The following is a 68100-nucleotide window of genomic DNA, read 5'->3' as shown; positions in this document are numbered from 1 at the left end:
TACACATACAAACTGTAGCACACAAAAAAGCACATTTAATTAAAAAAACGTTATTATGGTCTTACCTTTACTTATAAGTGCGGGAACAGTGGTGTTCGTGTTGGAGGAGTTGTGAATGAATGAAATATGAAATCCGTGCTGCAGTCTGCAGGTGTACCTAATGTTGTGTCCCTGCAGTCGGCGAGCATTGTCGTTTTTGCACTTTTTGGCTTCTTGTTAAGTGACTTTTTTTGGGTGGATTCGGTCTTGCACAAGGAGGGTTTGTGTGGGGGTTTGGTGGGTGTTGCGCTCCCGTCGAGGGGTGCATTCTGCGGCGGGGGTGCATTAACCGGCACCAGGAGGCGGGATTACTGCGAGCCTCACACAGTGCGTCTTCGCAGCAGTTTTATGATTGCTCAGCACAAGAAATACTTTATACACATACAATTGTTGACAAAATACACTGTACATTATATACCTCAGCTAACTAAACTATGGAAATGTATAATATAATTCATATAGCAATACGGTCTCACTGCACAGCAGGCCAGCAGTTAGCCGAGTCCGCAATCCATGTTGAGGCACAACTGAGTGACGTGCCTCAACTGGCTGCTGATCACCGCACCGTCTCTTCTCAGTATTTGAACGGCAAATGTGAAAATTCAGTGATTTTGAATAAAAATAATGTAAAACTGGTGAAGTTAAATGGAAAATAACTTTATAGTATAATCACTGAAAACATATAACAATTTAATTAATTTGTTTTCTTTTTACATTTTTTTTCTTTCCATGATGGCGGGGCCTCACCTGCCTCCAGTGACCGCATGTCACTGATATATATATATATATATATATATATATATATATATATATACATATATGTATATGTATGTATACACTATATACATACTGTATATGTGTATGTATAAATATACATATATAAATATACGTGTATATACATATATAAATATACGTGTATATACATATATAAATATACGTGTATATACACATATATTCGTATATATATATATATATATATATATATATATATATATATACACATATATTCGTATATATATATATATATATATATATATATATATATATATATATATATATATATATATACATATATACATACATACAAACATACACACATACATTCATACATATAATAATATATACATATATGTATCTGTACATAACTTTACTAACTAACTGACCTACTAACTAACTAACTTTCACATTTATCCATCAGTCAACAAAAGCAAAAACTAACATTGGCTATCATTTCATTCATTTCCCTTTTTGCCCCCAAACCCTCCTGTGTCCAAGAATGTACTTCCTGCTTTTATAGACACCGATCAACAAACAACAATATGAACAACCTAACAAAAAAATCACAGATATGTGTGAAAATAATCATCGAAGAGAACTGAAAACTATCCATCTCATAAATGATCCAGTACTTGGTATCCTTGATAATATTGATAAGGAATTGATCCTGTATCCCTGCTGTTCTACCGAAGTGTTTGCTGCCTTCCTTTTTTGTTGATAAAAACACAATTGACTGCAACATTTTCTAGTTATCATTTCATCATTGTATCTCTTTTTAAGGGATTGTCGATTCATCCATTTTTTGTCTTACAAAGCCAAATACATTGATTTAAATGACAGACACCACAGGATATGCAGAAATCCCTCAGCAGCATGAGCAGAATATAGCCTGGTGTCTTTAATTTCCTCCCCCATCTCCTGCATATGCTGGAGTCATGCCGAGCCTCAGAGAGATGAGTGATGAAATCATCCAGGAGGGAGTTAGCAGCGGGACCACTCTGGCTAATGTTTCCTTTGGTATTAACATGCACGAGGCTCTTTAACTCCCACTGGCTTGTACAAAAAAACGTTTGCACTGGGGTTCATCCATCAAATGGCGCGCACGCAGGAGCTGTCAAAATCCTGGGGCGCTTTCTATGCTCTCAATAATACATCCTTCAAAGAAAACAACACTATTGTTCAGAAGAAACTAGCCAGTAAAACTTGAAAAATTGGCATTTATTCTGTCTTGCTTGAGGCCTGTATGTCATAAAACACTTCACATCAAACTATAGACAGTAAACTATATGTATATGGGTCATTCCATTGTATTGGTGCTATTTGTTTGCTTGAAATAGACTTCAATTGTGGTCTTTTTTCAACTCTAAATATACAAAACCCAAAACCAGTGTAGTGGGCACTGCATCAGCATTGATGCGGACCCTGTATCAATCTGTCGTGGTGAAGCTACAAACCCCGTTTCCATATGCTTTGGGAAATTGTGTTAGATGTAAATATAAATGGAATACAAAGATTTGCAAATCCTTTTCAACCCATATTCAATTGAATGCACTACAAAGACAACATATTTGATGTTCAAACTCATAAACTTTATTTTTTTTTTTTGCAAATAATAATTAACTTAGAATTTCATGGCTGCAACACGTGCCAAAGTAGTTGGGAAAGGGCATGTTCACCACTGTGTTACATGGCCTTTCCTTTTAACAACACTCAGTAAACGTTTGGGAACTGAGGAGACACATTTTTTAAGCTTCTCAGGTGAAATTATTTCCCATTATTGTTTGATGTACAGCTTAAGTTGTTCAAAAGTCCGGGGGTCTCCGTTGTGGTATTTTAGGCTTCATAATGCGCCACACATTTTCAATGGGAGACAGGTCTGGACTACAGGCAGGCCAATCTAGCACCCGCACTCTTTTACTATGAAGCCACGTTGATGTAACACGTGGCTTGGCATTGTCTTGCTGAAATAAGCAGGGGCGCGTCCATGGTAACGTTGCTTGGATAGCAACATATAAATGATAAATGGGTTGTACTTGTATAGCGCTTTTGTACCTTCAAGGTACTCAAAGCGCTTTGACACTACTTCCACATTTACCCATTCACACACACATTCACACACTGATGGCGGGAGCTGCCATGCAAGGCGCTAACCAGCAGCCATCAGGAGCAAGGGTGAAGTGTCTTGCTCAGGACACAACGGACATGACGAGGTTGGTACTAGGTGGGGATTGAACCAGGGACCCTCGGGTTGCGCACGGCCACTCTCCCACTGCGCCACGCCGTCCCCGTTGCTCCAAAACCTGTATGTACCTTTCAGATTAATGGCGCCTTCACAGATGTGTAAGTTACCCATGTCTTGGGCACTAATACACCCCCATACCATCACAGATGCTGGCTTTTCAACTTTGCGCCTATAACAATCCGGATGGTTCTTTTCCTCTTTGGTCCGAAGGACACGACGTCCACAGTTTCCAAAAACAATTTGAAATGTGGACTCATCAGACCACAGAACACTTTCCCACTTTGTATCAGTCCATCTTAGATGAGCTCAGGCCCAGCAAAGCCGACGGCGTTTCTGGGTGTTGTTGATAAACGGTTTTCGCCTTGCATAGGAGAGTTTTAACTTACACTTACAGAAGTAGCGACCAACTGTAGTTACTGACAGTGGGTTTCTGAAGTGTTCCTGAGCCCATGTGGTGATATCCTTTACACACTGATGTCGCTTGTTGATGCAGTACAGCCTGAGGGATTGAAAGTCACGGGCTTAGCTGCTTACGTGCTGTGATTTCTCCAGATTCTCAGAACGCTTTGATGATATTACGGACCGTAGATGGTGAAATCCCTAAATTCCTTGCAATAACTGGTTGAGAAAGGATTTTCTTAAACTGTTCAACAATTTGCTCACGCATTTGTTGACAAAGTGGTGACCCTCGCCCCATCCTTGTTTGTGAATGACTGAGCATTTCATGGAATCTACTTTTATACCCAATCATGGCACCCACCTGTTCCCAATTTGCCTGTTCACCTGTGGGATGTTCCAAATAAGTGTTTGATGAGCATTCCTCAACTTTATCAGTATTTATTGCCACCTTTCCCAACTTCTTTGTCACGTGTTGCTGGCATCAAATTCTAAAGTTAATGATTATTTGCAAAAAAAAAAAATGTTTATCAGTTTGAACATCAAATATGTTGTCTTTGTAGCATATTCAACTGAATATGGGTTGAAAAGGATTTGCAAATCATTGTATTCCGTTTATATTTACATCTAACACAATTTCCCAACTCATATGGAAACGGGGTTTGTAGATGGCATTGTATATCTGGGGATTACTTTAAGGTAGACATGGCCAAATTACAAATCAACATAACAAATATAGCCACCATTATGATGTGCAGTGCTTTTTTCAAATTACTGTATGTCCTGAACTATAGAAAGTATTCCAATTGTTAGAATCTGTGCTTTTGAGTGACGTATGAGTTCTTACAGTAATCTACGTCACAGCAGCTCAGGCGAGTGTGTGTGTGTGTGTGGGTGGGGTTTGTTTCCACAGAATGTTTCCAGAGCACCCAGCCTGAAATGCGGGTGTTAGGGATAAATGTGGAAGCAGATTTTCACAACAGAGTTCTGCAGAAAATTGATATTATATCAGATTGTAGGTGTTTTTTACCTTTTGCGTTCATATTTAGCTGTGTTTGTTGCATTTTTGTTTGTAGGAGAAGAGGAGGGACGTTCATATGTTGTTAATATTCAGTTTTTGTCATGTCTGTGTATTCATGTTTTGTTTTAGTCATGTTTTGTTTTGTTTAGTTATTGGACTCTTTAGTTTCTGGTTGTTCACTCCCTTGTTTTGTTTCCATAGCAACCCATTAGTTTTCACCTGTCACGTCACACACCTGTTTCACGTTTTGAGTCACGCACCTGTTTTCGTTAATCATGTCTGTGTTATCTAAGCTTTTCATTTTCTGTTGGTCAGCCTGGCGACATCGCATTTATGCTCTGCACACTCTTTATCCTCTCAAGCCATGTTCACAGTCCAATGCCACAGTAAGTGTTTTGTTTCGTGTTCTTAGTTAATTGCCTTTGTGCTATAGTCCTTTTGGTTTCATTGTTTGTTCTCAGCCATTGTGCGCTCCTTTAGTTTTTTGTTGTTGTTAGTGTTTAAAATAAATCATGTACCCACCTTCAAGTCATGTCCGATCCAAGTTCACTTGCATCTCGGGAAAACAAAAACTCCAAAGTCCAAGTCCTGACAGTTTTTAATCGTTCATATATATTTGTAAAATACGGCTAATGGGAGTCGACTATTGTACCCATAAAGCCCTCTAAAAACATTCCAGAAACGCCAACAATACTCCATTTACATGTCGTGACCTGACTATTGACCAAGCATTAGTGATATTGTTATTATACGCGCTAACAATGAGGAAGTACTTTTAGTGGCGCCGTGATCACAGAGAGGTAACTAGCTTATTCAGCTACTGACATACTGAGCTGATGAGCTGCTGCATTGCCTCAGAGTTGGTAAAAGTTAATTCTGTATATAAAATCCAGCCTCTCACTTGTAAAATAGAAGGTTGTGGCCAGAAATCGAGAAGCTGGTCAACTTAGACCCGGGTATCAATGACTTGAAAAGACGCTTGTTTGCGCCACGCCCCCTTTTTGTTAACTGAGTGAGGATGATGACTACTTCTTCATCCAAACGGGAAGATATAAACATCTCGACAGTCGGCATCCCACTCAGTATGCATTTAATTAGTCTGATTTCTCAAATATTGTAGGAGGCTCTAAATAAGCCTCTTACAACCCATGGAAAAACTTTAATCCGATTGTGTTCGTTTTTTGAAAAGTCGGACTAACACACCTAGATTGTACGATTGAAAACCAGATCTCTCGAGGGGGTTGGAGACCACACTTGGTATTGCGCATGTGCCAGTCTTCACGTGCGGGATATTACCCGGAAGCAGATACCACACAATAAAAACATAGCAACAATTGGAATAAAGAGGAGCCTATTTTTTTTGCTTCACAAATTAAAATAGCACATTTTAAAGTGCATCAATGGTAGAAAACCCCCCCAGAGATTTATTTAAGAAGGTAGCTAAGGAAATGTAAAATGGCGGCTTAATTCGGACTCCCAAACAAAATACGTGCCAAAGATGTCGTTGTGACTTGTGCAGCCCTTTGAGACATTTGTGATTAAGGGCTGTATCTGTCACTTCATTTCTGTTTATTTCCTGTCAGCACTCCCATTTTGTTACATTTTCTGCATGTCTCCCTGAACGCTGTTTTTCCCCCACCTGCTGCTAATTGGCAGCCTGGCCACACCTGGTGCTAATCAGCAGGCTGCTACTTATGCCTGCCTCGCCTGCTCCCCAGCGCCCGAGGATCGACTATATGTTAAGAACCGTTTAAGTATATTCAAATCCTCTTACCTGATCCCAGCTCACCTGGTTCCTGCATCTTGGGGTCACTACAACCGCAGCCATGCGAGTTCCTCACATTATATAAGTAAACTTTGATTGATTGATTGATTCATTGATTGATTGATGAATGAGATGAAAGAGAATGAAGCAGGTACAGTATATTAAAGGCAAATAATAGAACATACACAAACCTCTTCATGCTGTATTTGTGCAATCCAAACTGATTAACAAAACCTCTGTATTCCACACAACTGGCAATAGCAAGCTTCTGGAAGAGTATCAGTCGAGGCAGAACGGTCCTTTCCTTCAGATTTAAAACTCCTATCATAAATCCACAGAGCCTTTGCTGCCTTTTGAATGAACTCCGAGACATTCAAAAGTTTTGTTTCCATGATCTCAGTCAGAAAATTCCTTCGAAAAAACTCTTCCATCAATCTCTCTTTGCTTCGGACCTGCATGCGCCCCCTTACATTCTTGGTAGTACCGTCATGTTCGTAACGCAATCTAGATCATTTTTTGATACTGTCTGCTATTTAACATCAGCATAGCCATTAGACACGTAATACGGAAAAGCAGTCATTAATACGTGCTAGAAGGAAATAAGCGCCCCCCAGTGTACGGGAGGCACAGAGCGTATGGCCAATATTCGTGCATTAGAGAGATTGCATAGACACTTGGATTTCACACAAAGGTGTGAAAATACAAAAAAACGAACTTTTAGAGAAATCAGACTAACTTAGTGCATGGAAACAGTGACTGAGAACAGACATTGTAAAGGAGGTGCTGATTTACTAAGATCCAAATACCACGTGCTAGACATTGTGTGCAAAATATTAAATTGTGTGTTCTATTAGTGGACGTGTTGCGTGTGATCTACTAACACCGCGGTTGCAATTGACATATGGTGCAGACCACCAGAAACATACAGGTAAAAGCCAGTAAATTAGAATATTTTGAAAAACTTGATTTATTTCAGTAATTGCATTCAAAAGGTGTAACTTGTACATTACATTTATTCATTGCACACAGACTGATGCATTCAAATGTTTATTTCATTTAATTTTGATGATTTGAAGTGGCAACAAATGAAATCCAAAATTCCGTGTGTCACAAAATTAGAATATTACTTAAGGCTAATACAAAAAAGGGATTTTTAGAAATGTTGGCCAACTGAAAAGTATGAAAATGAAAAATATGAGCATGTACAATACTCAATACTTGGTTGGAGCTCCTTTTGCCTCAATTACTGCGTTAATGCGGCGTGGCATGGAGTCGATGAGTTTCTGGCACTGCTCAGGTGTTATGAGAGCCCAGGTTGCTCTGATAGTGGCCTTCAACTCTTCTGCGTTTTTGGGTCTGGCATTCTGCGTCTTCCTTTTCACAATACCCCACAGATTTTCTATGGGGCTAAGGTCAGGGGAGTTGGCGGGCCAATTTAGAACAGAAATACCATGGTCCGTAAACCAGGCACGGGTAGATTTTGCGCTGTGTGCAGGCGCCAAGTCCTGTTGGAACTTGAAATCTCCATCTCCATAGAGCAGGTCAGCAGCAGGAAGCATGAAGTGCTCTAAAACTTGCTGGTAGACGGCTGCGTTGACCCTGGATCTCAGGAAACAGAGTGGACCGACACCAGCAGATGACATGGCACCCCAAACCATCACCCAACCATGCAAATTTTGCATTTCCTTTGGAAATCGAGGTCCCAGAGTCTGGAGGAAGACAGGAGAGGCACAGGATCCACGTTGCCTGAAGTCTAGTGTAAAGTTTCCACCATCAGTGATGGTTTGGGGTGCCATGTCATCTGCTGGTGTCGGCCCCATAGAAAATCTGTGGGGTATTGTGAAAAGGAAGATGCAGAATGCCAGACCCAAAAACGCAGAAGAGTTGAAGGCCACTATCAGAGCAACCTGGGCTCTCATAACACCTGAGCAGTGCCAGAAACTCATCGACTCCATGCCACGCCGCATTAACGCAGTAATTGAGGCAAAAGGAGCTCCAACCAAGTATTGAGTATTGTACATGCTCATATTTTTCATTTTCATACTTTTCAGTTGGCCAACATTTCTAAAAATCCCTTTTTTGTATTAGCCTTAAGTAATATTCTAATTTTGTGACACACGGAATTTTGGATTTTCATTTGTTGCCACTTCAAATCATCAAATTAAATGAAATAAACATTTAAATGCATCAGTCTGTGTGCAATGAATAAATATAATGTACAAGTTACACCTTTTGAATGCAATTACTGAAATAAATCAAGTTTTTCAAAATATTCTAATTTACTGGCTTTTACCTGTATGCACACACGCTGACACTTAATTATGTGCGTGAGACTGTGGATCGCATCACCAGCGCATTTGTGGGTCTGGAATGACTCAAAGGCAAGAAAATGCATAATGAAAGATGTCTTTTCATGTAGGCGATATATTACACTAATATATTCCCTAAATAAAACAAACAACAGTTTAAAAAAACGCCAACAGACAGCATAACACATCAATTGAATTCATGTTAATCAGCCCCCATAAGTCATCCATATAAAAATATAAAAGGAAATTGCTGAATACACGATACATGGTATCTTTATAAATGTCGGTCCAAATATGTTTACACACACTTAGAAACAAAGGATTCTTCATGTCTTTGCTGCGCGATCGCCTCTTTTTTTTACAGCCGTGTGTGTGGATGGACCTTAGCCCAGGGACTAGAGACTCTTGTTCTTCCATTCCGGGGACCTCGTCTTGGCCTTCACAAGATGTAACACTTCCTGTGACTTCTTCCCCAGGCAGGGAGAACACTGCTACTCCGACAAGACCCCGGAGGCTGAGGCAGTGACCAGCCCACTTGAGAGATTTTGTTTTACGGATCATCTTCAAGTCGCTTTCTGACTGTGTCTTAGAATGAATGCATCGTCTTATTTTTGTGCCAAAGTCCTCCGCTTCCACTGTGTCATCACCACTGAACAAAAATATGAACGCAACACTTTTGTTTTTGCTCCCATTTTTCATGAACTTTTACTCTATACACAAAATACCTATTCCTCTTAAATATTGTTCACAAATCTGTCCAAATCTGTGTTAGTGTGCATTTCTTCTTAGCAAAGATAATCCATCCCACCTCACAGGTGTGGCGTATCAAGATGCTGATTAAACAGCACGATTATTGCACAGGTGTGCGGTAGGCTGGCAACAATAAAATGACACTTTGAAATGTGCAGTTTTATCACACAGCACAATGCCACAGATGTCGCAAGTTTTGAGGGAGCGTGCATTTGGCATGCTAACAGCAGGAATGATCACCAGAGCTGTTGCCCGTGAATTGAATGTTCATTTCGCTACCATATCTCACTGGCACTCATCGAGGGCTGACGCTCCCTTTCCTTCTCCCTTATCTCTCCTGCTTGCTTCTTTGTCTTGTCTTGTCTTAACTTTCTTGTTGCCTCTTTTTGCACTGCTCTCCAAATCTAAACAATAGAACTAATTAACTGGCCTCTCAATGAAATTGACAAGATCTTGGGTTTGGGGGAACCTGCCTGTCTTGACATAGCGGTTGTTGGTGGACACACGACGGACTCTTGGGAGAAGAAGGAGTGCCACGTGCCTGGCGACCCTTTTAGTTGAGGACGTGAAGATATCCACCTATTCGGAATTATGACAACAGGACATCTGCTGATTGGAGTAAGCATTGCTCTGGTTTGTCGACAAATTGAAAGTTGCTGGCAGCCTTCAAGTACACCAAAGCTACCACAAATGATTGGAGGATGTGGGCAGAACTCTTGTGAATTGGATAACATCATGCCGTCTGCCCTGCAGGATGAACTTGAGGACCAGGAATAGACAATTAAGAGTGAAAAGCATTTTAATTTGGAATGCTTCCCTGGCTTCGAGACTCTCCCGAAGGACAGTGCGGTGAAGGCACAACAAACTCCCTTCTTGTCTCTCATGGACACACACCTGTTGTTGTTGACTTTGGACTAACTGGCGGTTGCAAGAGCACCAAAGTCACGGAACAGAGACACGCTGCCGGCTTCCACTCACACATGCATCCACGAAAAATACACGCCACACACGCATACCCCACCGCCCATTCCACGCCTTTGGCGCTTGAATCCCTTAGGGGTTGATGGACGACTGAGAAGCGCTTAGATAGCAGCAGCCTGCCTTCTTAGCCCCCAGTCCCTCTTCTCTGTTGCGAGTCTTGTGAATTCTTTGTAACTTGTTTATGTGTGCTATGGCTATTGTTTAGTTTTTTTCTGGCTTCAGTCTGGATCCCCTCCCCAGGAGTCCAGCCTTAGACTGATTTTTTTTTACTCACCCCTTCCCAATGTTTACCTGTTTCCCACCTTTTTAAGGGGCACCGGTAGTTGGCTGAACCGTCAGCGGTCCTGTTCTGTCTCCCTGTAATGTTTGTCTGCTCTTGAGTGGGACTGTGCTAAAAACGTAATTTCGATTCCTTGCATGTCTTGTACATGTGAAGAATTGACAATAAAGTTGACAGTTGACAGTTGATAAGCTGTCTCCAATGGTCTAGGTCTTTTGTGTATAAGGTATACGTTTTAGATCTTTGAGTTCAATTCATGAAAAATGGGGACAAATACAAAAGTGTTTATATTTTTGTTCAGTATAGTTTTTAGCGCTTACATATCGAGTCTACTGACAGCTATGTTAGAACTGTACGCTACTGTGTGCTACAGTGGTTAATTTAATCCTGCATGTGCATGTACTGTAAAGTATGAGCTAGTCTCTCCCAAAAGTTTTAGACTGCTACTGGATAAAAATGGCGGACTCATGCAAAGCTCTACAGGTGAACTTCTACTATATATGGAGATATCTGCTGATGCCATTAAGAAAAAATATGTCATTAAAGTCTCCAATTCCAAACAGCTTGTTTGGAGCAAATTTGAAAGAAGGCAAGATTGTTTTATAAATATTTGCGCCATGCCTCCACGGTTTGATTCCATATTTTTGAGACCCAAATACACAATAGTTAAGAAAAGGGTAGCGTTTGGGTCGCCTGTCTTTGAGGTGGTTGTTTCCCCGAGATGCAGAAGACGTCAGAAAGCAACGTGCAGGGAAGATGTAGATTTATTCTCCATAAACAAAGGCAAAAAATGCAAATGGTAAATGTGCCGATGGCACAGGAAGCTACGGCAAAGCTAAACTATCAACTCGTATGAGGATAATAGCAAATAGCTAGCAACATAAATTTACATGAAGGAATCAAGTAACGCAACAGGCGTGTGTAGCGAGCAAGATTGGCAGACTGAGTAGATGTTGAGGCAGGTATAACTAGCTCTCTGATTAGTGATCATGAGCAGGTGAGTGTCCTGACCACTAATCAGAGGCAGGAGCAGAAAATGGCACCACCCATGGCAACTACGAAAGCTAAAGAGGTTGCTCAAACAGAAATAGACAATAAACTAAGGATAATAGTACAAAACTAAACATCACAACATGACCCGGGAAACGGGCCATGCCATGGCATGGCTGGGCTGGTGGTGTCGTCGGAAGACCCACTCAGCTGCAGCTGACTGCGGAGCCAGGGGCGAGGCTGGAGGCAGCATCAGACTCACTTGAGATGAGGCCGGAAGCAGCGTCGGACCCACTTGAGACAAGGCTGGAAGCAGCGTCGGACCATTTGAGACGAAGCCGGAAGCAGCGTTGGACCCACTTGAAACGAGGCTGGAAGCTACGTCGGACTCATTTGAGACAAGGGCAGAAGCGGCGTCGGACCCACTTGAGATGAAGATGGTGGTGTCGGACCCACTTGAGACGAGGATGGTGGTGTCGGACCCACTTGAGGAGGCGGCGGCCTCGTTTGGCGTAGAGCTGGGGGTCGGGGCCTCGCTGAGCGTAAAGCAGGTGGTGGAGGTCGTGCAGGAGGTGGCAGGTTGGCTGGATGCAGGACTTCCGTCGGCTGCCGCCGCACAGGGGATGACAGCTTGGCTGAACGTAGCATTGGTGGCAGCGGCCTTGCTGGATGTGGCGTTGGGGCCGGCGGCCTTGCTGGGCATAGAGCAGGAGGCGCCGGCCTCCATGGCCGTGGAGCAGGAGGCGGCAGCTAAGCTGTGGGTAAGACTGGTGGTGGAGGATGTGCAAGAGGTGGAAGCTTGGCTGGTCGCAGGAGTGGCGGCGGAGATCGTGCAGGAGGTGGCAGCATGGCTTGAGCGGCGTCGAAGCTGGAGCGAGCTTGGCTTGAGCGGGTGTCAAAGATGGTTCGAGCTTGGCTTGACTGGGCGTCTGAGCTGGATCGAGCTTGGCTTGAGCAGGCATCAAATATGGAGCGAGCTTGGCTTGAGCGGGCATCTTAGCTAGACGAGCTTGGCTTGAGTGGGAATTGAAATTGGAGCGAGATTGTCTTGAGCGGGCGTCTGAGCTGGATCAAGCTTGGCTTGAACGGGCGTCAAAGATGTAGTGAGCTTGGCTTGAGTGGGCGTCTGAGCTGGAGCGAGCTTGGCTTGAGCGGGAATTGAAGCTGGAGAGAGCCTTGCTTGAGCGGGCGTCTGAGCTGGATCAAGCTTGGCTTGAGCAGGCATTGACGCTGGAGCAATTTAAAAGTGATGCTAAGCTACAAAGTGGTTTTGCTAAAATATCTGTGAATACTCTCATCAGGCAGGTCACTGGTAAGCTGAGTGTCCAGTTTTAAAGGTCCAAAATAAAGGTGATAGACCTAATGTTAAGCCTGCAGCTGCTGCGGTGCCTGATGGACCGTTTTTTGGTGATAGTGTTCCTTAGGTTTTGTTCAATTTATACGGGATAGTTTTTTTTCCCTCGTTGATAGAGACAACAATTCCTGTTTATATTCTGAGGAACACTGCTGCTCATGATTCTCATATGTCTGGTTCTGTCTTGCTGTTTTCAGCTGAGTCTGAACCCTTGGAACATTATCCTTAACTGGAGAATAGGTTTGTCCTGGTAGAAACTTGGCAGGTAGCGGTAATACGCCATTAAGCTGGATGCCAACCGCTGTAGGACCGCTTAAAAAGGAGAAGAAGAAGCAAAAGAAGGAGAAGAAGAAGTAGAAGAAAATGAAAAAGAAGAAGAAGAAGAAAAAGAAGAAGAAGAAGAAGAAGAAAACATGGCACATATCAGGGGGTCAGTCAGTGCTAAACAGCGCATATCCCCATGGTTACAGCTACATAGAAAACCCTGTAGATCTGGCCGTATTGGTGGTAAGAGCTTTCAAATTCAAGCCCCCATTCTCTATGACAGTTCTTCTTATATACTGCCCCCAAAGCCACATTCCTCATTTCCTCCTAAAATAGGCGACTGTTTCATTACAACCAATATTGTTATTTTTCGGTGATGTAAACATCTATGTCCCCTGAGAGAGCATGAGGAGGTTGAGGTGGGCGGGTTTGGGGGAGCGGGGTTGAGGTGGGGGAGTAGCAGGGGTGTATATTATAGCGTCCCGGAAGAGTTAGTGCTGCAAGGGGTTCTGGGTATAAGTTCTGTTGTGTTTATGTTGTGTTGCGGTGTGGTGCGAATGTTCTCCCGAAGTGTGTTTGTCATTCGCATATTTGTAACAGTGTTAAAGTTGTTTATATGGCCACCCTCAGTGTGACCTGTATGGCTGTTGACCAAGTTCTTCTTATATACTGCCCCCAAAGCCACATTCCTCATTTCCTCCTAAAATAGGAGACTGGTTCATGCCAACCAACATTGTTATTTTTCGGTGATGTAAACATCTATGTCCCCTGAGAGAGCATGAGGAGGTTGAGGTGGGCGGGTTTGGGGGAGCGGGGTTGAGGTGGAGGGGTAGGGGGTAGCGGGGGTGTATATTGTAATTGTAATGTGTCGGAAAGTCAAACAACAAAGAACAACAGAACAAACCACACGTCCCAGTTTTTCCAACTTGGGGAAAAAAATTGCATTTCAAGATGGTTTTTTTGAAGTGCAATTTCAGAGATTGAGAGTCCATTTCAATTTTATTGTTTGCTCACTTATTTGGGATAATTAAACGTGATCGACCTTCCAATTACAATGGTAAAATAAAACCTAATAAGTGTTTATTAAATGTTTATTGTGTTTGAATGGAATACTTGCGTTATCAGTTACATACAGGTATATTATGATTACATTAGTACAGAGGTCCCCCAAACTATGGCCCAGCGTCCAACCAGTGACGTGCGGTGAGGTTGATGGCTGGTGAGGCACTGACTTCATCACAGTCAGATTTACAAACATATGAACCCTAAAGAGTATCTTATTCACCATTTGATTGGCAGCAGTTAACGGGTTATGTTTAAAAGCTCATACCAGCATTCTTCCCTGCTTGGCACTCAGCATCAAGGGTTGGAATTGGGGGTTAAATTACCCAAAATTATTCCCGGGCACGGCGCCGCTGCTGCCCACTGCTCCCCTCACCTCCCAGGGGGTGAAGAAGAGGATGGGTCAAATGCAGAGGACAAATTTCACCACACCTAGTGTGTGTGTGACAATCATTGGTACTTTAACTTAACTTTAACTTTACACATACAAACTGTAGCACACAAAAAAGCACATTTATTAAAAAAACCTTATTATGGTCTTACCTTTACTTATAAGTGCGGGAACAGTGGTGTTCGTGTTGGAAGAGTTGTGAATGAATGAAATATGAAATCCGTGCTGCAGTCTGCAGGTGTACCTAATGTTGTGTCCCTGCAGTTGTTCACGGCTCCTCCGGTGCAAGCATTGTTGTTTTTGCACTTTTTGGCTTCTTGTTAAGTGACTTTTTTTGGGTGGATTCGGTCTTGCACGTGGAGGGTTTGGGTATGGGCTTTGGTTGGTGTGGCGCTCCCGTCGGGGGGTGCACTCTGCCGGGGGTGCATTAACCGGCACCAAGAGGCGGGATTACTGCGAGCCTCACACAGTGCGTCTTCGCAGCAGTTTTATTTTTGCTCAGCACAAGAAATACGTTACACACATACAGTTGTTGACAAAATACACTGTACATTATATACCTCAGCTAACTAAACTATGGAAATGTATAATATAATTCATATAGCAATACGGTCTCACTGCACAGCAGGCCAGCAGTTAGCCGAGTCCGCAATCCATGTTGAGGCACTGACTGACGTGCCTCAACTGGCTGCTGATCACCGCACCGTCTCTTCTCAATATTTGAACGGCAAATGTGAAAATTCAGCGATTTTGAATAAAAATAATGTAAAACTGGTGAAGTTAAATGGAAAATAACTTTATAGTATAATCACTGAATACATATAACAATTTAATTAATTTGTTTTCTTTTTAAATTTTTTTTCTTTCCATGAAAGACCGCACGTCACTGCGTCCAATATACGGCCCGCGGGAAGCCCCAAGTAAAAAAAAAAAAAAAAATATATATATACATATAATTTGAATTTTTGTATTATTATTTTTTTTAAATCTGTCCTTTCTAATCCATTTTCTACCGCTTCTTACTCTCGGTGTCTCTGAGCTGCTCAGGCAAATAATATTGTCTAAAAAAGCATTTTCCCATCGATAATGTATATATGCCTGATTTGTCTCAAAAATAACGTTAACAATAATATTCTTTGTCTGCAATAATTTCAGGGCAATATATCATCCAGCAAATTTAAGTGTATTATCAGCCCAAGCCTATTTGAGGTATTTGACTTTTCCAAGTGCATGATTATTCATTATGGCATTGTGTGTGCTTGTATTGCAGAATCTTTCTCCCAAATGTAGGCGTTAGAAACAGTTTCTCATATTTTTCTTCAACATGATTCCCTAAAGAGCCTGCCTCAATTCATATCAAAGAGAGCAATATCACTGGACCTTTTAAAATGCTTCCCGTAATGTCAGTCCTGGACTCTTTCAGATAGAAAGAAGAGGGAAATGTCAGTACAGATGTTTATCAGCCAAGCCAGTAAAGAGGTACCCCTTGGGGGCCACCTGTGTTTGCCAACAGGACAACTGCCCCTTTGTTGTCTGTATTAGTGGCTTTTAGCAAGGATTCGGAAATTTTAACATGTCTCCCAATGGAAAATATATTCCACACCAGGGGTGTCACTAGGTTTGAAAACCGGGGGGGCTTAGCATTTTTGCACTTGCAAGATTTTTTTCGCTCGCAACATTTTGGCACTGTATTAGAATTTCACAAAAAACACTGAATACATCTAAATGGTTGAAAGTGGAAGTGTAAAAAAGCTTCAGTCATCTTTAGCAAGGATGAGATGGCCCAAACTCATTAAGACAGCGTTGTTGCATGGAAAAGCTATCAGGCAACTTGCAAACAGGGAAACGTTGCACAGATTATAGCAGTGTAAACAAACCTACATAGCACTACAGGGTTGACCTGAAAACAGAGGTGGTTCTGGTAGAAAGAAACTTTCTTGCCTGGAAAACACATGCTGGATGTCCACCCAAAGATATGTTGTCTGTGCACAACCTCTTTGATTCAGAATGTTTGCACTTGCAAGATTTTTTTGCTTACAACGTGTTGTTACTGTATTAGAATTACACAGCAAATACTGAAGAAATCGAAATGGTTGAAAAGCAAGATTGTTTGTTTCCTGTTATTACTGTGATGGTGATTTACGGCATTTAGACCACAGGTGTCAAATTCATGGCCCACAGTCCACACCTGGCCAGTAGGGTGATATGGACTATCACAACAACCTGCCGTTTATGGTGAAAACGATAAAAGTGTTGATAAAAAAAACAAACCCATAGAACTCCACCTTTTTGACAAAGAGTCTGTCAGTGCATCCAGTCTTCAGAGCCCCCAAAACACTAATCTAAAATAACACTAAGGCTATTAAACTATAATCAATTAAGTTTAAGTTGCGCACCTATACTGTAAAGCTGAAGTTATTATTCTGTCAGCAATATTATAGACATTATTATTATAAGTTTTATATTACAAATCAATCAGATAGTGTTGTGATGTGACCTTAGCGTGAACTTTCCTGCGCTCCGGTTCCATAATGGCAAAAAATGATGGCGTTTATCACAAGCATCACCATTATTCACCAGAATAAAAAATAATGAGTTGACAAATTAGCAGAAACAATAATGTTTTAGGAACTCACGTCAATCAATGTTACACTACTGATCGCCTTCACGCTCTTCAGAGCAGACATTGAGGCAAATGTCCCCAAAACTGCGGGAGACAATGTGAACGACGACATAAAAAGATCAGATTTGACAGAAAAAATCTTAATTGGACATCCTACCCTGCAATCTCGTTAATGCACTGACGTAGCCTTAATGCTGCTGCGGTCTGGCTCGACCTGGCTAAGGCAACAATGAAAACGTGGACTGGATTTTCAGTTTAATAACGAGGGCGTTACTAATGTATATACGGATTGGATTGGATACTAAGCGCTAACAAAGGGTCTTCATATGAAATATATTCATAGCGAATAATGCCAGTTTTTTTAAAAAAAAAATTTTTTTTTTTTTTTACTCATATTCCTGCATATTTACATTTAATTATTCTGCAGTTTGTTTGTAAAAAAAAAAAAAAAAAAAAAATCGCACCAAATTATTTGGGGGGTTTAAGAATATTTTAGGGGGGTGAAGGGGGCTTAATGATGCCAATGAGTCACAAAAAATGACACAGAAATCCCTTATGAACTGTTACAACATTTTAAACTTCATATTTGGTATATACAGTCGTGGTCAAAAGTACACAACATAATGTCATGGCGTTGAGTTTCCAATAATTTCTACAACTCTTATTTTTTTGTGATAGAGTGATTGGAGCACATACTTGTTGGTCACAAAAAACATTCATGAAGTTTGCTTCTTTTATGAATTTATTATGGGTCTACTGAAAATGTGACCAAATCTGCTGGGTCAAAAGTATACATATAGCAATGTTAATATTTGGTTATATGTCCTTTGGCAAGTTTCACTGCAATAAGGCGCTTTTGGTAGCCATCCACAAGATTCTGGTTGAATTTTTGACCACTCCTCTTGACAAAATTGGTGCAGTTCAGCTAAATTTGTTGGTTTTCTGACATGGACTTGTTTCTTCAGCACTGTCCACACATTTAAGTCAGGACTTTGAAAAGGACATTCTAAAACCTTAATTCTGGCCTGATTTAGCCATTCCTTTACCACTTTTGATGTGTGTTTGGGGTCATTGTCCTGTTGGAACACCCAACTGCGCCCAAGACCCAACCACTGACCACAGAACTTTACTCCAGAAGGTCTTTTTTTTGTGCATGTGATGTCAGATGAAACAAAAATTGAGCTGTTTGGCCACAATACCCAGCAATATGTTTGGAGGAGAAAAGGTGAGGCCTTTAATCCCAGAAACACCAAGCCTACCGTCAAGCATGGTGGTGGTAGTATTATGCTCTGGGCCTGTTTTGCTGCCAATGGAACTGGTGCTTTACAGAGAGTAAATGGGACAATGAAAAGGAGGATTACCTCCAAATTCTTCAGGACAACCTAAAATGGTTGGGTCTTGGGCACAGTTGGGTGTTCCAACAGGACAATGACCCCAAACACACGTCAAAAGTGGTAAAGGAATGGCTAAATCAGGCTAGAATTAAAGGGGAACATTATCACAATTTCAGAAGGATTAAAACCATTAAAAATCCGTTCCCAGTGGCTTATTTTATTTTTCGAAGTTTTTTTCAAAATTTTACCCATCACGCAATATCCCTAAAAAAAAGCTTCAAAGTGCCTGATTTTAACCATCGTTATATACACGCGTCCATTTTCCTGTGACGTCACACAGTGATGCCAATACAAACAAACATGGCGCATAGAACAGCAAGTTTATAGCGACATTAGCTCGGATTCAGACTCGGATTTCAGCGGCTTAAGCGATTCAACAGATTACGCATGTATTGAAACGGATGGTTGTAGTGTGGAGGCAGGTAGCGAAAACGAAATTGAAGAAGAAACTGAAGCTATTGAGCCATATCGGTTTGAACCGTATGCAAGCGAAACCGACGAAAACGACACGACAGCCAGCGACACGGGAGAAAGCGAGGACGAATTTGGCGATCGCCTTCTAACCAACGATTGGTATGTGTTTGTTTGGCATTAAAGGAAACTAACAACTATGAACTAGGTTTACAGCATATGAAATACATTTGGCAACAACATGCACTTTGAGAGTGCAGACAGGCATTTCAGGCGCGCTAAGAACATATATTTTTCCACGATTTCAGCACTCAGGTTAACCATACCTAAATAGACATAAATACTGCATTAAACAAGACTACCCGAATGTACTTGAATGATTGAAAAAAAAATGTTTTTAAGCTAAATTATTGGTAAACACAGTTTATGTATAATAATTTACGTAAAACCGCGAGTAATGAATAACGTTTTCATCAATTAATATATTCTGTAGACATACCCTCATCCGCTCTCTTTTCCTGAAAGCTCATCTGTCCAGTTTTGGAGTTGATGTCAGCATCTGTTTTGAGTGTCGCAGGATATCCACACATTCTTGCCATCTCTGTCGTAGCATAGCTTTCGTCGGTAAAGTGTGCGGAACAAACGACTGACCATTTCGTCGGCTTTCCCCACAGCCTCGTATTTTGAACAAATTTCGTCCAATTTCTTGCCACTTTCGCATCTTTGGGCCACTGGTGCAACTTGAATCCGTCCCTGTTCGTGTTGTTACACCCTACGACAACACACCGACGAAAGTGAGAAAATGGTGGATTGCTTCCCGATGTGACGTCACAACGCTCCGAGAGCGAATAATAGAAAGGCGTTTAATTCGCCAAATTCACCCATTTAGAGTTCGGAAATCGGTTAAAAAAATATATGGTCTTTTTTCTGCAACATCAAGGTATATATTGACGCTTACATAGGTCTGGTGATAATGTTCCTCTTTAAGGTTTTAGAATGGCCTTCCCAAAGTCCTGACTTAAACATGTGGACAATGCTAAAGAAACAAGTCCATGTCAGAAAACCAACTAATTTAGCTACACTGCACCAATTTTGTTAAGAGGAGTGGTCAAAAATTCAACCAGAAGCTTGTGGATGGCTAACAAAAGCGCCTTATTGCAGTGAAACTTGCCAAGGGACATGTAACCAAATATTAACATTACTGTATGTATACTTTTGACCAAACAGATTTGGTCACATTTTCAGTAGACCCATAATAAATTCATAAAAGAACCAAACTTCATGAATGTTTTTTGTGACCAACAAGTATGTGCTCCAATCACTCTATCACAAAAAAATAAGAGTTGTAGAAAGTATTGGAAACTCAAGACAGCCATGACATTATGTTCTTTACAAGTGTATGTAAACTTTTGACCACGACTGAATGTAATATTTTTCTTTTTGGTTGGATCCCAGATGAAGACACGGAGGTTGTAGTGGCCGAGGGGGTCCTCATTTCACGTTCAGAATTTGAAAGGAATAATAATAATATAATAAATAAATTTAATAAAGCAAAAAATATATAAAATAAAAATAAAATAATTTGAAAGGAAGAAACAACAGTCTAAAAATATATTCATAAAATTGGGTGTTGGGCTGCCACACAAAAATAAAGTCATCAATTGTCTAAACTGTTGAAATATTTCTTGAGCCACTGAGGTATAATAAGAAAACAACGAGAAACTACCACCTGCAGTCAACAAGAGGTTTATAGGGCTTGGCCTTGTAAAGATAAAAGACACTCTAGAATAAGCCTATTCAACTGGCTGCTCGCGGGGCTCATCCGTCCCGCCAAAGCTTTTCATTTGGCACACCAAAATCCCTCAAATAGGCTTGATGAAACCATTAAAACTAGGGTTGCTCATGTATGCAGTAGTCCCAACACCCCACAGGGGGCAACAGTGAGGCATATGTGTCACAATGAAGCAGCAGCGGGGTGAGAAGAAGAAGAAGAATTCTCATTAAACCCTGAACAAAATCTAAATAAATTGCCAAAATCAGACTTTTACCAACGACTGGACAACAAAATATGAATGTTCTGTTTCCTTTTGGACCTTTTAAGCAACGGACACAGTGTTCTAAACAAGCAGCAACGACAGTAGAAAAATCCACAAGTGTAAGCTACATCACGAAACTTGGTCATATCATATGTAAGTAGATATTGTGCATAATGATGTTTAGTTTGTTTTGTGTTGAAATTGCTGACTTTGTTATGTCTTTTGTATTTCGTGGTCGTGTTTTTTGTCTGAGATTAACCCTGGCGATCACAGCTCATTTGATACATACAGGTAAAAGCCAGTAAATTAGAATATTTTGAAAAACTTGATTTATTTCAGTAATTGCATTCAAAAGGTGTAACTTGTACATTATATTTATTCATTGCACACAGACTGATGCATTCAAATGTTTATTTCATTTAATTTTGATGATTTGAAGTGGCAACAAATGAAAATCCAAAATTCCGTGTGTCACAAAATTAGAATATTACTTAAGGCTAATACAAAAAAGGGATTTTTAGAAATGTTGGCCAACTGAAAAGTATGAAAATGAAAAATATGAGCATGTACAATACTCAATACTTGGTTGGAGCTCCTTTTGCCTCAATTACTGCGTTAATGCGGCGTGGCATGGAGTCGATGAGTCTCTGGCACTGCTCAGGTGTTATGAGAGCCCAGGTTGCTCTGATAGTGGCCTTCAACTCTTCTGCCTTTTTGGGTCTGGCATTCTGCATCTTCCTTTTCACAATACCCCACAGATTTTCTATGGGGCTAAGGTCAGGGGAGTTGGCGGGCCAATTTAGAACAGAAATACCATGGTCCGTAAACCAGGCACGGGTAGATTTTGCGCTGTGTGCAGGCGCCAAGTCCTGTTGGAACTTGAAATCTCCATCTCCATAGAGCAGGTCAGCAGCAGGAAGCATGAAGTGCTCTAAAACTTGCTGGTAGACGGCTGCGTTGACCCTGGATCTCAGGAAACAGAGTGGACCGACACCAGCAGATGACATGGCACCCCAAACCATCACCCAACCATGCAAATTTTGCATTTCCTTTGGAAATCGAGGTCCCAGAGTCTGGAGGAAGACAGGAGAGGCACAGGATCCACGTTGCCTGAAGTCTAGTGTAAAGTTTCCACCATCAGTGATGGTTTGGGGTGCCATGTCATCTGCTGGTGTCGGTCCACTCTGTTTCCTGAGATCCAGGGTCAACGCAGCCGTCTACCAGCAAGTTTTAGAGCACTTCATGCTTCCTGCTGCTGACCTGCTCTATGGAGATGGAGATTTCAAGTTCCAACAGGACTTGGCGCCTGCACACAGCGCAAAATCTACCCGTGCCTGGTTTACGGACAATGGTATTTCTGTTCTAAATTGGCCCGCCAACTCCCCTGACCTTAGCCCCATAGAAAATCTGTGGGGTATTGTGAAAAGGAAGATGCAGAATGCCAGACCCAAAAACGCAGAAGAGTTGAAGGCCACTATCAGAGCAACCTGGGCTCTCATAACACCTGAGCAGTGCCAGAAACTCATCGACTCCGTGCCACGCCGCATTAACGCAGTAATTGAGGCAAAAGGAGCTCCAACCAAGTATTGAGTATTGTACATGCTCATATTTTTCATTTTCATACTTTTCAGTTGGCCAACATTTCTAAAAATCCCTTTTTTGTATTAGCCTTAAGTAATATTCTAATTTTGTGACACACGGAATTTTGGATTTTCATTTGTTGCCACTTCAAATCATCAAAATTAAATGAAATAAACATTTGAATGCATCAGTCTGTGTGCAATGAATAAATATAATGTACAAGTTACACCTTTTGAATGCAATTACTGAAATAAATCAAGTTTTTCAAAATATTCTAATTTACTGGCTTTTACCTGTATACCGCTAAATTTGACCAGTAGAGGGCGATAAGAGCGACACTTGGTTTAATTGTGATGAGTCACAGACGCATACATTGTTTTCAATGTTTGATGTGGATGTTGTTTAATTTCTATAAGTGTAAACATCTGTAGTTTATTTTCTGAATGTATTAACACTGAACCTTCAATTTTTTTAATGCAAAATACATAATTGACATAATACTTTTGTAATGTTTATTTTTTGCTTATATTTTTAGTCATACAAACCTAATTGAAGGAAGTGTAAAGAAATACAACAGAGGAAGGAACATCAATCCTCAACAAAACTTCTGGAGCTTCTGTTTCTTCGTGCTGTTAATAAGCTGCACACGCTGGAAACCAGTAGCGAGGCCAGAATAATGAATTTATTGACAGTGCAGTGTGAAAGCCAATGTGTTTACTTTGTAATTAAATAAAAGCAGTCTCAAAGTAATATAACCTGCGAAGGCACTTTCTGACAAAATATCCACCTGAGCCCTTGGGCCCTTGAAACTGTGGCCCTCTTCATTATGTATTTGAACAGCCCTGCTATAGGGCATTAAGCACCACTTATTAAACTATTTAAGTGTGTGTATATATATTACAGACTGTGCACCCAATATCTTGTTTTTAAAAATCATTTCAGATGAACGTTATATAATTATGCCACCATGGAAAAAGAATGCTTGGCCAAAAGAAGTACGAATGTGAGTGTGAATGGATGTTGGATCCAGCTCCTACAGGCAGGCAGATGTACCTGCAAAAACAGGTGCAGTAAGGAGACAATAACTGAATATGACTTAAATTTCACACCCTGCTGATCATGTGCAACAAAGACATAATCAAAATAGAACGCTCTTTACGCGCTGCTCATCTGGTCAATCGTCTGTTTGCTCTTGAAATGCTTCAATCGAGTTAGATGCCCTGAAGAAACAGATGACAATGGTGTTAAGTTGATTGAAACGCATTACCCAACAGCCATTGAAGAGACTTAATTACTCCTAATGATTGCTTTATCCTTTGCAAATGGGGAAATGTGCCTTTCTGGATCATTCGGATTCGCTTAAATAATTCATAAATGGGTACTGTGTCCTTAGATCAAATCAATCCAGTAACCTCCTGGAGGTTAAACATCAGCAGTTTTGATTAACACATTGTCCATGTCCAGGTGTGTGAGGACAGAGCAGATTGCATCCCTTGCTGACTGTTTGGCTCTGGATGAGAACTGGTAGTGGGTTTTGAAATGGGACATGACCGGCCTTTTGGAAGCCTTGAGGTTGATGGGGTCAGTGAAAAATTCAAACAATATCAATCAATCACCACCCTGGGTCCCAACTCTGGACAGCCAGCACTTCCTCCATGGTCACCGGAACCGGAATAACTCGGCAAGGAGTCAGAGGAGAAAAGAAAAGAAACAGCAGATCAACTGGTCTAAAAAGGGGGGTCTATTTAAAGGCTAGAGTATACAAATGAGTTTTAAGATGGGACTTAAATGCTTCTACTGAGGTAGCATCTCTAACTGTTACCGGGAGGGCATTCCAGAGTATTGGAGCCCGAATGGAAAACGCTCTATAGCCCGCAGACTTTTTATAGGCTCTGGGAATCACTAATAAGCCGGAGTTCTTTGAACGCAGGTTTCTTACCGGGACATATGGTACAATACAATCAGCAAGATAGGATGGAGCTAGACCGTGTAGTATTTTATACGTAAGTTACGTAAGTAGTAAAACCTTAATGTCGCATCTTAAGTGCACAGGAAGCCAGTGCAGGTGAGCCAGTATAGGCGTAATATGATCAAACTTTCTTGTTCTTGTCAAGAGTCTAGCAGCCGCATTTTGTACCAATTGTAATCTTTTAATGCTAGACATAGGGAGACCCGAAAATAATACGTTACAGTAATCGAGACGAGACGTAACGAACGCATGAATAATAATCTCAGCGTCGGTGGTGGACAAAAAGGAACGCATTTTAGCGATATTACGGGGATGAAAGAAGGCCGTTTTAGTAACACTCTTAATGTGTGACTCAAACGAGAGAGTTGGGTCGAAGATAATACCCAGATTCTTTACCGAGTCGCTTTGTGAAATTGTTTGGTTGTCAAATGTTAAGGTGGTATTATTAAATAAATGTCGGTGTTGAGCAGGACCGATAATCAGCATTTCCGTTTTCTTAGTGTTGAGTTGCAAAAAGTTAGCGGACATCCATTGTTTAATTTCATTAAGACACGCCTTTGGGGATCGGGGATCTGAAAGTTTATCATCCAAGTGTTTTAAGTAGGGATGTAACGGTATACAATCTTGGTCAGTAACTCAGGTTGAAGGTCATTTACCAATTCATTTTGGGTAAAATTCAAAACATAAAACCTGATTTATTAAATAAAACATAAAGGACTGTAAACTTCAGGTAATTCTCAAATGAATACTATTCTCAATAAATAAAAATATCAATATAACATACAGAAAAACTGACAGATGTGGTGGTCACTTTCAGGTCAATATTAGCTAACCTATCTGAACTCAACATCAGGATTCTTAGTGTTCAGGTTATGGAAATCAGCAACGGTTGAATGGAGGCAACTGGAATCTTACTGCTTGTTCATTTAAAAGGCTTCTTCAGTTCAAAATTTTAGGTGAGTAGTTTATTTTATGTGTTTCTCTGGAGGTGGTCACCATAGGGTTGTTCTTGCTGTTGTTGTCCGGCGTCCTGCATACCAATGGTCTGTTTGAATTCTTGGTGGCAAAACAACTTCAACTCTTCCAGTGGAATGAGACAATCTTTGGGGGGTAGACGTCAGAACATGATTGTAGGCCAGTGGCACTTGCTGGCATTTCAAGGAGGGGAATCTCATCATTACATAATATATCCATTTATTTAAACGGAAACTCTACCCGCCATTTGCTCACTTGCTGGGGCTGCTGTGCGAAGCTAGCGTGACCGACTGTGAGTGCTTTGGGACGATGGAGGGGCTTGCATGCAGCAGAAGCTGCTCGTTGGGGACAGTAACTGCAGAGCAACAGAAGTCAGTCTCAGACACTAATACAGTCTCCAATGACACCATAAAAAGATGATATATTTGTTACCAGTTGTTTTTAAGAAATATTGGAAAACTCAGATCAATGGAGTTAATCTTGAAAAATACTACAATTGTGGGTTATATTTCAAGATTTCTGAATCCCTCATTTTGTTTTGATTCACCCTGTGACAGATCATCCAATCATTATGCGGAAGCCCAGCCGACAGGCCAGCCCACTGCCTCATAGACCCCCGGAGACACTCAACGTCGTTGGGTGGGTCAAAACTGAGCATTTCCTCTAGCAGTGTTCCAGGTCATGGCCAGCCATTTTCATTTTAGCGTAGTTCCTGTGTGAACAAGGGAGCATGTCTTTGGAGGCTGAGCTTCAACACTGTTGATTGCACTCTGATGCTACGGGAATGAATTAAAGAAAGTTGCGTCAGTGACCTGTGAAAAGTAGCTGATTCTGTATAAAAGTTGAACACATTCAAGCTCATTTTTAGTCATGTAAACACAACAGTACATACTTTAGCACTTATTTTTTTGACATTTTATGGAAAGCTGAGCTTTCCCTGAAGTCAGAGAGCAATAGACACTGTTGTAGGCAGGCAACTTTTTTTCAGAGGGCCTTTTGGTTCAATAATAAAACTGGACTAGATTTGTATAGCGCTTCTCTCGACAATCAAGCACTTTACAGTGAGACTCGAGAATCCATCAATAATTCGCTCCACGTTCTTGGTGGCAAGCTACATCTGTAGCCATGGTTGCCCTGAGGTACACTGATGGAAACGTGGTTACCAATTTGCGCTTACAGCCTCTCCAATCAAACATTCACATTTATAAACCAGTGTGAGTGGCACTGGGAGCAAGGTAGGTGAAGTGTCTTGCCCAAGAACACAACAGCAGTGACTAGGATCGTGGAAGCTGGATTCATAAAAGGAACCCTCAAGTTTCTGAATGCTTGCTTTACCATCTAAGGCACGCTGACCCGAGAGAGAGCCTTTTTAGTTTGACATAAATGGCCTATTTAACTCCTCTTTCAAACCAGAGATCCTGATATCGAGAATGTTACCATTGTTCTCCTCAAAGGACTGTCCTTTTTTTTAAAGATGCAAAATAACTGCTGACTCTGGGCCCAAAGAAACTAACCTTAGGGTTGTGCCATGCGTCTGCACATGGGTTTGTTTGGTCTGTTTGGTCATTGTACTCCTCAATACTCTGTATTTCATCAACATTATTGATCATCTGGGGAAGAAACCAAAACTTGAATTGGGTTTTTTCTTCCGTAATAAGAAATGTTTTTCTTTTGGTGTAAAGAAGCACCTTGTCTCTGCCACATTTTTAACTGTGCTCGATTATGGTGATATTTTTTATATGAATGTTACTCATTCCTGTCTTAGATTGTGGACTGTGTTTACCATGCTTCTTTGAGGTTCATCACAAACTGTAGAGCCATGACACACCACTGTGACTTGTACTCTCGGTTGGGATGGCCTATTCTGTCCATTAGGAGACAGTGTCATTGGTACACCTTTACTTACAAGGCTCTTCTGGGACTATTTCCCGATTACATTTGTGCATTGATTTCACAGAGAAGTATGGACTTTTATGCACTGAGATCCAACGATCAGCTGTTGCTCTTTGTCCCTTTTGCTCGCACTGAGCTAGGGAAAATAAGCTTTTGTCTATGCAGCTCCTTGTGCTTGGAACATGCTACAAAGAGACTGGAAGCTGACTGACTTTTTATCCTTAAATGCTTTTAAATCTGAACTGATAGCATTTGAAGGAGCCTCAGCTATCTGTAACTGTTTTACTTATGTCCATCCTGTCATTTTATTGTGTAATGTGAATGTGATTTTATGTGTAACTTTGCTGCCTCTTGGCCAGGACTCCCTTGAAAAAGAGGTTCTTAATCTCAACGGGATTTTTCCTGGTTAAATAAAGGTTAAATTAAAAAAATTTAAAAACAACATTGCTGATTATGGACACATAGGGAAACTCCACCCCTTAAAGGCCTACTGAAATGCGATTTTATTATTTAAACGGGGATAGCAGGTCCATTCTATGTGTCATACTTGATCATTTCGCGATATTGCCATATTTTTGCTGAAAGGATTTAGTAGAGAACATCGACGATAAAGTTCACAACTTTTGGTCGCTGATAAAAAAATCATGGCCACCAGCAGCGAGAGCGATTCGGACCGAGAAAGCGACAATTTCCCCATTAATTTGAGCGAGGATGAAAGATTCGTGGATGAGGAAAGTGAGAGTGAAGGACTAGAGGGCAGTGGGAGCGATTCAGATAGGGAAGATGCTGTGAGAGGCGGGTGGGACCTGATATTTAGCTGGGAATGACTAAAACAATAAATAAACACAAGACATATATATATACTCTATTAGCCACAACACAACCAGGCTTATATTTAATATGCCACAAATTAATCCCGCATAACAAACACCTCCCGTCCATATAACCCGCCCATACAACTCAAACACCTGCACAACACACTCAATCCCACAGCCCAAGTACCGTTCACCTCCCCAAAGTTCATACAGCACATATATTTCCCCAAAGTTACGTACGTGACATGCACATAGCGGCACGCACGTACGGGCAAGCGATCAAATGTTTGGAAGCCGCAGCTGCATGCGTACTCACGGTACCGCGTCTGCGTATCCAACTCAAAGTCCTCCTGGTAAGAGTCTCTGTTGTCCCAGTTCTCCAATGGTAAAGCTTGACTGTCATCTTCCGGGAATGTAAACAATGAAACACCGGCTGTGTTATCCGGCACAACAGTCAAGGGGTGCATTCAAAGGCGGGAGTGCGTTATCCGGCACAACACCTGCCGCAATACACCGCTTCCCAACTACAGCTTTCTTCTTTGCTGTCTCCATTGTTCATTGAACAAATTGCAAAAGATTCACCGACACAGATGTCCAGAATACTGTGGAATTTTGCGATGAAAACAGACGACTTAATAGCTGGCCACCATGCTGTCCCAAAATGTCCTCTACAATCCGTGACGTCACGCACAGGCGTCATCATACCGAAACGTTTTCAGCAGGATATTTTGCGCGAAATTTAAAATTGCACTTTAGTAAGCTAACCCAGCCGTATTGGCATGTGTTGCAATGTTAAGATTTCATCATTGATATATAAACTATTAAACTGCGTGGTCGGTAGTAGTGGGTTTCAGTAGGCCTTTAAGTTTAAAACCGAAGAAGACTCCAAGGCGAATCGTCATAAACAAGAAGAGTCCAGTTGCCTCCATTCAACCTTTGTGCAAATAATAGTAATAGTTAAAAGAGTGTGAATTATTATTTTTTTTGTAAATTTTATTAGTTAAAGTGTAATATTAATAGTTACATCTCCTTATCTACTGAACAATGGCAGCACACTGCTTTCATCTAAACCATCCATCCATTTTCTACCTCTTGCCAATCTTCTTTGTTTACATATTTCTAAGGAAAGGCCAAGTGTTCAACATGAAACTTAAACACCTGAAGAGTGTTTTTTAAGCTCTGGCTTGTCCTTGGTTCTATCACTAGCCATGACTTCTGCTAGCCAAAGTCTGCACTGTATTTATTTACAGAGTAGATGCATGATACTAGGAACACCTCCTGGGAAATTGAGAAACCTCTGTACCGAACCTAAGTAAACAATCAGACTACAAATGAAGAGTTAAGGTGCAAAAAAATTATAAGCCGTTTTGAGCTGTCAGTATCACAAAATAGTTTACACCGTTCTTTACCAGGAGTATATTTAGTAATTCACTGACAAGCGCCATGCTCTCTTTGTGGCACAAACAGACAAATCCATCAGACCCAACAATGCATTGAAATTTGATGACATTATCCAACATCAGCACCTTGCCTATTCGTGTCTGTTTTGCAGGGATTGAAACTAAATGGAAGCACCAATAATGAGTAACTTTGATTAAATCAGTGAGTGTGCGGTGCCCTCAGCTACTGGGCGCAAAAAAGGACGCTGCCCTAATAACCCTGAGCAGTCTATGAGGGCAAGAAAGGTCGACACACTGCGGTGGGAAAACTCCAGTCTATCGCCTTTGTACATTATGTACAGGATACATGTGTAATGTGGGAATGACATATTTTCAAGTGTTCTTTTTAATCCATAGTCATGTTTAAATCAGCTAGTATTTTCCCATGTAGTGTGTCTTCTCGTGATGTCCGTGCTTGTATCTTATGTCCGCTAGTAAACTCTGTGTTTCACCTTGAAGGCGCTGGAATGTCTATTGGGCAGTGGCGGGCCGTGCGTTTCCCACCTAGGCCTTCAGTGATATCCGACTTCAATGATTACCTCTCAAAATACCATCATTTATGTCACCACATGACCATTGCTGGAGAAACACTATACAGGAACATATTTACGCACTACTGCGTATTGGATCACATCAACAGTGTACATAACAGGTTATTTTCTGGCGCATTTAAAAATCAATAAACCCGCATCAGCAATTAAAACAAAGCTAATGTGGTACTGTCAAAATTAAAATAGCAAAAAACGTATTAAACGTGAAAAAATTAAGAAATAAAATATCTGAACTCACAATCTGTAGAACCCATTCGAGCATCCGGGGTTAGCCGACATCGTCTCACAAGATGTAGTTTCTCTTTAAATATCGTTCTTGAAAATGGCCTTGCAAATATACAGTATGTGTTGTCTTGTCTAATCATAAAAGATGTTAGCTGAGTTCTTAAAGTTTACTCCACAAGGTGCTCATCAAAAACATCCCGCTGCCGGCATGGCAAAACGGGGCTACTGCGCATGCTCTTCACTACTGTGGCATGCTGGGTAATGGAGTTCTTATGTTACCTAGCTCATGACATCACAATATATATCTGCCTTGGGCCATCTAGTAGGCCTTACTGACAACAACTCGTGATCTGATTGGCTACCGCAACTGTCTATCAACTCTGTGTCCCCGTTCACTTACAGTGCACAGACGCCAGTATTGCTTAATCTGAAGGCTTCGGGCACATTTTTTTTACAGCATAAGCTAGCTGGATTCTGATTGGATAAAAACTCTATCACCTAAAAACAACACCGCTGGAAGGAGCATATTATGACATGAAGAGAATATGAATACATTTAGATATTTAGGGAAAGTAAATAAAAAACGACTTTTATCTTTAATTATGATCATGAATTCTGGTTGTTAGGCCAGCAGAGAAGGCCTTGCTGGCCCTGACGGTACACCACTTCTATTGGGTGTATAATTTACTCCCTTTTTGTGAAGGAGACCTTATCAGTTTAGAACAAAAAGGCTGTATTTCTTTCTGGGCGGGAGGGGGCTGTTTTCATACTAAATAAGCGGACTCTTTCCGTTTGATTTTTAGATCGCTTCTTGATGCTGCTATTATAGCATTGTGAGGGCTGGTCTCCTAAAGCTTTAGTAAAACTTGATAGTATTGCTATTCTGTCTTGGTGGTCCTTCTTACTCAACATATACTGTATGTCGTCCGAAAGAATTTGGGATTGACCAGTGTGTTTTATTCCCTGAGAGGAAGACTGGTCGGACGCAACAGTAACTACTGAATCGTGTGTATACTCTGCTGTTGTTGTCATGTCATGCAGCCTTCAATGTCATGATGTCACGATGCAGCCGTCAACAGGATGGCTGTTTCATGAAAAGCTTCACAAAAAACAAGAAAAAATGGAATTATCTGTTTTTGCGTCTGAACTTTTCAAACACACAGGACAGTACTGTTGCATCCTTAGTTTTATGTAAACACAACCAAGGCCCCTCAATTTTACTAATTCATTTACAGATTTAATTAGACGGATGAAGCTGTTATTAAAACAGGTAGAGGGGGATTGTTGCCAGCACAACATGACTTTTTAATTACATCTCCACATCCCCATTTGCTGGTGTCTGAGGGACCAGTTAATTAAAATCCTCATTATTTTACTTTTAATTAGTTCCCCTCTCTTTTTGTTTTCTTGCACCATATGGCAGTGGTGCGTAGTCAAATCAACGTAATGAAGCTAATTAAGTTGATCAGTTTAATTATTCCAAGTAGTCTGATTGGATGAAATATGTTCCTCCCCAACCCACTGAATAAGACAGAAGACATGTTAACCTGCAGTCTCTAAAATGTGTTTTACCAGTTCTTTGCATGAAATATATAAGTTATATTTGATCTAGAAATGCTCGATATTGGCTTTCTTACCGATATCTGATACTCCAAATCGTTCAGCACTTTATTTCTGATACCGATATCAAGCAATACCAGTAAATGCGACAGCTCTTCCCTCAAACTAATTGTCATGAAATGATGTGTCTTTTACAGAATGCATTTCACAAATAAACACTGTTTGTGCAAAATAAGACAAATACTACAAACTAAATTAGACAAAAAGGGCTATATTTAATTTCAACATATTTTCCCAACAAAAAAGTCCTAAAAAAATAAAACAAAATTGTGTTTATTGCAACAAACTCACTATCTTTACAGTTGGGGTGTCCAAACTGAGGCCTGCAGGGTTTTTTGAAATTGACCTGCTGCACATTCTAAAAACAAACAAAACAAAAACAAAATTAAATGTTGAGGAAGAAAGCACGTAATGTATGTGACGTAATGTAATGAAAAAACATTGTAATGTAAAGAATAATATGCTTTGTCACCTTTAACACAAAGCTGACATATGTCTATTTTTTCATATTACAGTTTATCCGGAATATTCACAGCGCTTCTCTTTTTCCAAATGTTATGTTACATCCTTATTATTCCAAAATGGAATTAATACATTTTTGTCCTTTAAATTCTACACACAGTACCCCATAATGACAAGGTGAAAATATTTTTTCTTTTTTTTTTGTTGCAAATTTATTAAGAATAAAAACGAAAATATCATATGTACATGAATATTCACAGCCTTTGTTCAATACTTTGGTCATGCACTTTTGGCAGCTTTTTACGATGCTATTCCATTCTTCTTTGCAGCACCTCTCAAGCTCCATCAGGTTGAATGGGAAGCGTTGGTTTTCATCCGTGATGTCTCTGTACCTTGCTGCATTCATCGTTCCCTCTATCCTGACTAGTCTCCCAGTTCCTGCCGCTGAAAACCATCCCCACAGCATGATGCTGCCACCGCCATGCGTCACTGTAGTATTGTCCTGGTGATGAGCGGTGCCTGGTTTCCTCCAAATATGACACATGGCATTCATGCCAAAGAGTTCAAGCTTTCTCTCATCAGAGAATTATGTTTCTTATGGTCTGAGAGTATTTCCGGTGCATTTAGGCAAACTTTTAACTAAGGTGAAACTGCCCAAAGATAGGTGTGCCAAGCTTATGGCATCATATTCAAAAGTACTTGATGCTGTAATCTCTGCCAAAGGTCAATGCTGATCACTATCACTCTCTATTGTAACACTATTTTCCATCCACTTGTTTGTCACCTTTTGTTGGGGCGATAAGACCATTTAGGTGTTCAGTTGAAGCAGTTAATAGTTTTTTCCTTTGTGTCTTGTGTTTTTCTTTGTTACCGCCCCTTTGTTTTCTGTTACAGACCTAGCCACTCCCTGAGCATAATTGCTGCAGGTGTGCATCATTAACAGGCCTATTTCATCACACCTGTACGGGCAGGAAGACACTGGGTGATTACTCCCCATGGACACAGGATTTCGGATTCATGCTTTGGATTCTTTGCCTCGATTCCAGTTCTTGTAAGACATTTTGCCATCCTGCCCTGTCTAGTCTTCCTCCCTTGTTCATACTCCTGCCTGTGTTTTGCCTCTTGGGATCCGCTAGCCTCTTAGAGAGTATCACCAAGCGTGACAGATGACAAACACAAATCCCCCCAGGCTGTCACTGTATTTACAAGCGGCTAGCAGCTAATTATGTTTCCCCATACACAGTGCAGAGCCGCTCTCCTAAACTTATAAAATCACCCTCATTACGGCAAATAAACTCTTTCTTAGTAACTTATGTCACATTATCACTGGAGGACGATGCTAAACATGTTACACACCGAGAGCAAGCCAAGAACATGCATGCTCATAGCTAAGTTAACCACGAAGATAGCTTTAAACCAGGGGTCACCAACCTTTTTGAAACCAAGAGCTACTTCTTGGGTACTGATTAATGCGAAGGGCTACCAGTTTCCATCCATCCATTTCCTACCGCTTATTCCCTTTGGGGTCGCGGGGGCGCTGGAGCCTATCTCAGCTACAATCGGGCGGAAGGCGGGGTACACCCTGGACAAGTAGCTACCTCATCGCAGGGGCTACCAGTTTGATACACACTTGAATAAATTGCCAGAAATAGCCAATTTGCTCAATTTACCTTTAACTCTATATTATTATTAATAATTAATGATATTTATCTTTGTGGAAACACTGATCATCTTAATGATGTCTCACAATAAATATATATAGAAACAGATAAATATCAATATGCAACACTTTATTTTTATATTTTCTCTAAGTGCACATTTTTCAAATTGAACATTTTCAAATGATCACTTCTAAGACAGTCTTGTGAAATCACAATATCCCATTTTAACTAGCTAGCCACTAACATTGTTTAACAAATCATGAATTATTTTGCACCATGTTTGTACAAATAATAACTCATGTAAAATACAAAAGTCAACTCTCAAATTTTTAAATAAATCATGTCACACTTTGAACTGGACACCAAATCTGTTATCTGTTTCTTTGTCAGTTAGTGAAGAACAAGTCTTTAAAATATTTTCTTGGATTTTCAAAATCTATTTGAGTTTTGTCTCTCTGAGAATTAAAAATGTCGAGCAAAGCGAGACCAGCTTGCTAGTAAATAAATACAATTTAAAAAATAGAGGCAGCTCACTGGTAAGTGCTGCTATTTGAGCTATTTTTAGAACAGGCCAGCGGGCGACTCATCTGGTCCTTACGGGCTACCTGGTGCCCGCGGGCACCGCGTTGGTGACCCCTGCTTTAAACAATACCAACAATTAACTGCTTAGTAAACATTAAGAAAATTACAGCTATTAACAGGAAATTAACAAGTACATTAATAAGAATCTCGAGAGAGGATAACATACCATAATTGTTGGTGTGTCGCATTGTCGCACCCAGTACACGACACATAAGGGGGCCGATAGATCCATAAATTGATGGTCGATACTTGAGTGATTAGGTCAACATTTTTCTTTTCTCAAAATCTTTTTTTGGTTAATGTTTACAAGTTCAAGGAATAATTCCACAAGATGACATTGATGGCAAAAAGACCCAACTCTCTCGTTTGAGTCACACATTAAGAGTGTTACTAAAACGGCCTTCTTTCATCTCCGTAATATCGCTAAAATTCGTTCTATTTTATCCACTAGCGACGCTGAGATCATTATTCATGCGTTCGTTACGTCTCGTCTCGATTACTGTAACGTATTATTTTCGGGTCTCCCTATGTCTAGCATTAAAAGATTACAATTGGTACAAAATGCGACTGCTAGACTTTTGACAAGAACAAGAAAGTTTGATCATATTACGCCTATCCTGGCTCACCTGCACTGGCTTCCTGTGCATTTAAGATGTGACTTCAAGGTTTTACTACTTACGTATAAAATACTACACAGTCTAGCTCCAGCCGATTGTATTGTACCATTTGTCCCGGCAAGAAATCTGCGTTCAAAGAACTCCTGCTTATTAGTGATTCCCAGAGCCCAAAAAAAAAGTCTGCGGGCTATAGAGCGTTTTCTATTCGGGCTCCAGTACTATGGAATGTCCTCCCGGTAACAATTAGAGATGCTACCTCAGTAGAAGCATTTAAGTCCCATCTTAAAACTCATTTGAATACTCTAGCCTTTAAATAGCCCCCCTTTTTTGGACCAGTTGATCTGCCGTTTCTTTCGGTCCGGTGGCCATGGATGAAGAGCTGGCTGTCCAGAGTCGGGACCCGGGGTGGACCGCTCGCCTGTGCATTGGTTGGGAACATCTCTGCGCTGCTGACCCGTCTCCACTCGGGATGGTTTCCTGCTGGCCCCACTATGGACTGGACTCTTACTATTATGTTGGATCCACTATGGACTGGACTCTTACTATTATGTTGGATCCACTATGGACTGGACTCTCACAATATTATGTCAGACCCACTCGACATCCATTGCATTCGGTCTCCCCTAGAGAGGGGGGGTTACCCACATATGCGGTCCTCTCCAAGGTTTCTCATAGTCATTCACATCGACGTCCCACTGGGGCATACTTGCCAACCCTCCCGAATTTTCCGGCAGACTCCCGAAATTCAGCGCCTCTCCCGAAAACCTCCCGGGACAAATATTCTCCCGAAAATCTCCCGATTTTCAGCCGGAGCTGGAAGCCACGCCCCCTCCAGCTCCATGCGGACCTGAGTGAGGACAGCCTTTTTTTTATGACGGGAGGATAACAGGGTGACAAGAACTAAATCATCCAGACTAGAGATAAATTGTATTATTATGTTTATCTTACCTAAAAATAAATATATTTATTAATTTACCAAAAAAAACAACTAAATACATGTTTACTATATTTTGCTAAAAACATCAAAATTAATTGTATTTTTATTTGTATTTTTTTCTGACTCCTTATTACATCCAGCCATAGAATTATACATTAAAATAAAAATATTTGAAATAATTGATTTTAAATCATCATAATAATTCATTTAAAATGACCATATTTAATTATTAAAATAATTGCTTGTTTATCAACAACTTTAGCATTTTATTCATTACATTTTGAAACTCTCAGAAGCCAAATTATGTTATATTCCTTAATATTTATTTATGCAAGTTTGAAGTATCAATTATCTAAACACAGTTTTGTTTGCATATTTTCAGGATGTAGAGAGAGATATATATATATATATATATATATATATATATATATATATATATATATACTGTATATGTATGAAATACTGTATATGTATGAAATACTTGACTTGTTGAATTCTAGCTGTCAATATACTCCTCCCCTCTTAACCACGCCCCCAACCACGCCCCAGCCCACCCCCGACCACGCCCCCACCCCCCTTCTCCCGAAATCGGAGGTCTCAAGGTTGGCAAGTATGCACTGGGGTGAGTTTTTCCTTGCCCTTACGTGGGCTCTGTACCTAAGATGTCGTTGTGGCTTGTGCAGCCCTTTGAGACACTTGTGATTTAGGCCTATATAAATAAACATTGATTAATTGATTGATTGAAAAACCAAATGATCTAAATGAGTAGCAGATAGCAGTTGTTGCTCCTGTTTAGTTAGTGTGTACTTTTGTTTTGCTCAAACAATAAAAAGAGATTAAGGAACTATAGTTTAAATATTGTGTTGATGTTTTTAAACTGTAAATAGCACTCAACGTAAATGAATAGAAAAATTAATACGTGATAGATATTGGCTGATTTCACTCATGGATGATCGGTATCGGAATTTGAGGCATAAAACCCTGATTGGAACATCCCTAGTGAAAATGACAATGATTGGCCAAACTGTGCAAGGAAAATGCGTTGAGTATGGACAACGTTGGAAAGATGTGCATAATCCATGGGGATTGGTTGAATTTTGCATGAATTGGTTACATGGGCAAAAGTAATGGACCAGTTTCTATTTTCATAGCAATCTGTTCAAACTGAAACTGCCCAACAGTGAAAAGGATAAAGGTCAGAAAACTGGATTGTTGTGTCTGGTGTTAACAGAAATACAATTCAGATTAAAGCTTGAATGTTTTTTATAATGTGAAAAGACACCACTTTACCCCAAACCATTAAGACGAACACTTGGCCAAAGTCCATGTGTGTATGTTAAGTTGGTTTCAAGAAGAAGAAAACAATTCAGTCACATACACATTTTTCCTCCCCAAAAAAAGTTTCACTGCTGCCATTTCGGAAATAGAATGTAGGTGTTGTCGCCGTACTTATGACCCAAAACAAGGCATGATGATTTCATTGTGATCACTGCAATGAAATGTTAGTTTTTTTCTTTTTACTGCCAGGTATTGAAAGATGCCTTGTAGTCCAACCATCCAGATTAAAGCCCATTCACTCCTTCTGAGGTGAGGGCTACAGGTAGAAGGCACACTTTTTTCCTTCCATCCTCTTCCTCAGCAAACCTGGAAAAGTTTATAAATAGAGTTACAAACTTGAAATCATGAACTACAGGCATGTACTGTACATACAGTGAAATGCATGCAAAGTGCATAGCCAAATGTAATATGATTGTTTTTTTGGTGTGTGTGTGTGTGTGTGTGTGTGTGTGTGTGTGTGTGTGTGTGTGTGTTGCGCCAATGAACACCGACACACACACACATGTACACGTGTATTTTTATCGCTCTTCCACAATAACATCTCACAAGCTTTCTTAAAAGGAAGCAATCGACAGACTCCAAAATAATCCACACATCAAAATAAAGAAATCTCATTTATTTAATTAATGTGATCACTCTTCCAGAAATTAGTCTTGGACTTAGACAAACGTTATTGATCCACAAGGGAAATTGTTCCACACAGTAGCTCAGTTTCAAAGGATGGAAAGGATAATGCAGTTATTAAGTCGACTAAAAATGTAATATTTACATATTATATATACAGTATATAATATATACTGATATATTATTATATTATATTTGTATATAATATATATATAATAAATCCCAATTACCATTGTAATGAAAATAATACATAATAATAAATGAGGTATCGTTTACAGTAGGAGGCATTATCCAAGTGCTGGAACTCGCAACTTTCTTTGGATCCATGGTGGATTATTTGGCAGTCGAACGCAATAAAAATACATTTCAAAAAAAGAGTACAAAGACTGAATCACCAATGCGTGGGATTCTATGTTTGGACACTGAATCCTGCCAAATGATATGTGGGCAATTGGTTTACTTTGCTACACAATATTTGGCCAAACGATAACAGAATGGGTATTGTTTCGATACTAGTACCAAATCTGTAATTAAAAAAAAAACTTCATTTAGCAACAACATTTTTATTTTTTTTCTATTTTATTTTTTTCTCACCTAACCCCTTCCCCCCTTTTTTACCTGTGTTTCACCTTTTTTGTAAGGGGCGCCGGAAGTTGGCAGACCCGTCAGCGATCCTGTTCTGTCTCCCTGTAATGTTTGATCCTGTTCTGTCTCCCTAAAATGTTTGTCTGATCTTGAATGGGATTGTGCTGAAAAATTTGAATTTCCCCTCAGGGATTAATAAAGTATTTCTGATTCTGATTCTGAAAATATAGCCCGATAGCTCCTACTTTTTTTTAGTTTTGGAACCGGGTTCTGGTGCCCCTCACTAAAGCTACCCGAGACTGCCAACTTGGGTCAAAATGTTTGCACATAACTGAAACATACAAAAAGTGTGGCGAATGAAAACAAAGGTACTACTGTCATTAAAGACCGCTGCCACCTTCCACAATAGAAATTAAAGGCCTACTGAAACCCACTACTACCGACCACGCAGTCTGATAGTTTATATATCAATGATGAAATCTTAACATTGCAACACATGCCAATAGCTTACTAAAGTGCAATTTTAAATTTTGCGCGAAATATCCTGCTGAAAACGTCTCGGTATGATGACGTCAGCGCGTGACGTCACGGATTGTAGAGGACATTTTGGGACAGCATGGTGGCCAGCTATTAAGTCGTCCGTTTTCATTGCAAAATTCCACAGTATCCAGGACATCTGTGTTGGTGAATCTTTTGCAATTTGTTCAATGAACAATGGAGACAGCAAAGAAGAAAGCTGTAGGTGGAAGGGGTGTATTGCAGCCGGCTGCGGCAACACAAACACAGCCGGTGTTTCATTGTTTACATTCCCGGAAGATGACAGTCAAGCTTTACCATTGGCCTGTGGAGAACTGGGACAACAGAGACTCTTACCAGGAGGACTTTGAGTTGGATGCGCAGACGCGGTACCGTGAGTACGCTTCCAAACATTTGATCGCTTGCCCGTACGTGCGTGCCGCTATGTGCATTTCACGTACGTGACTTTGGGGACTTTGGGGAAATATATGTGCTGTATGAACTTTGGGAGGTAAACGGTACTTTGGGCTGTGGGATTGAGTGTGTTGTGCAGGTGTTTGAGTTGTATTGGCGGGTTATATGGACGGGAGGGGGGAGGTGTTTGTTATGCGGTATTCATTTGTGGCATATTAAATATAAGCCTGGTTGTGTTGTGGCTAATAGAGTATATATATGTCTTGTGTTTATTTACTGTTTTAGTCATTCCCAGCTGAATATCAGGTCCCACCCGCCTCTCACAGCATCTTCCGTATCTGAATCGCTCCCACTGCCCTCTAGTCCTTCACTCTCACTTTCCTCATCCACAAATCTTTCATCCTCGCTCAAATTAATGGAGAAATTGTCACTTTCTCGGTCCGAATCGCTCTCGCTGCTGGTGGCCATCAGGGCCGGCCCGTGGCATAGGCCGTATAGGCAAATGCTAAGGGCGCCGTCCATCAGGGGGCGCCACGCCAGTGCCACAAATGTTGGAGAAAAAAAAAAAAAGAAAAAAGTTGGTACTATTATTTCTAAATACAAAAAATAATCCCACGTTAATTAAAATGCAAAGTAAAGCCTATTTAATAGAAATATTATTTGTTACAACATTACGTCCCCCCCTCCTCCCCCGCACGGTGCGCCCCCTCCCTTCCCGCATCATGACTCTTTTTGGACGTCACCACATCAAAAAATCAACACAAGATGTCAAAACGGCCAAAACTGTCAGGTGCCCAGGGAAGAAAAAAGAGAAAAGAAGAGGAGGAGAAACGAGAAAAAGACAGAGGTAGCAGGTAGGTAACGTTAGCCTACATGAAATTATTTGTCTGTTACAGAATGTGATAGTAACCTGGCTTTTTAGCATTAAGCTAATGTTACATGATTCGGCAATTGCTAATCAATAAATAGCTAGTTCTGTTTTAACGTCGGGTTAATATTGTGGAGGGGGCTAAATTGTTATGGAAAATAATAATGTAACGTTAGGTAATTACAGTACTCCCACCCAGGGGCGCCAAAAAGGGGGGGTAAAGGAGACAGATTATAGGGGCCCATGATGGAGGGGGGCCCAGAGAGGCCCCTGATGATGATGAAATTATAATAAAGAAAAAATAATGACACTGTGTTGGGGGCCCTGTAAAGATTCTTTTCATGGGGCCCAAAATCCCTAGCGGCGCCCCTGCTCCCATCTTACATTCCTCAGGGACATTTGTATTAGATCTTTTAAGCAGGTGTTTTTTGTTTACATTGTTATTGCCTTCTGGTTAGCTAATGTTTGCCCTGCAGGTAATAGTCACTTTTCCACCCCTTTATATATTAGGTATAGTTGTAAGTAAAAAAAAAGGTCAAAGACAAAGCTATTTGGGTTCTTGTGAGTATATACACATCACTGCCGATGTGGGGGGGCGCCACCTAAAATCTTGCCTAGGGCGCCAGATTGGTTAGGGCCGGGCCTGGTGGCCATGATTGTAAACAATGTGCAGATGTGAGGAGCTCCACAACCTGTGACGTCACGCTACTCGTCTGCTACTTCCGGTACAGGCAAGGATTTTTATCAGCGACCAAAAGTTGCGAACTTTATCGTCGATGTTCTCTACTAAATCCTTTCAGCAAAAATATGGCAATATTGCGAAATGATCAAGTATGACACATAGAATGGACCTGCTATCCCCGTTTAAATAAGAAAATCGCATTTCAGTAGGCTTTTAACAAAAATAATCTACAAAATCAGAGAAATACAGCACTGTATAAAAGTAATGGCACAAACTGGAACACAATATTGTCGCTATCAACAAGCATGTATCTGCAAATGTAATAGTAAAAGTTTTTCCTATTTTGCTTACACGTCTGTCTAAAAGTGCAAACTTGCAATTTACCTTTTGGTCGGACATCAGACTGTTAGCTTGCAGTTGAGCGGCGTGTCCATTGAGCAGTCCATCTCCTGGCCGATCGTGCTCACAAAAGATGGTTCCGTTGATGTAGTGAAAGCGATCACCGGGGACCAGGCGATTCCGACAAGTTGCACAAATAAAACACTGATAGATAAAATAGTTTTTTTTAGTCGTTTTGTCTGCAGAGCATACCCATGAATAAATGTTATGCGTCAAGACTGAGATGTACTCACCTTGAGGTGGTAAACGTTTCCTTGTGCCCGCATCACCATTTCACTGGCAGGGATTGATTGTCCACATGCACTGCAAGCTCCGCTGTGTCCAAACAGCCTGCACAGACACATTTTGCAAACACAAACCACAACACAATTTATTCATCAGTTTCACCTGACGTTGTTATAGAAACTGAAGATAAAAAGCAGACTTTTTACAATAATCGAAGCTACAGGAAATATTTGTTATGACAATTGTCTAGTCTTTCCCTCAACTCAAGGCTTACACTTTATTTCTTTGCTGCCAGAATGATAATAATAATAATAATAATAATAAATAGCTTTATTGTCTCAGAGGAGAAATTTGTCTTGGACATCAAGACACAGCGTTTTACATACATACATGCATACATACATACATACATACATACATACATACAGTTCATCCAACAATACAGTGACGACAGTGAACAGTGCGCAGGTATATCAGTTAGCTATGAGATCACACAATACACTCCCCCCGTATTGCACACCTACCGTCTTGCCCTGTCCCAATATTGCACTCTTTATTATTGGATCTCTGTGAGTGAATTGTAATGAAGGAATTTGTAATGAGCAGAGGTACCCAAAAATTGTACTCAAGAGTACCGTTATAACTCAAGTAAAAGTAAAAAGTAGTCATTAAAATAATTGAGTAAGAGTAAGTAGTCCGTGGAAAAACTCCTCAAGCACCGAGTGATTTGTGAGTAACTTCTGATTTCTTTAGTTGCTATTTTTGAATGGTTCTTAAACTACAATTATAGTCTATGTGAGTGTGCGTGTGTCAAATGTAAAACTCATATGCAATTCACTGAAGCATGTTTTCTCTAGTTGGAAGTGGAATTCTTGTAGGCTGAAACGTGGACATTTCTACTGACACACTGCAAAAAGTGAAATCTAAGTAAGATTAAATATCTCAAATAAAGGTGATATTTGCTTATTTTCTGTCTGATAAGATAATTCTTCTCACTGAGCAGATTTTATGTTAGTGTTTTACTTGTTTTAAGTGTTTTGGTCCTAAATGATCTCAGTAAGATATTACAGCTTGTTACTGAGATTTTATGACCTATATTGAGTAAAACATGCTTGAAACTAGAATATCAACTGTTGCAAAGTATAAAACTACTTTTTTAAAGTAAGAATTTCTGATTTCAAGCATGAAATAAAAAATCGTGACTTTGACACAAATGTGTCTCATAATTAAAATAGATGACAGCCAAATGAACTTTGCTGTTTTATTTTCAATGAAACAATAGAACACACGTACTCGTGTAGTAGTACAGTTGGCACAGTACAGTAAACTGACATTTAATATTTAAACATTTAACATGTGACATTTCAAACAATTTTGAACAGAAATAGTTCATGCACATTCAGATAAATTCTTCAAAATTACAATAAAAAAAAATTTGGTAGGGGGCCGGGCTGTAAATATATATATCAATAAATCAATCAATCTTTATTTATATAGCCCTAAATCACAAGTGTCTCAAAGGGCTGCACAAGCCACAACGACATCCTCGGTACAAAGCCCACATACGGGCAAGGAAAAACTCACCCCAGTGGGACGTCGATGTGAATGACTATGAGAAACCTTGGAGAGGACCGCATATGTGGGTAACCCCCCCCCTCTAGGGGAGACCGAAAGCAATGGATGTCGAGTGGGTCTGACATAATATTGTGAGAGTCCAGTCCATAGTGGATCCAACATAATAGTAAGAGTCCAGTCCATAGTGGGGCCAGCAGGACACCATCCCGAGCGGAGACGGGTCAGCAGCGCAGAGATGTTCCCAGCCGATGCACAGGCGAGCGGTCCACCCCGGGTCCCGACTCTGGACAGCCAGCACTTCATCCATGGCCACCGGACCTGTGCCCCCCCCCTCTCAAGGAAAAGGGGAGCAGAGGAGAAAAGAAAAGAAACGGCAGATCAACTGGTCTAACAGGGGGGCTATTTAAAGGCTAGAGTATACAAATGAGTTTTAAGATGGGACTTAAATGCTTCTACTGAGGTAGCATCTCTAATTGTTACCGGGAGGGCATTCCATAGTACTGGAGCCCGAATAGAAAATGCTCTATAGCCCGCAGACTTTTTTTGGGCTCTGGGAATCACTAATAAGCCGGAGTTCTTTGAACGCAGATTTCTTGCCGGGACATATGGTACAATGCAATCGACAAGATAGGACGGAGCTAGACCGTGTAGTATTTTATACGTAAGTAGTAAAACCTTAAAGTCACATCTTAAGTGCACAGGAAGCCAGTGCAGGTGAGCCAGTATAGGCGTAATATGATCAAACTTTCTTGTTCTTGTCAAAAGTCTAGCAGCCGCATTTTGTACCAACTGTAATTTTTTAATGCTAGACATAGGGAGACCCGAAAATAATACGTTACAGTAGTCGAGACGAGACGTAACGAACGCATGAATAATGATCTCAGCGTCGCTAGTGGATAAAATAGAACGGATTTTAGCGATATTACGGAGATGAAAGAAGGCCGTTTTAGTAACACTCTTAATGTGTGATTCAAACGAGAGAGTTGGGTCGAAGATAATACCCAGATTCTTTACTGATTCGCCTTGTGTAATTGTTTGGTTGTCAAATGTTAAGGTGGTATTATTAAATAAATGTCGGTGTTTAGCAGGACCGATAATCAGCATTTCCGTTTTCTTGGCGTTGAGTTGCAAGAAGTTAGCGGACATCCATTGTTTAATTTCATTAAGACACGCCTCCAGCTGACTACAATCCGGCGTGTTGGCCGGATGACAGCCAAATGAACTTTGCTGTTTTATTTTCAATGAAACAATAGAACACACGTACTCGTGTAGTAGTACAGTTGGCACAGTACAGTAAACTGACATTTAATATTTAAACATTTAACATGTGACATTTCAAACAATTTTGAACAGAAATAGTTCATGCACATTCAGATAAATTCTTCAAAATTACAATAAAAAAAAATTTGGTAGGGGGCCGGGCTGTAAATATATATATATATATATATATATATATATATATATATATATATATATATATATATATATATATATATATATATATATATTCCTTGCGCACTAATTGACTGAAAGAGCACGCACTTGGCGCGATGATGTCATGTTATCGATGGGAAAATGCAAGAAATGTAATGCCTAGTGCATATCATTATGTCAAGATAATGGCACTAGCATATTTTTCAACATATTGAGAAAAAATGTCTCATATTTGTTTTTTCTATCAAGAAAAGTGCACTTGTTATTAGCGAGAAAATACTAATTTTAAGGTATTTTCGGGTTCATTGATGTTAGCTAATTTTACTTGTTTTGGAAAGTCTTGACAAGCCAAATTTTCTTGTTCTATTGGCAGATAATTTTGCTTAGTTCAAGTAAAATACCCCTAACTTTTGTATTTTTTTTTCTTGTTTTTGAACACTGACTTTTTGCAGTGCACAGATGACCGCACATGATATAAATGTTGTTAAATGTTGTGTTTTGCCACACTGCCTGGTTGCCTCTCTCTCTCTCCAGACGTTCTCAGGCCGGCTGGAGGCGTGGCACCTGAGGGGGATTGCCTCATCAGCCTCTTAAGTTGAGCGGTTTGCAACTGGGAGTCAGTCTTTTCTCTACTGCCGTCCACGCTTGCACGCAGACAACACTACCTTCCTGTTGCTGTTTCCCACATCTCCTCCACTGTCTCCTGTATGACTGTATTTGTTTCTCTTCAATTTATGTTCGTTCCTTCAGTAGGTGCTGCTGTGCTGGTTAGCAACAAGAATCAGCAGTTAAAGGGACTGTTTGCAACCGTCATGTGAGGCGTTATCTTTCCAATGTGTTGTAAGTCGAGATGTCCGATTATATCGGACTGCCGATATTATCGGCCGATAAATGCTTTAAAATGTAATATCGGAAATTATCGGTATCGGTTTCAAAAAGTAAAATTGATGACTTTTTAAAACGCCGCTGTACGGAGTGGTAAACGGACGTAGGGAGAAGCACAGAGCGCCAATAAACCTTAAAGGCACTGCCTTTGCGTGCCGGCCCAATCACATAATATCTACGGCTTTTCACACACACAAGTGAATGCTGCATACTTGGTCAACAGCCATACAGGTCACACTGAGAGTGGCCGTATAAACAACCTTAACACTGTTACAAATATGCGCCACACTGTGAACCCACACCAAACAAGAATGACAAACACATTTCGGGAGAACATCTGCACCATAACACAACATAAACACAACAGAACAAATACCCAGAACCCCTTGCAACACTAACTCTTCCGGGACGCTACAATATACACCCCCCGCTACCCCCTAACCCCCCACCTCAGGGAGAGCATGTCCCAAATTCCAAGCTGGTGTTTTGAGGCATGTTAAAAAAAATAATACACTTTGTGACTTCAATAATAAATGTGGCAGTGCCGTGTTGGCATTTTTTTCCATGACTTGAGTTGATTTATTCTGGAAAACCTTGTTACATTGTTTAATTCATCCAGCGGGGCATCACAACAAAATTAGGCATAATAATGTGCTAATTCCACGACTGTATATATCGGTATCGGTTGATATCGGAATCGGTAATAAAGAGTTGGACAATACTGGAATACCGGATATCGGCAAAAAAGCCATTATCGGACATCTCTAGTTGTAAGCATTATATTCCACCCTCTTAAAACTTTCAACACGCAAAGATGTAACTACGCCCGCACAAAACACAAGGGCATTAGCTTTGTGTGATAGTGATCTGAATAGCTAACATTAGCTTTCATTGAATATATATTCTATCATAACAACAACAAGGCTGCAAAATGTCAGTTGCTGCTTTTGTGTATGTGCATACGCTCCCTGTGTATCCCCCAATATTAACCCTTGTGTAATGTTCATATTGTTGTTACTCAGCCAGCATTTGTGGGTCTGATGGACCCGTTGCATTTTGTGGCTTTTAATGCCTCACAATCAAACTCTTTTATGTTAAAATACTGAACAGATATTTACCTTATCCCAATAAACATCTGTTCAGTATTTTAACATAAAAGTATTTGATTGTGAGGCATTGAAAGCCATAAAATTCAACGGGTCCATCAGACCCACAAACGCTGGCTGAGTAACAACAATATGAACGTTGCACGGAAAATTTCTCTGCCAGTTTCTGCATCCCACAGGGATTCTTCTTTGGTGTTTCTGCACCTGCGGTTTCCACACAAGGTTGCAACATTGTTTGTCAACACTGTCTGCTCTCATTTTCTCGCACATTTGACCCTCTGATGTTCTGTGTACCTACACTCTGTCCTCCTCCTGTCTCGGCCTGCTGTGTGTGTGTGTGTGTGTGTGTGTGTGTGTGTGTGTGTGTGTGTGTGTGTGTGTGTGTGTGTGTGTGGTACACAGTACATCAATTTACACACTTCTATTAGCCCCGGGTCCAGTGGACCTGGACATCTTATATGTAATAGAAATGTGTAGGGAGGGTGTATGGTGTGTGGTCATTAAATATGTATTCTGATATATGTTCTTCACAAAAAATGAGCCAAAGTCAGTGAGTCTCAGTTTGAAAAATTAATTAATTGTATCATTTTTCTTTTAATAAAAAATGAAAACGGGTCCCACAGACCCGAACACCACACAAGGGTTAATGTTGGCCAATACTCAAGGCTCTCATATCGGTATCGTGTCAGAAGTAAAACAAGTTTGTGTTGTTGTCGTCTGTTATTGTGTTACACTGGCAAATTTTTCTGTCTTGCCTCTGGTGAGGGCGGTCGCATTTTTCTCCGCTCCCTCCTTCCCTGCTTGCTCTTTTCGTTTTGTCTTGTCTGAACTTTTTTGAAGCCTCTTTCTTTGCGCTGTCCTCAAATCTAAACATCAAACATGGATATGATCAGCTGGACTCTCGACGCAATTGAGAAAGTCTTTTCGACAAGGAAAAGAGGTTCGGGGGAGCCTGGCTGCCCTGATGGAACCATTGCTGCGGGGTACATGAGACTCCTGGGATAAATGGAGAATCATGCGCCTCTTAGTCCTTTCCATCGAGGACGTGGAAGACATCTACTTATTTGGAACCGTGATCGCGGGGCACCTGCTGATTGGGCTGGGCATTGCTCTGGTGTATCGTCAAATTCGGAAGACGATGGCAGCCACTCAAGGAGCCCAACGGCTGTTTGTCACAATGGAAGGATTGGGCCGGGCTGTGGGAACACAGACTGTGGCGATTTCTGAACTGAATCGCAAAATGGATCACATCATGGAGAAGTTTGCTGAGAAGGAGAATTGAATTGAATTTGAGAGAAACCAGCACGGACACATAGAGCAGGCAAGTCATTGTTTTGACTGCTCGAATAAGAAACAACATCCTAATCTACGATTTGACTCCCTCGAATGGCCTTGACGCTATCAGGAACAGGCTGTTCTGAAAAACACCCCCGAGGACACCTCAACGATGGACGCTTTTGACCTCCATTTTTCTCAACAAACACCTGGTGTCGAACTTTGAGATCGGCCCCAGTCCACAAAAACATTTCAACATCACACCCAAGTTAATTGGGCATACATGCACGCATCCGCCCTTTCCTCAACCAACGCCTTCACCACTGCTTAATTCCTGAGGTTATAGATGGCTAGTAGCGCGTTATAGCAGCAGGCCGGCCTCCAGGGCCCCAAATCCAACCCCCTCTTTGCGAGTTGTTGTGATTATATGTAACATGTTTATGTGTGCCATGCTATGTAAGGTTTTTTCCCTTGGACTCAGTCTGGACCCAATCCCGAGAGTCCAGCCTTAGACTGATATTTTTTTTACTCTTCCCCCCTTTCCCAATATCACCTCTTTCCCACCTTTTTTAAGGAGCGCCGTAAGTGGCTGACCCGTTGGCGGTCCCGTCTTGTCTCCCTGCAAACGTATGTCTGCTCTTAGTGGGACTGTGCCGAAAATTAAATTTCAGTTCTTATGTGTCTTGTACATGTTAAAGAATGGACAATAATAAAGCATCTTGTTTCTTGATCTTGATCTTGAAATGACGTCACTGTCATTACGGTTAATACTATAAATGTTTCTTGTGTTCCACAGAGTGGGAGCTATGCTGACCTGATGTAATCGTTTCTGCAGAGGATCATGCCACCTTTGCTGAAACAGGTGCTGCTGTATTCGCCCAGCTGAGCGTGGCAGCAGGAGCATTTGAGGCAGCGCGTGTGCCAGTACTGCTCCATGGTGAAGAGGAGGAAGCGCTCCACGATTCGACCTCCGCATCCTGCGCACGACCTGCCTGCTGTCGCCCCGCCGCTGCCCATCACTGCCACTGAGGGCGCCTCCACCCTGCTGTTCACCATAACAACTAAAGCAGGACAAGACAAGAGGGGAAAAAGGACAGGTAGTCGTGTTAGTTTTATGTTTTTCATATTTGCATTTTTTTTTTTTTGCGTGGCTTTTTTAAATAAATATAGTCACTTATAGTCCAGAGGTCTGACTGAACACTGTTTGTTCAAATTAGGGATGTAAAAGTTCAGGAAATTAATAACACAAAAATGAATGCATTAATAACACAAAAATGAATGCATTAATCATGTATAAACACGGATATGCTCCTTTACTTTAATCAGCACTGGTTTGTTACGGTCAGTGATCGGGTCAATCGGTGCAAAGATGACTGAAATTTTACTTCATAATTCATCCCGACTGGTCTTTAGATAAAACTGTTACCATGTTTCAAACAAATAAATTACGTGTATCTGAGTAAAGAAAAAAAAAAGTAAAACAATTCCTATATGTACAGTAAAATTGCAGTTGTGTTTTCTTGAAATTAATCAAAACTATGCAAGGAAGTAATTCACTGCGATTAATCTAAAAGTGTTAGTAACATATTTAAAAAAACAAATAATCAGCACCGGTGGTCAAATATACTACGCACACTATAAATTGGTAAAAATCTACAAAGGAAAGAGAAATGAGCAAACTCAAGACATGGTTTGATGTAAACAAATTATCCTTGAATCTAAGTAAGACATATCAACAACACCCAGAAGCGCCGCCGGCTTCGCTGGGCCCGAGCTCATCTAAGATGGACTGATGCAAAGTGGAAAAGTGTTCTGTGGTCTGACGAGTCCACATTTCAAATTGTTTTTGGAAACTGTGGACGTTGTGTCCTCCGGACCAAAGAGGAAAAGAACCATCCGGATTGTTCTCGGCGCAAAGTTCAAAAGCCAGCATCTGTGATGGTATGGGGGTGTATTAGTGCCCAAGGCATGGGTAACTTACACATCTGTGAAGGCACCATTAATGCTGAAAGGTACATACAGGTTTTGGAGCAACATATGTTGCCATCTAAGCAACGTTATTATTGACGCCCCTGCTTATTTCAGCAAGACAATGAAAAGCCACGTGTTACAACAGCGTGGCTTCATAGTAAAAGAGTGCGGGTACTAGACTGGCCTGCCTGCAGTCCAGACCTGTCTCCCATTGAAATTGTGTGGCGCAATATGAAGAATGGGAAAGAATCTCACCTGAAAAGCTTAAAAAATGTGTCTCCTCAGTTCCCAAACGTTTACTGAGTGTTGTTAAAAGGAAAAGCCATGTAACACAGTGGTAAACATGCCCCTGTGCCATCTTTTTTGCAACGTGTTGCTGCCATGAAATTCTAAGTTACAGATTATTAGCAAAAAAAGTACGTTTCCCAGTTCGAACATTAAATATCTTGTCTTTGCAGTCTATTCAATTAAATATAAGTTGTATTCTGTTTTTAATCACAAATTACACAATATGCCAACTTCACTGGTTTTGGGCGATGTACTATATTGTTCCCTCATAGTCCCATACATGTCATACTGTGTGGAGGTATGGGGAAACACTTATAAAACTCATGTTAATCCAATTTTTATCCTGCAGAAAAGAGTCATAACAATAATTATGACAGCAGTGTACCGGGAGGCTATCAACGCCCTATTTATTAATCTTTACACCTTCAAACTCTATTGGTTTTGTTCAAAGCTCACAACAATCTACTTCCACAATGTCTTCAGAAGTTGTTTGTGACCAAAGACACTGTGTATGAACTCAGAAATGCAGATATGTTTCAAACAACATGGCCAAGAACTACCTCCAGAGAACATTGTGTATCTGTGAAAGGGGTAAACCTGTCGAAAATGCTGCGGAAAGGAACTGAGAATGTGCAGCTCAATTCATGTGTTTAACTTTTTTTTTTTTTAAAACAAGACTATAAATAAGTACATAGATGTGCTGTGAGTAGTAATAAGTACGATCAATAGACGTGGAACATGATAGTATCATGTTTATATACCTATACATTACTAACTTCTTTGTACATATACATTACTTCTTTACTTTACTATATTGTGGAATATGATGTGGGAAGAAAGGGATGGGAAGGAAAGTGAGGAAAGAGAGAGAAAGAGGAAGGGGAAGGGAAAAAAAGGAAAAAAGTATATGCAAAATTGTGCATTTGAACAATTGTATATGGTATGTGTAGATGTGTGTATGTAAATATACATATATATATATATATATATATATATATATATATATATATATATATATATATATATTCATATGTATGTATTCATATGTATGTATTGGTAAATGCATGTATTTGCATGCTTAAAAATGCATGTGATCAAGTACTATGAATTTGACAGAGACTCTAGATTAGATTAGTTTATTTCAAAGGGGACAATGCAATTTCATAAAACACATGACTACACATGGTTAAAAAAAAGCCAGAATTAGCCAGAAGGCTAGTTTTCATCTGTAGTCCCCTGGCCATGATGTAAAATAGGCAGTAAAATTACAATTTAAAAGAAAAAGAAAAGAAATGGAGAGAAAAAGCAAAAAAAACACACAGTACACTGCAAAAAGTTAGTATTCAAAAACAAGAAAAAAAAGTACAAAAATGAGGGGTATTTTATTTGAACTAAGCAAAATTATCTGCCAATAGAACAAGAAAATTTGGCTTGTCAAGACTTTCCAAAACAAGTCAAATTAGCTAACCTCAATGACCCCAAAAATACCTTAAAATAAGTATATTCTCACTAATAACAATTGCACTTTTCTTGGTTGAAAAAAAAAAAGAGACCTTTTTGCTCAATATGTTGAAAAATATTCTTAAATTAAGTAAATGCTAGTGCCATTATCTTGACATAATGCTATGCGCTCGGCATCATGATTTTTCTTTTCATGCTTGAAGTAAGAAATTATTACTTTAAAAAAGTAGTTTTATACTTGTGAGTAGAGATGTCCGATAATATCGGACTGCCGATATTTTCGGCCGATAAATTCTTTAAAATGTAATATCGGAAATTATCGTTATCCTTATCGTTATCGTTATTCATGACTTTTTAAAACGCCGCTGTACGGAGCGGTACACGGACGTAGGGAGAAGTACAGAGCAGTTGCGTCTCCCAGTCATACTTGCCAACCCTCCCGATTTTCCCGGGAGACTCCCGAATTTCAGTGCCCCTCACGAAAATCTCCCGGGCAACCATTCTCCCGAATTTCACCCGATTTCCACCCAGACAACAATATTGGGGGCGTGCCGGCCCAATCACATAATATCTACGGCTTTTCACACACACAAGTGAATGCAACGCATACTTGGTCAACAACCATACAAGTCAAACTGAGGGTGACCGTATAAACAACTTTAACACTGTTACAAATATGCGCCACACTGTGAACCCACACCAAACAAGAATGACAAACACATTTCGGGAGAACATCCGCACCGTAACACAACATAAACACAACAGGACAAATACCCAGAACCCCTTGCAGCACTAACTCTTCTGGGACGCTACAATATACACCCCCCCCCCCCCCCACACACACACACTATTTTGACATGCATAATAAGCATTTAGCTTCAGCTTATACCTTTTTGGTGAGGAAATGCAAAACGATACTTTTATTTATTTATCTGCTATGGCCCAGGGGTGTCAAACTCATTTTAGCTCAGGGGCCGCGTGGAGGAAAATCTGTGCACACGCAGGCCGGACTATTAGAATCATGGCATTAAAACTAAAAAATAAAGACAACTTCAGATTGTTTTTTTTGTCTTACTTGGCCAAAAATAGAACAAACACATTCTGAAAATATTACTATAAAAATATGGAAAAAAAATACCGGTAGCGGTAAAGTTTAGATCCATGAAGGAAATAAGAAAGTGAATTCATGTTTATAACTGAATAAATTTACATATGCATAAAAATTTGTTTTCTTTTGCATTATTTTTGTAATTTATTAAGTAACGTTTACGACAACCTTTTTCCAAAACACAATAGAGAATGTGAGATATAGCAGGATAATGCATACATTTATCATTTGTTTTCAAAATGGTTACAAAAGAGGGGCACCCCAAAAATTTACTGTGGACCCCATTTTTATGACTTGATGGGGTCCCTGGGACGCACCTGATGGAGTATTGGTGCGTGCAAAACAGCAGCAGGCGGCTGTGGCCTGTGGGCCAATTCTAATACTAATCAAATATCATCTTAATTCTTTCGCGGGCCGGATTTGGCCCACAGGCCTTGACTTTGACACTGCTGTGCTATGCACTTGAAGTGTACTGTTTACATGACCTGATGACCAAATAAAAATAAAATAGTACAAAAAAAAAAGTAAAGTAGTGGTATGCGGCCTTCATCTAGTGGTACACCAAATGATAAATGATAAATGGGTTGTACTTGTATAGCGCTTTTCTACCTTCAAGGTACTCAAAGCGCTTTGACACTACTTCCACATTTACCCATTCACACACACATTCACACACTGATGGAGGGAGCTGCCATGCAAGGCGCTAACCAGCACCCATCAGGAGCAAGGGTGAAGTGTCTTGCTCAGGACACAACGGACATGACGAGGTTGGTACTAGGTGGGGATTGAACCAGGGACCCTCGGGTCGCGCACGGCCATTCTTCCACTGCGCCACGCCGTACCAAATAATCACTTAATTAAATATTCAAACACTGTGCTACTGTTCACATTGTGTTTAATGCTACAGTGGCCAAAAATATTAAATATACTGAATGAATATTAAGGCCTATGACGCTGTATTTTAATGTTGGTCATTATGGTGGAATTTGGAAAGACAAGTGTTTTCAGAGGTGGTACTTAGTAAAAAAAAGTTTGAGAACCACTGAAATAAAGGATACAGTGGTCACATGGTGGTCATGTTTTGTGTCCTTTCTGGCATCTGTCCGGTCCCGTTTTTTGGTATTGGTATTCCGATTATTTCAAACATGCATACAGTCACAATGTAGTGCATCAAATACTTCTACTTTCTCATTGCAGTATGTCCAAAAAGGATTAGTGATGATTTGCCCTCCATTCAAAAAGATCCCAACAGTACTGCCGCTAACACAGCAATCAGGTCTACTCGTCTCAAGCCTGGGCAACACTCGGGGATGAGCTTGTGACGGGCATCAAGTCGCATGTTACATAATTCAATCAAACAACAATGTGAGAGAGTTTCTTGAGTTTTACAAAAGGCAATAAGGCATGTATCCTCATGCTTTCTGTAACATCGAGGAAGAAATGTTGGAGCCAGCTCGAAATATGTTTCAACCATAACCACTGTGAAAGAGCCCAGAATTTTAGTGGTGTCAAATTGACACCACTAATTTATTGATTGATCCGCCCTCCTCTTACATGTTGTGTACTGTCGGTGACAATGCTGACACACCAACAGTTGTCCTTATATTATCCGTTCGTAAAGTTTACTACGAACTTATTTTTTTGGTGTTGTTAAAAGATAATGATACTTAAGATCAGCGTTGGTCCTCTTACCTTAAAATGGTAATTAATTACAGAATTAGTTACTCAGCAAAGTAACTGTGATATTATTTTTCATTTATTTTATATGCTATTGCGTTTGATGAGTTTATATTAACCGATTAAAGAATAAAAACACTATATACAGTATTTTACAACTCAATACTGCAGTGAGCCTCAAGATATGCAAAGAAATTAAAATGTATTAAAAGAATACAAAATTCCGTAAAGTAACAATATTAAATATTGAAAGTAGAAAACCCAACAGGGTACCAAAAAATTTAAACTTTGGTAAAAAGACACAAAGGAACATTTGTCTTTTGATTAGTGCAATTCTCTGCACCTGTATACCAAAATACAGCCTGAAATAACTTTAGATAAAACTGTCAGCAAGTTTGATGCAAATAAAGACATACATATATGTAAAAGTTTAAAAACGTTCCTGGATGACATTTTGACAATAAAATTGCATTTGTGTACAAATATTGGGGTCTTTTATTCAGCTCATTCTAATTATGCAAGCGATTAATCACCTGTGATTAATCATGATTAATCCAAATTCCAAAATGAGAAAGCAACCATTGAATTTCCCTGACTCCAGCAGCCGGAGCGTTCTTGTTGTCATCCAGAGCGTGCAGGGAGAGTGCGTGAGCAGAGCATGATCCGCCCACCCAGCCAATCATCATCATCATCACATTTTCAACGGCGTAATCATTCCCACCACTTCTCTCTGCATGCAGCCCATGTTCAGCCAAAATATAACACCTTGCGCTTCACCCAACCAATCATTAGGAACGAGCCACTTCCCATTCTCAGTAACGGCAACAGTAATTATTTAGATTCCTCGTTACCCAAAAAATAATGCAGCTCGTAACGCCGTTATATTTAATGCCGTAATTACCAACACTGCTTAAGATACTAAGAAATTCATTATTATTTACCGTATTTTTCGGACTGTAAGATGCACTTAAAATCCTTTCATTTTCTCAAAAATCAACAGTTATAACCCGGTGCGCCTAATGTACGGCATGATTCTGGTTGTGCTTACTAACCTCAAAGCAATTTTATTTGGTACATGGTGTAATGATAAGTGTGACCAGTAGATGGCAGTCATACATAAGAGATACGTGTAGACTGCAATATAATGGCAGTAAACAACAACCAAAACTTTCAATGTTCCATTGAGAATATAGAACATTACACATGGCGCTCAAAAATCTGTCAAAATGTTTTTAGTACGACTTTGGTAAGCTATGAAGCGGCACCGCTTGATGGATTGTGGGCGCATTAAACATACGAGTATTATTATGGTGTGTGTATAAGGACGGCAAAAATGGCACTGTTGAGGGAAAGTGCGATCAGCGCGCCTTCAGGAGCAAAGGTCACCGCCTCTGTCAATGGTGTCGAGGGCGGAGCACCATCGGCTAGAGGCGGGGCATGTGCGGGACGGCGAGACAAAGCTGGCAGGTGATTAGATTTCACAGGTGTTACGTGTTAATCTAATCATCTGTTGTCTTTAACAGTGAGCGGCCAGCGGAGGAGGAAGTGTTGGGAGAGACTGGAGAGAAAAGCTTCTGGAAAGATTGTGCTTGAATATGCATGGCCAATAAAACTCTGTTAAAACGGCACGCCTTGCTCCTGTGACGTGATATATGTGGAACGGGTAGGGATCGACTTCCACAGGCACCTATTAGCAGACATAATACCAGACATTTAGGTTTTGCAGCGTTATGCAAAACCAACTTTCCTTACCTTCTGGTACCTGCTGATGTGTATTTGGGATCTGCATAAGTCCTGAAAATGTGCGCACGTCCGCAATTGTAGTCCGTGCCGACACCGTAGTCATAAGCTTCTTCTTTTTCTCTACCTTATTATGTGACATTCATCTTTCGTTGTTGCCATTTCTAATTTAAAGTAGCGTAAAGTTCTTACTTATATCTGTCAGTAGACTAGCTAGCAAAGCGCTAAAAACTGTAGTGGGTTTACATAATTCACCCAAGGAACTTTAGTTATTAAAGAGTTCTGGTTGGACGGTTTTTCATGGGACACATTTCCGGCGTTGAAGTTGCATTATTGAGCCACGGATGAGGAGATGCTGCTCAGCTATTGATTTAAGTAAAGTCGGAATATCGTTAAAACAGTTAGCTCCATCTTTTGACACTTCTTCCACTCCCGTCCTTGCACGTTACACCGCTACAACAAAGATGACGGGGAGAAGACGCTGTCGAAGGTCCATCCATTCATTTTCTATCGCTTGTCCCTTACGGGGTCTTGGGGGCTGTTGAAGGAGAGCCACGTAAATAAGACCGCCCACAAATCGGCGCATCATGAAGAGATGCTCAGAAAGCGACTTGAAGATGGTCTGTAAAATAAAATCTATTCAACACTTTCACCAAAGAACCACCATTACATGTTATGTAGAGCAGTGTTTTTCAACCTTTTTTGAGCAAAGGCACATTTTTTTCATTGAAAAAATGTGGAAGCACACCACCAGCAGAAATCATTAAAAACTGAAACTCAGCAGCCAATATTGACAATAAAAAGTTGTCGCAATTGTTGGATATGACTTTAAACCATAACCAACCATGCATCAATACAGCTCTTGTCTCAAATTAGGTGTACTGTCACCACCTGTCACACCACGCCCTGACTTATTTTGAGTTTTTTTCTGTTTTCCTGTGTGTAGTGTTTTAGTTCTTGTCTTGCGCTCCTATTTTGGTGGCTTTTTCTCTTTTTTTGGTATTTTCCTGTAGCAGTTTCATGTGTTCCTTGACCGCTATTCCCCGCGTTTGCTTTGTTTTAGCAATCAAGAATATTTCAGTTGTTTTTATCCTTCTTTGTGTGGACATTGTTGATTGTCATGTCATGTTCGGATGTACTTTGTGGATGCTGTCTTTGCTCCACAGTAAGTCTTTGCTGTCGTCCAGCATTCTGTTTTTGTTTACTTTGTAGCCAGTTCCGTTTTAGTTTTGTTCTGCATAGCCTTCCCTAAGCTTCAATGCCTTTTCTTAGGGACACTCACCTTTTGTTTATTTGTGGTTTAAGCATTAGACACCTTTTTACCTGCACGCTGCCTCCCGCTGTTTCCGACATCTACAACGCAATTAGCTACCTGCTGCCACCTACTGATATGGAAGAGTATTACACGGTTACTCTGCCGATCTCCAGACAGTACAGACACTCAACAACGGCACATTATTTGCGGATTATAATTACTGGTTTGCAAAAAATATTTTTAACCCAAATAGGTGAAATTAGATAATCTCCCACGGCACACCAGATTGTATCTCACGGTACACTAGTGTGCCACGGCACAGTGGTTGAAAAACACTGATGTAGACCACAAGATAGTGTTTTAAATTTAGAAAAAAATCATAATATGACCCCTTTAATGCGCCTTACAATCTGGTGCGCCTTTTGTATGAAAAAAACACCTGAATAGACCCGCTCATTGGCAGTGCGCCTTTTAATCCGGTGCGCCCTAAGGTCCGAAAAATACGGCACATATGCTAAATAAAGTTACACAGACGATTCTAAAATGCAGTATTAATGCTAACGTTCTCTAAACGTCAGTTCTAGGTTTGGTTCTAACTAACCATGGGAGAACGATTAGCTAACTTTCTTTTAATGTTGGCGCGGATCTTAAAACTTAAAGTTAAAGTACCAATGATTGTCACACACACACTAGGTGTGGGGAAATGTGTCCTCTGCATTTGACCCATGCCCTTGTTCACCTCCTGGGAGGTGAGGGGAGCAGTGGGCAGCAGCGGAGGCCGCGCCCGGGAATCGTTTTTGGTGATTTAACCCCCAATTCCAACCCTTTATCTTGGGTGTGAAGTAGTGAAACGATAAGAATAAATGTGTTGTACACTTAAAACAGAAGTCTAACTGGAACCGCGAAACATCAGACAGTAACCAGCCAAGAAGAGGAAATTAACAATTAGATTAATAAGTCAGGAGAGACAATAATAACAATTCAGTCCAGCCGTCGGTGAGTATACACACAAGTTTGAACCGCACGTTTATGACAACTGGGGCCAAAGTTTCTGAACATTCTGTGGTTTTAGAAGGCACAGAAATTAAATCAAGGATGCCTGCTTGCCAAATAGGGACATTTATTTATTTTTTCACTTAGCAGGCTTGTACAGTTCTAATGTATCTTGTCTTGCTCATACAATCGTGGTCAAAAGTTTAAATACACTTGTAGAGAACATAATGTCATGGCTGTCTTGAGTTTTCAATCATTTCTACAACTCTTATTTTTTTGTGATAGAGTTATTGGAGCATATACTTGTTGGTCACAAAAAACATTCATGGAGTTTGGTTCTTTTATGAATTTATTATGGATCTACTGAAAATGTGACCAAATCTGCTGGGTCAAAAGTATACATACAGCAATGTTAATATTTGGTTACATGTCCCTTGGCAAGTTTCACTGCAATAAGGCACTTTTGGTAGCCTTTCACGATCTTCTGGCAAGCTTTTGATTGAATTTTTGACCACTCCTCTTGACAAAATTGGTGCAAGTCAGCTAAATTTGTTGGTTTTCTGATATGGACTTGTTTCTTGAGCATTGTCCACACATTTAAGTAGGACTTTGGGAAGGCCATTCCAAAACCTTAATTCTAGCCTTATTTAGCCATTCCTTTACCACTTTTGACGTGTGTTTAGGGTCATTGTCCTGTTGGAACACCCAACTGCGCCCAAGACCCAACCTCTGGGCTGATGATTTTAGGTTGGAGGTAATCCTCCTTTTTCATTGTCCCATTTACTCTCTGTAAAGCACAAGTTCCATTGGCAGCAAAACAGGTCCAGAGCATAATACTACCACCACCATGCTTGACGGTAGGAATTGGTGTTCCTGGGATTAAAGGCCTCATCTTTTCTCCTCCAAACATATTGCTGGGTATTGTGGCCAAACAGCTCCATTTTTGTTTCATCTGACATCACATGGACAAAGATAAGACCTTCTGGAGGAAAGTTCTGTGGTCAGATGAAACAAAAATTTAGCTGTTTGGCCACAATACCCAGCAATATGTTTGGAGGAGAACAGGTGAGGCCTTTAAGCACAGGAACACCATCCTACCGTCAAGCATGGTGGCGGCATGGCGTAGTGGGTAGAGCAACCGTGCCAGAAACCTGAGGGTTGCAGGTTCGCTCCCCGCCTCTTTCCATCCAAAAATCGCTGCCGTTGTGTCCTTGGGCGGGACACTTCACCCTTTGCCCCCGGTGCCACTCACACCGGTGAACTGAATGATGAAAGATAGGTGGTGGTCGGAGGGGCCGTTGGCGCAAATTGCAGCCACGCTTCCGTCAGTCTACCCCAGGGCAGCTGTGGCTATGAAAGTAGCTTATCACCACCAGGTGTGAATGATTGATGGGTTCTACATGTAAAGCGACTTTGGGTACTTAGAAAAGCGCTATATAAATCCCAGTTATTATTATTATAATGCTCGTTTTGTTTTACTAAATAAGCGTTTATCACTTGCAACATTTAAAAACAGTGCATTTGTAATAAGAAGCAGTTAAATTATTTGCCATTACATTTATTATGTTACATTAAATGTGTGCAAAACTAGAATATAAGTGCCCTGTAATAAAGGACCTGGTCGAACCTCTCAGTGAGGTGTCTCGCTGCAGTCAGACAAATTTTAGAAATGGTCTGCATTTCATGATTCACAATAAATAAATCGATTATTGCTGTTTACTAATCGATTTTACAATCGTCCATGTCCGAATTGCGGTTAATCTAAAAATCGATTATTTCCCCCACCTCTACCTAATATACCAGACCTGGGCAAATTAAGGCCCGGGGGCCACATGCGGCCCGTGAAGCTTTTCAATCTGGCCCGCCGGACATTCCTAAATAATTTTTTTTGATCTTTAAGATGGAAAGTATAGCTGCCATTATGATGTGCAGTCATGTTTTCTCACGACCGCAAGTCTTGAACCATACAAAGTATTTCAAAGGTTGGAATCTGCGCTTTTGGATGATATACCAGTTACTATGGTAATCTAATTAGTTACTATGGTAATCTAATTAATTACTATGATAATCTACGTCACAGCAGCTCAGACGAGGCACCAAACAGTGTGGGCGGGAAGCGTTTCCACAGACGCGGAAGGAGACTTTCACAACAAAGTTCTAAAGCTTAGTGATGTATCAGATATATCAGATTGTAGGTGGGTTTATTTTGTACCCTTCGTGTTCATATTTCACTGTTTGTTGCATTTTTGTTGCGATTGTAAAATGTGTCGATCGAAAGGGGGTGTGATGTTCATATTTTGTCAATATTTAGTGTTTTATACTTCATAGAAATTTTTTTAATTCCATTACGTTTTTTTAAGGCGGTCTGTCATAACGTTTTTAGCATTCAATCAGACATTATTGTGAGGTTTTGTATTATTCCGTAGCATGGGAATTGTAAGGGCGTCCAGTTACTGTTAAACCACAAGCCTGAAAATAGCGAGCAGAAATGCACAGAGAAAGAGGGACATTTGGGAAATCTCAGATCCAAAGCCATGGCAAGTTTTTCTCTCGACCGGACAAAACTATTTTATCTTTGATCGCGGTGAGACAGGCACACTTTGCCGCTTGTAGAACGTCTATGTTTACATTACACTTAAGTGCTATGAAAACATAAAATGTAGATTGTTACTGGAATAAAACCTCAAAAAGCTACAAAATGAAATTATGGTCTCTGTAAGCTCGAGATTTGATTATTGTAAAGACTTGTTTTCCTGTCTGAGTAAAACATCAGAGGACCGCCTGCAGTTGGAGCAGAACGCTGCAATCATCACCTTCATCTATCCATTTTCTATATTGCTTATCCTTATTAGGGTCACGGGTAAGCTGGAGCATATCCCAGCTGACTTCGGTCTAGAGGCGAAGTACACGCTCGACTAGCCGTCAGCCGATCGCAGGGGTACATACAGACAGCATTCACACTCACATTCATACATATGGTCATTTTAGAGTCTACAATTCAAACTAACGTGCATATTTTTGGAACGTGGGAGGAAGCTGTAGTCCCCGGGGAGAAAACCCTCGCACGCAGGGGGAAAACAAGCAAACGCCACACACAGATGCCCAAACGGAGATACGAACCAAGATATCCTGACTGTATAGGCCACCGTGTGACCCGCTGCAATCAATTTACAAAAAAAGGTAAAACGTTTATATAAAATAATTCACAAACCCAATTGCCCATTCTTTGATACAGTAGTGTGTCATTGCAGAGAAAACACATTAATTGTTATAAAATTAGAACATGTAAATATACCGTATTTTTCGGAGTATAAGTCGCACCGGCCGAAAATGCATAATAAAGAAGGAAAAAAACATATATAAGTCGCACTGGAGTATAAGTCGCATTTTTTGGGGAAATGTATTTGATAAAACCCAACACCAAGAATAGACATTTGAAAGGCAATTTAAAATAAATAAAGAATGGTGAACAACAGGCTGAATAAGTGTACGTTATTTGACGCATAAATAACCAACTGAGAACGTGCCTGGTATGTTAACGTAACATATTATGGTAAGAGTCATTCAAATAACTATAACATATAGAACATGCTATACGTTTACCAAACAATCTGTCACTCCTAATCGCTAAATCCCATGAAATCTTATACGTCTAATCCAGGGGTCTCCAAACTTTTTGACTTGGGGGTCGCATTGGGTTAAAACAATTTGGCCGGGGGCCGGGCTGTGTGTATATATATATATATATATATATATATATATATATATATATATATATATATATATATATATATTAGGGGTGTGGGAAACAATCGATTCGAATTCAAATCGCGATTCTCACGTTGTGCGATTCAGAATCGATTCTTTTTTTTTTTATTAATAAATCCAACAAAAAAATACACAGCAATACCATAACAATACAATCCAATTCCAAAACTAAACCCGACCCAGCAACACTGCAATAAACAGAGCAATTGAGAGGAGACACAAACACGACACAGAACAAACCAAAAGTAGTGAAACAAAAATGAATATTATCTACAACAGTATCAATATTAGTTACAATTTCAACATAGCAGTGATTACAAATATATGTATATAAAATATATATATATATATATATATATATATATTAGACATATATAGGGCACTTTCCGCGTGCGCGATGATGTCACGTTATCGATGAGAAAATGCATTTTTAGACAATATGATTTGCCTGAGCGGCTAGGAGACACAGTGAGTAGCAAGCGGTACAAAGTGGATAGGAAAAGACAGAATTTTTTTAATTTAATTTTTAATTTTTCATACTTGGGACTTCCCGCGGGCCTGATTTTGGACGCTGTCGGGCCGGATTCGGCCAGCGGGCCGTAGTTTTGGGACCCCTGCTCTAGTCTCTTACGTGAATGAGCTAAATAATATTTGATATTTTACGGTAATGTGTTAATAATTTCACACATAAGTCGCTTCTGAGTATAAGTCGCACCCCCGGCCAAACTATGAAAAAAAACTGCGACTTATAGTCCGAAAAATACAGTACTTAATACTAGATATGAGTAGGGATGTATATTGAGTATCAGAATTTTTTGGTACCAGTTCCAACTGAAATTGGGTCAGGCCAGGAGGACCATTAAGATTATGGACAAATGATATGGCTATCGTTTTTGTTTTTTTCCCCAGCTGACCGTCATTATGAAACGCTGTCACATTCACCCCAGGCGCCGTTGCTACGTATGAAAAAAGACATTGGTAGGATGTGAAAATCAGCTTGGAGTAATCACAAATAAGGAAGCAACACCACATAAAAGTTTGTAACACAACCATATTTCCTCCTCAAAAGTCTCTCAAAGTCTCGCATATTAATCAAAGTTAGTGTCTGTTTAAAGAGTTTACCTACGACCGCCGCTACCGCGCTCAATCAACCGTCCTGCTAACGATCCAGTAATCCACATGCCAATATTATTACAGTGAAGGAATAGATAGAATACAATAAATAGAAAAATAGAATAGATTGTGATCATTTAGTGAAAATAGAATGTTAAACAATGACAGCAAACCAAACCAAATAAGCACACTTTAGCATAGATGGGATACGAGAGCAAGTTAAAGGAGACCTATGATAAAATTTCATCTTTTCTGACTTATGCATATTGTCAACAATGTTGGATACCGACGGAGATAGATATCTACATACATCCATATTTAAGACTTATTTCTTTCTATAGACATGTTTGAAATAACTAGTGTTTTCTCTTTGTGCTCTTTCTATTTTTTCTCCATCTCATGACCGATGGTACACTTTGAATTACCTTGGGCTTGGAAAGTGGAAGTACTCCTTTTTCTTAACTTATCTTGTCTCTTCTCGGAGTAGAACAATTGACTTGTGCATTACTTCTGGAGGGTGGGGGCGAGGGACATATTGAAGAACAAAGCGCTTCCGTAAGGTTTTCAGATCAACTTGGCTACGCCATTGAATGTGTTGTCCTAGGCTGGTCTCTTCAAAGCTTTGAAAATAAATTACAAAATACCTATTCTGTTCTGGTGATAATTCAAACTCAGCTTATATGCCATCAAAAGAACTTGGGATTGACCAGTAACTTAAATTCCCTTGGAGGAACATCTGGTCCAAACGCAACAATACTTGTGTTAAACAATGTCAACGCCTCAAATCATAAAGTCCACACATTTTGCGTACAGGCAGTTTTGGATGCATGTGTGAGCGAAGTTTTGCATTGACGCCGTGACTTCAGAGCGCAAAAGAGTGGCATCATTGCTACTGAGCACCATTGGAGTTCATCAGTCATATGAGTGTTTTATTTTATTCTTGACATGTGCTGGCTTGTTTTGGACATTTGTTCATTTGAGCGCTTGTAAGATTTGAATTGTCATTAAAATGTGTTTTGTTGAGCTTTTACCTGACATTCTTTCAGTTACATAAGTGTGTAGCATGCATATATTGGTAATGGTTAATATCTATTTTGTTATTTACTTTTACTTAAACTTCATTTCATTAAAAAATTAGATTAGTCCTTTCTAGTCAGAGACAATCAACAATAAAAATTGCTAGAATTCTATGGATTCTTATCATGAAAACAATTGTCAAGAGTGAATTGGTGATTACTTACGGGGTACTCTATCGATGCCAGTTAATGCTGGTGTGACAAAGAATATGAAACAGAATTGGTGATCTAAATCAGATTGCTGAACCTTGGCAGAGGTGCCATCCAAAGTTTAGGGACACACTGTATTACTACGACTATTACCCACCATATGTTTTGTTTTTGTTTATTCTCAGTTACTAAAAAAGTTACAAAAAATTTGCAATACGCTAGTTCTGTACACAATGAATTAATTCTACGCCAGCAAATACAGAGAAAAAAGTAGGCATCTCGGTAATCAGCATGACTGAAGAGAAGCACATTGTGTTTCTGAAATCTTCACAGACCATTACAAGTGAACCGATATTGCCTTATCTTCTTGTTTACGAAACACCTGTAATTATTTGTCTTTTGGACTTGAAAACATTTACTTTTACTTGATATTTGCCATTAAAGGGGAACTGCACTTTTTGGGGGAATTTTGCCTCTCGTTCACAATCACTATGAAAAACATGACGGGGGATGGATTTTTTCAATGCATTCTAAAAATTAAAGAAACGTACAGTAAATAAAAGAGAGCCAATGGGAGCTCTACTATTGCACCCATAAAATTAGATAAATAACCATTCCAAACCATTCAAAAAGCGCCAACAATACTCCATTTATATTCCGTGACTTGGATATTAACCAAATATTAGTGGTATTGTGATTATAAACGCTAACGCAGACAAACTATTTATAGCGGCGCCGTGATCACTTCCTGTGTCCCTAAGTTTACATCATCGACTGATCGGCTGCTTTCTCGTTTCCCTGCTCCCTGTAAGTTTGTTGTAGATCATAAATCATGCCTTCATCTGATATAATCCGACAAGTTGGGGCACGTTGACACCACCATATAGGACCTGGAACTGGCGAGAATGACACGAAAAACACTTGTTCACACCACTTGCCCCTCCCCCACCCCGTTTCTTCTTGAGGATTATGAGACATTTTTCATTTAAATGGGAATAAATGAACATTCTGGCAGTCAGCATCCTAATGACAGCAAACCTTGTAGAGTAAGTGATGTTTTATTATTTATTATTGTTATTTATTATATATTATTATTTATTGGTTGTTTTCATTTCTTGTTTTATTCTTTATTTACTACATTTTAGTATTTTAGGTGATATATTCTCGACTTCTTTGAAGGTATATTTTACTACTGTATTTTATTCATCCTTCCGTGTTACGATGTAAATGTGACGCTAAGTGCCCCTTTTCTTATGTCTGTACAGCACTTTGGCCAACTGGGGTTGTTTTTTTAAATGATAAATGATAAATGGGTTAAACTTGTATAGCGCTTTTCTACCTTCAAGGTACTCAAAGCGCTTTGACAGTATTTCCACATTCATCCATTCACACACACATTCACACACACATTCACACACTGATGGCGGGAGCTGCCATGCAAGGCGCTAACCAGCAGCCATCAGGAGCAAGGGTGAAGTGTCTTGCCCAAGGACACAACGGACGTGACTAGGATGGTAGAAGGTGGGGATTGAACCCCAGTAACCAGCAACCCTCCGATTGCTGGCACGGCCACTCTACCAACTTCGCCACGTGCCCCATGTGCTATATAAATAAATAAACTGAAACTGAAACTATTAAGTTTGTTGGCTCTCATAAAGTCTGCAGTGAGCAAGAATCAGCGATGAAGAAAAAATAAAGGCAAACGTGATGCATTTTTTAAATTAATGTGCCACGTATGCTTAAAATTATCAAAAAATTTAAATAATAAATGTTATTATAAATGTGCTTGTTACTACATTACATATATACTTACATCATTTATATAAAACCTTAATGGAGGTATTTGGATGCTTTTTAGGGGCTCTTATAGGCAGAATTGAGTGGCTCCCATAGGCTTTTGATCGCATTTATTTAATATTTTAGAATGCTTTTTTTGTTTTTAAATCCATCCGTTGTCATGTCTTTCATAATGATTGTGAACAATACAAAAACAATTCCGAAAAAAAGTGCAGTTTCCCCTTAAGCTTCTAATTTCATTCTAATTACTATTTTGTTATGAAAACCCCACAAAGTACAGCAGTCATTGATTTCTAAAAGAGGTATATACAGCGTGTCCCTAAAGTCTGGACATATACTATACATACATTGCACAAAAAGGTTAATTTATTCAATTATATATGATATAGATATATACATTTTTTTACAAATGAATTAAAAAAAATAAATACATGTATTAATAATGCTGTATTGTTTATTTACATTATACGTACATTTACTTTTTTTTTTAAATAAATATCTCTATAAAGTATGCATTTTATGCCTATAGAATCAGACTTTATGGACATCCCACCCAGTAGTCCTGGACTTTATTAATGTTCACCACAGCATCCCCTGCTGGTGGCCAGCATCCAGTCACCAGCATTAAGCATCAGTTGCATTTCAAAAGGAAATAAGTTGACTGGTTTTCAGTGTTTTTTTTTTTTTTTTACCTATTTCTATAGTAAATTTATCAAAGTTGTTGTTGCAATTAATAAATTAAATACAACAAGCAGGGTATTTACTCACGTCGCTGAATTCAGGAATACGACGAAGCAAAAGATAAAACTGCTGAAGTCCACAAAACTTTTCAGTCCAGCTGGTGTGTGACAGTCAACGAGCAGCTGAGTTGACAGACATTCACTTTCACTTTCTTTTACTTTCCCTGCTGCCAAGCGCGTGCTCTCCAATATAAATGCGTCCTTATTCGGTCCGCCTCCTCCAGGGGAAGAGGCGTGGCTCTGGCTTGGATTCCTTCCAGGAGCATCAACGCTGGATGCCCATATAAGGAGTCTTTTAAAGAAAAAAAATGTCAGCATATTTCGAGTGTTCATATTTCTAAAGTACACGGCTTTCACAGTCTACTGACTTTATAATTGTAATTAATTTACAATGCAAATAAAACACAAAAAATATATATCACAACTACAGACCAGCGTACTTTACAACAAATGAGAAATGATGCACATAGAGCGGGGGTCAGCAACCCGCGGCTCTCGAGCCGCATGCGCATAAGCGCCGATCTACGTTTCTGCCAGTGAGTACTCGGTGTGTGTGTATTAGTGTTGTCCGATACCAATATGTTGGTACCGATACCAAGTACCAAAAGTATTTCGGTACTTTTCG

The 68100-nt window shown here is 40.1% G+C and overlaps 1 protein-coding gene and 1 long non-coding RNA gene across 2 annotated transcripts; one reads left to right on the top strand and one right to left on the bottom strand.

The window, feature by feature from the left end:
* Positions 1–21065: 21065 nt before the first annotated feature.
* LOC133619542 (uncharacterized) lies at positions 21066–49244 on the top strand. Its single transcript, XR_009817433.1, has 4 exons — positions 21066–21238; positions 26168–26249; positions 33510–33666; positions 49135–49244. It is a non-coding gene; the product is annotated as an uncharacterized lncRNA (long non-coding RNA).
* On the bottom strand, positions 37401–67640 carry lmo4a (LIM domain only 4a). The gene is made up of 5 exons (XM_061980620.1): positions 67504–67640; positions 49153–49399; positions 42072–42168; positions 41824–41982; positions 37401–38056 (listed from the first exon to the last, which is right to left on the bottom strand). Exons 2-5 carry the CDS (start codon positions 49392–49394, stop codon positions 38048–38050), a joined length of 507 nt encoding a protein of 168 aa, XP_061836604.1. The 5' UTR covers positions 49395–49399; positions 67504–67640; the 3' UTR covers positions 37401–38047.
* Between the last annotated feature and the right edge of the window lie 460 nt (positions 67641–68100).

Source organism: Nerophis lumbriciformis, linkage group LG20, assembly GCF_033978685.3.
Source record: "Nerophis lumbriciformis linkage group LG20, RoL_Nlum_v2.1, whole genome shotgun sequence".
Classification (NCBI taxonomy): domain Eukaryota; kingdom Metazoa; phylum Chordata; class Actinopteri; order Syngnathiformes; family Syngnathidae; genus Nerophis; species Nerophis lumbriciformis.
This window is presented reverse-complemented; position numbering and strand designations above follow the sequence as displayed.

What these genes read in the sequence shown, in the direction of transcription:
- lmo4a (XM_061980620.1), bottom strand. Translation starts at nt 49,394, where the DNA reads ATGGTGAACAGCAGGGTGGAGGCGCCCTCAGTGGCAGTGATGGGCAGC. An exon ending in TGCAGAAACGATTACATCAG is followed by an intron (nt 42,169 to 49,152) that starts GTCAGCATAGCT and finishes GTGTCTGTGCAG; the next exon opens with GCTGTTTGGACACAGCGGAG. An exon ending in GAAACGTTTACCACCTCAAG is followed by an intron (nt 41,983 to 42,071) that starts GTGAGTACATCT and finishes TTTATCTATCAG; the next exon opens with TGTTTTATTTGTGCAACTTG.